Raw genomic sequence first — 72,089 nt, forward strand, 5'->3', positions numbered from 1 at the left:
CATGTCATTACATCATATGGAGACTCCCATGGAGCAAAATACCATTTCTTGGAAGGACCATTTGCCTTATTTTCCAGACGCAGCTCTGAATGTCTTTGTCTACTCTCCAAATCAAATCTACCCATAATTGCTGAAAATTTCTCACCACTGAGGAAATTTAAAAGTATATGTCACAAACTAAAGGCAATTTTAAAAGAGGTGTTCCAAAATATTTTGAGGAATGGCAGCATTATCGGATAAAAGGCATAGATTCTCAAGGTGCCTACTTGGAGAAAGCCTAACTCTTTATTTTGGCAGGTATTGAACCACCTGCCTCATGAATAGTTCATATACATATTCAGGCATCTTTCCTCACCACATCTAAGCAAAGATTTTGGATGTCAAAATTTGGAATAGTGGTGACCTATATCCCATTATTTTAAATGGGAAAGATTGTAAAGCATTTCCAACCCACTCAAAACAGTTTGCTCCCAAATCACTAAATCACTCTTACATCCTTCTACAACAAAGTGAAGTTTTCTGGAACCAACTACAACTTCAAATATCTTTCAAAGTTTTCACACATAGAAAAAAAAATCATAGTCTTGGCAGAGGGGAACAATGCATGACCAAACTTCTGTCTTCTCACTTTTCCCTTCTAAATTTTGGGTTTTTCCATCCTTCTTAGATGTACCTACTTCCTTCACAAGTTTTTCTATCTTTCTACTCTTTGGGTAGATTTTTCCCTTAGTAAGGTGAGGGAAGTGACGGTGGTAATACACAACACTTTTGATCGAAGAGTATACAGGTCTGTCTGGAGAACAGCCAGAGGGGACTTTTCTATTGCTATTTTATTTTATTTGAAAGACACACACACACACACACACACACACACACAGAGGTATCAAGTGGGAGAGAGACAAAGAAAGAAAAAGAATCCTAAGCAGTAAGCAGGCTCATACTCAGTCCAGAGCCTGACATGGGTTTGGGGGGGAGGGGGGATGTGAAGGACTCATTCCCACAAGTCTGGGATCTTGACCCGAGCCAAAATCACAAGTGTGACCCTCAATGGACTGAGTCATCCAGGATCCCCATTAAAGTAGATATTCTGATGCTAAGTGTTCAGCAGATGAGGAAACCTGTGTAAAGTAGCTTGTGTTTCTACTTGTCTCATACATGGTAACTAACTTACTAGTACACCAAACATGTATTTAAAAACAATTTTTTTTAACATTTACTTATTTTTGAGACAAAGAGAGACAGAGCATGAGCAGGGGAGGGACAGAGAGAGAGGCAGACACAGAATCTGAAGCAGGTGCCAGGCTCTGAGCTGTCAGCACAGAGCCCAACTCAGGGCTCAAACTTGTCAACCACGAGATCATGACCTGAGCCAAAGTCCGAAGCTCCACCAACTGAGCCACCTAGGTGCCTCTCAGACATGTTTTATACTACAGGAAAATCTCAGTATTTCTTTGAAATTCATGATTGAAGTTTTTGTTTTGGCATCTTGAAAGAATTATCTAAGTGGCATTTGCCACCTAATTCATATAACTTTTGTTTTGTTTTTGGATCCATACTCTGTTTTTTGTGTGTTTTTATTTGTTTTGCTAAGCCTGCTCTTTGTTGGATGAAGGAGATAGTTTCTCTGGAGGTCAACTGACCCCCCCAAACATGACTTGTGACTTATCTTTAATTTAGAGTAATTCATTCCATGAGTATTTCTCAGGTTGGTATTTCTTGAAACAACATTCTGGGAATGTGTTCTGAAAAAATGTTTCATTGTATAGTAAGTATGGAGACATGGGTCCCTTCACTTCTTTAGAGATTCACAATTTATAAGAATACACTAATGACAGAAGTCTTGTAGGGAAAACAAAAACTTTTAATTAAATTTTTTCTAATAACACGTCTCATTTTTTTTTAAATGAAACATCTTTTAATATCTGGCAGAACACCAGTTTGGGAGACGTTCCATTAAATCTATTATTTATTTCTATCACAGATGGAAGAGGCTTCTCTGAACTTTGATGGAGTTAAGAAATGTCATACAGTTCTACAGCTGCATTTCCCAGCTCTTAAAAATATCCTAAAGAAACAAATTCTAATGCTAGACATCAGAATTTCGCAAGGGCAAAATGATGTATAAGTTGGCAAGATGTTACGCTCTAATAATTAAAAGGTTTTTCCATGTTAAGCACTGATCATTTTCAGAAAAGGCTAAGAAGGATTTGTTTTGAATTCTAATGAAAATTAAAGAATGTAATTACAGTATGCCCCAAATGTGTTTCAATTATGAATAATTTCTCCAGGGATATTATATACACGTAGTATTCAATGCATTCCTTCAAAATCATATTTACCACTGTTGTGAGAAGGGAGAGATCTTTACAGTAATAATATGAGTGTTACTTTACATTAAATGCAGCCAATTTTGAATTGGTAATTAGAGTCAGATTAGTGTACTAGGAGCAGATAGAATGGAAACTTCTGGAAATGAAGACTAAAGACCGCCATGGAAGCTGGTCTTCCCTTCTGGGCTTTCTGTGCAGCATCACAATCCTTCCTCCCAATCCCCACTCTTCCCCCACCCTTCCATGCTATGTGCCCTTTGTATGTGCATTGACAAACTGTTCAAAGCTTAACTTTTGTCAGAGATACCGCCCCCTCCATGAAGTCTTCTCTGATGTCCTCCAAGTGCCTGTTATTTCTCTCTGTCTCTAGACCCATTATACTGGAAAAGTTACGTCTGTATTTTATTGTTTACATTCAACCTTGATTATGATATTTGTGTTCTTGTCAACACCCTGTCATGCAACCCACAGCCCATCTAGAAACTGTGTTTGCATTTCTTTGATTTGGACAATGTGCAGCTGGTGTCCAATATTTGTAAGTTGAATAGTGGGGGAAAAAAAAACTCCTCCAAAGCCAAGTACTTTTTTTTTTTTTTTACTGTTTGTTTGTTTGTTTATTTATTTTGAGAGAGAGAGAAACAGAGTGTGAACAGGGGAGGGGCAGAGAAAGAGGGAGACCCAGAGTCTGAAGCAGGCAGGCTCTGAGCTGTCAGTGCAGAGCCCAATACAGGGCTCAAACTCATGAACTGTGAGATCATGACTTGGGCTGAAGTCAGACACTTAACCAACTGAGCCACCCAGGCACCCCCAAGTACTTCTTATAAGTATCCTTATACCGAGAGTTATCAGTAAAAACAAAATGGGTGTCTGAGGACTGTCACCTCAGTGTTTCATGTTGGCCTTTTGTGTTAATGGTCTCACCAGGATGCCAGTTTGTACCCAAGAAGCACTTGGATATAAGTGGATACAAGTGTGTTATTTCATTATTATGTCTTTTAGAGGCAACACAAACTTAACCAGCAGAATATTTTTTAGTATTTCTGTTGCATAAACTGCTTTTTAAAAAAAATATAATGTTGAATTGGCTAAAGTGTGTATATTGTGCTCTTGGTTTTGGGGATAGATTTCTGTGATTCTTCGCTTACATACAACACCCAGAGCTCATCCCAACAAGTGCCCTCCTCAGTGCCCATCACCCATTTTCCCATCCACCCTCATTGTTCTTTGTATTTGAGAGTCTCTTATTGTTTGCCTCCCTCCCTCTCTGTAGCTATTTTTACCCCCTTCCCTCCCCCCTCATAGACTGCTTTTTTAAATGTGTTATTATTTTAGAGTGTGTGAATTTTTTCCTTCCTTCCTTCCTTCCTTCCTTCCTTCCTTCCTTCCTCCCTCCCTCCCTCCCTCCCTCCCTCCCTCCCTCCCTCCCTTCCTTCCTTCCTTCCTTCCTTCCTTCCTTCCTTCCTTCCTTCCTTCCGAGAGCACATGTGAGTTGGGAAGAGGGAGGGAAAGAGAATCTTAAGTAGGTCCCATGCTCAGTGCTGAGCCTGATGTGGGGCTTGGTCCCACCACCCTGGAATCATGACATGAGCTGAAATTAAGAGTCAAACACCCAACTGACTGAGCCACCCAGGCTCTCCTAGAGTGTATGAGTTCTTGGCACCTGTCTGGATTAAACAAATAAACAAGAACTAAAGATGTTATGAAATAACATTTATAAGGTCCATTACATCTTGACTTTGAGCAATTGCCTCATTACCTTAAGTTCAAAGCAAATTCACAGCATTCCATGTAATAATGATTTACATTTGTCTGTGATTGGAGCTTTATAAGGTGCTTTCATCTGTAGCATTCAATCAGTCAACTAGTTGATTAACATGTCAGTCCTTCAACAGACATTTTATTAGAACCCATTGTGTAGCAAACATTGGCCCTCCTGATTTGGGGATTCCTAAAATAAATAAGGCAAGTTTTTAATCTGGTGGGGGAGAGAGAAATATAAACCAGGAAATGAGCTCGAAGGTTGTGTCTGAAGTTGGTACACATCAGAGAAGGGACACAAGGTGGGGAGTGGGTGGTTCTCACTAAGGGAAGGACAGTCTACAGGAGAGCATTTGTAGAGGAGGTGTCATTGAGTGAAGTCCTATTTGATTCTTACTAGTGTCATTATTGGCCACGTTTTACAGAGGACAATCAGACTCAGAGGGGTGAAGCGTCTTCTCCCAGGTGACCCTGCTCTTAAGATTTCAAAAGTCTGTTGTCTCAACCCAAAATGTCTCCCCTGTATCCCACACAGTTCCTGGAATGTGAATGTCATGCTCTAGCAGAAACAAGACAGAGAAGTTGAGGCCAGAGAACCTGAAATAGAGGATTCTATCCGCTTATTCTATTAGAATATCTGCTTATTATAATGGAGCCTGGTTCCCAGAGTAACTAGAAAAACAACTCGATTGAAAATGTTATTCATCCATAAAAAGAAGAGAGAAAGACAAACCCAAAGACAAAGTTGACAGCTGGGAACAGTGGTTTTGCTAACATTTACAGGCCTGTGGGATTTCTCAGTTGCATAGAGTATTAAGGAAAGTTACTTGAAAAATATTCAAATTACTTTGACATCATTCCCCCTGGGCAATGGGAAACTCATTTTGGGAGGTTGGGTTTCTGTTAATGTTAACACGAAACTTTGGGGGAAATAGATTTTAAAAGGATGACCCACTTCTGCTGTCACCATGCACAGATTCCAATGTATTTTCTTACTCTCTTCACTAAAATCCAATAGTTGTGTTCATGGGAAGGATGCTTCTGTTTAGTCACACTTTGGGTGAGTGTGGCTACATTTCTCTAGGTTGGGGACATATTGATTGATGAAGTGCCTTAAGGAAACATCCATGTGCATTTAAGATACCAGGGACAAAAGCAACTTGGTATTGGCACAATAAACTTTTTAGTTTATTGGGAGGAAGCTTAATATTGGATGTTAGAACGAAGTGTCACTCCTAGATTTAATACGAGCTAAAACTGCCCAGAAAGGGCAAGGATTTGATATTCATTCTCTTTGCCGTGAACTTCAGGAAATCACATGGGAATTATGAGCCAGAGTGTTATGTTTTATAAATTGTTAAACTGTAATATCACAGTTTGGGAAGCAGGTATTTTATTTTATTATTTATTTATTTAATATAATTTATTGTCAAATTGGCTAACATACAGTGTGTAAAGTGTGCTCTTGGTTTTTTGGGGTAGATTCCCATGGTTCATCGCTTACATGCAACACCCAGTGCTCATCCCAACAAGTGCCCTCCTCAGTGCCCATCACCCACTTTCCCCTCTCCCCCACCCCCCCATCAACCCTCAGTTTGTTCTCTGTATTTAAGAGTCTCTTATAATTTGTCTCCCTCCCTCTCTGTTTGTAACTATATATATATATATTTTTTTTCCCTTCCCTTCCCCACAATCTTCTGTTAAGCTTCTCAAGATCCACATATGAGTGAAAACATATGGTATCTGTTTTTCTCTGACTGACTTATTTCACTCAGCATAATATGGGAAGCAGGTATTTTAACTTACCTCTTATGCCAATGGACAAGACAGCCCCTTATTATTTATGATCCTTTATGGGTTAAAAAACAATGTTTCATATGATCTCTTTTGGCCCTCATAAGTCTGTGAGTTGTTGTTGTTTTAATTCATGAAGAAACTGAGGCCCGGACATTTTAAACCTAAAGCTCTAGCTAATAATAATGAATATTTTTGTTATCCTCTGGACCAGAGTTGCTTAGTTCTGTTAAAAAAAAAGATAAAAGAGAGAGAGGGAGAGAGATAATTCCAAGCAAGCTGCACACTGTCAGTGCACAGCCTGATGCAGGACTTGAACCCATGAACAATGAGTTCACGACCTGGGCTGAAACCAAGAGTCAGACACTTAACCCACTGGGTCACTCAGGTGCCCCCATATTAGAGATTTTGATTTCTTAACCTTGAGGCATTTATAGGTTTAGGTTCTGGTTTGCTTGCTTATAGGGGCTGCTAAGGTATCAGACGTTGATCTCATGGTTCTTTATATTGCTTCTTTGAAGAGAAATTCTCTCATGGACACAGACTGTGCCCCTACCCCTCACCTGCTGTTTCTCAAACGTGTGTAGTTAATTACAAGGGAATTTGAGTGAGAAAATGGATGATTCAGTACCTGCCCATCCCACTTACAAGGAAAGTAACACAAATCATATACCCAGTGGTTCAGTAGTTTGAATTACTCCAATATTTGAAGAGCAGCACATAATTAAATTCTAAGATTCAAGAATCATACTTCTTTTAGTGGGAACGCCTGCATCAGTTAAGAGTTGGGATGAACACAGCCCACTAGGGAGCTTCATTATAACCCTGTGTACAGTTTAAATTGTAGAAAAAGAAGAGAAGGAGGTGATATTACCAATGTCAGCCCATTTTCTCAGGCCACACTAGCCTGGAGTTTTAAAAGGGGTCACACGAGTGGTTATAACCCTTATTTGTAGCTTTTGATCCCTTTGATGGTATGAACCTCTGTGCCTCCCCACCCACCCCTCAGCAGAGTCCCCAAGGGTTGTCTTCTACATGCTCTCTAGTTCTTTCTACCACCCATGGGGGTCATGATGTGTTTCCTTCCTCTCCTGCTTCAGTGTCATTTGGAGAAAACTGGCTGTCCTCTGAGGGAACACAGATTTTGCTCTGTTGGCAGCCTCCCCTGGTACCATTCTTGCCCCCGCCTCTGATTCTGTTCTTGGGGTTCTTAACGTAAGCCAGGCAGAAGGATATAGTGTGGTCTTCCCCTTTGGGGATAAGTGTGGATTTCAAGGCAGGGCAAGGTTGTTAGCATGTTTCCATTTTATTTTCAGAAGTTCAAGCCCTTTCTTTTTAGCCCTGAGAGGTGAGTCTGTGAGGGGAGGTAGGTCACAGGCAAAACTGGGAAACATTAAAAGCTGTCTAAAGACCATCACTTTATCTTCCCCTTGGTTCTTAATGAAAATATTTATTAGCATTTCCTGGCAGACTATTACCTATTCACTGCCAGAGGGGTCCAGAATCTCAGCACAAAGTAGAACCTAGGTTAAGCTTGGGGCACACAAAATATCAATACTTCGTGCTCAACCCGGGTTGATTTTTTTCACCCCTTCTATTTTCTGTTCTCTCTTTCTTGTAGTCTCCTGTTTCCTTTGGCTAATTGATTTTTTTTTTTAATCCTAAATTCATGAAGTGAGAGCTGCTTTGAAAGGCCAAACTCCTTAGGTCAGATCTATCTTCCTGACTGAAGGAGAGGAAATGAGAGAAACCCACTGAAGCAAAGGTATGTGTGGCCATTGAGAAGAGGAACATCCTACTTCCCCCTGGAAGTGAGTGACACCAGAGCAGTAGGAACGCATTGTCATTCCTAGGGCTAAGGAGTAAGGAATGTGGAACTCGGGGGTATTGTGTGTACAAAACAAAATGAATCTGAACTGTGCTGTAAAAGCGGTGTTTAAAATTAACCAAGGTTAGGGGTGCCTGGGTGGCTCAGTTGGTTGAGTGTCTGACTTCGGCTCAGGTCATGATCTCACAGCTTGTGAGTTCAAGCCCCACGTTGGGCTCTGTGCTGCCAGCACAGAGCCTGCTTCTGATCCTCTGTCCCCCTTTCTCTCTGTCCCTCCCCTGCTTGCACTCTCTCAAAAATATGTAAACTTTTGTAGCAACGTGGATGGAACTGGAGAGTGTGATGCTAAGTGAAGTGAGCCATACAGAGAAAGACAGATACCATATGGTTTCACTCTTATGTGGATCCTGAGAAACTTAACAGGAACCCATGGGGGAGGGGAAGGAAAAAAAAAAAAGAAAAAGGTTAGAGTGGGAGAGAGCCAAAGCATAAGAGACTGTTAAAAACTGAGAACAAACTGAGGGTTGATGGGGGGTGGGAGGGAGGAGAGGATGGGTGATGGGTATTGAGGAGGGCACCTTTTGGGATGAGCACTGGGTGTTGTATGGAAACCAATTTGTCAATAAATTTCATATAAAAAAAACCATAAACTTTTTAAAAAAAGAGGGAGGGGGATAAAACTAACCAAAGGATACACAGCTCTTTGAATCAATTCACAGGTGGCACAAGTTCCTGAGTTTATTGCCCCTGTTTTACTGTCCAGAGTGAGGTGAATATTCCTTACTCTGAATTGGGACTCCTGGGAATGTTGTTGGGAAGACCTTTTCTCCCTTGACATTGCAAGCATCTCCCCAAACTGTCCTGAGCCCATGTCTTTTCTTTACTCTCTCTTAAAGAAAAACAACTTTTTAAAAATTCAAGTAAAATGAACATGCAGTGTTATATTAGTTTCAGGCATACAGTATAATGGTTCAATAGTTCTATACATTTCTCTGTGTTCATCACGATAAGTGTGCTCTTTTTCTTTTAAGTTCATTTATTTTTGAAAGAGAGAGAACAAGCGAGGGGCAGAGAGACAGGAGGCCAGAGGATCTGAAGCCATCTCTGTATTGACAGCAGAGAACCCCAGGTGGGGCTCAAACTCACAAACCATGAAATCATGACATGAGTGGAAGTCGAACGCTTAACTGACTGAGCCACCCAGGTGCCCCATGATAAGGGTACTCTTAAAATTTTTTTTTAAAAATATTTATTTATTTTTGAGACAGAGAGAGAGAGGCAGAGCACGCGCAGGGGAGGGGCAGAGAGAGAGGAAGACACAGAACCCAAAGCAGGCTCCAGTCTCTGGGCTGTCGGCACAAAGCCCAACGTGGGGCTGGAACTCACGAACCACCAGATCATGACCTGAGCTGAAGTCGGACGATCAACTGTGAGCCACCCAGGTGCGCTCATAAGTTTACTTTTAATCCCTTTCATCTATTTTACCCACCTCCTGGTCTACCATCCGTCTCCCATCTGGTAACCACCAGTATGTTCTCTGTATTTCAGAGTCTTTGTTTCTTTTTCCCTTTGTTCATTTGTTGTGTTTCTTAAATTCCACATATGAGTGAAATCATATGGTGTTTGTCTCTGACTTATTTCACTTTGCATAACACCCTCTAGCTTCATCCATGTTGTTGCAAGTGGCATTGTCTAGCTCTTTTTTTATGGTTGCGTAATATAAGCATATGCCACATCTCCTTTATTCATTCATCAGTTGATGGACACTTGGGTTGTTCCTCTATCTTGGCTTCTATAAATAATGCTGCAGTAAACATAAGTGTGTATGTGTCTTTTCGAATGAGTACTTTTGTATTCCTTGAGGAAATACCCAGTAGTAGAGTTAATGGATTATATGGTAATTCTATTTTTAATTTTTTGAGGAACCTCCGTATTGTTTTCCCCAGTAGCCGCGTCCGTTTGCATTCCTGTCAGCTCTGTGCAAAGATTCCTTTTTGTTCAAGTCACAAAGAGGATCAGATGCCACCTGACAGTTTGAACTCTGTAGAAAGGTATTTCTTAAGGTAAGATACATGCATGCATGCATACATTTTATTTATTTATTTATTTATTTATTTATTTATTTATTTATTTATTTATTTATTTATTTATTTAATATTGTTTCATTTTAGCACGAATAGGGGAGGGTTAGAGAGAGCAGGAGATACAGATTCGGAAGCAGGATCCAGGCTCTGAGATGTCAGCACAGAGCCTGACGTGGGGCTCGAACTCACAAACTGTGAGATCATGACCTGAGCCCACGTCGGATGCTTAACCGACTGAGCTGTCCAGGCGCCCCTGATCTCTCCTTCTTTAAAGCTCTGAGTATATAATTGTGGAAAAGGTCCTCCTACCCAAGGAGTTTCTTCAGACCCCAGTGCAAACTCTTTCATTTTGGGCAGAGGTGTTTTTGCTTACATTTATTGAGCACTACCTATGTGCCAGATGTCAAGTCGCTGTGCAAGGCACTCTTTACATGGGTCATTAATCCTTAATCATGATGATGGTAACAGATATATAGCACCCCCCTGTGCCGGACACTGTTCTAATCTGTTTACATATATTCACTCATTTGAATCCTCATCATAAACCCTGTGCAGTGCTACTTTTACAATCTTCATTGTGCAGAGGACCACCCAAGCCTTCCAGAAGTAACAAACACAAACAGACCTGCCCAAGGTCTGACCATTGATCTCAGCTCTTCATAAAACAGGGCAGGACAATGATCCTCTCTTTACAGATGAGGACGTTGGGGTTCTCGCAGCCTGAGGGAAACTGCTCAAGGTTAAGAGCAAGTACACAGCACACCTGCAAACCAAACTCACATCTTCCTCGTTCCCGAGCCCAGATCATTTTCATTTCGCCGTTGTGTGTTCCCAGAGGCAATTCTGCCTTGTCATAAGCTGCAGACCGTGGCACTTTTGATGAAGGAAAAGTTTGCCAAATGAAAAGCAGATTAATGAGATATTTGGGATGCCTTGCAGTAAATAAATCTCTTTTGAAATTCTCATCTTCTCCCACTCAAATTGCTAAAGCCATAACAGTAACAATTACCTCAACCTGGTCGAGGCTGTGTGGGAGTGAACTCTTTGAATTTTATTGCTCAGGGTAGACACGGGAGACCAACAAAACTTCGCTGTAGCTTCCTGAGCCATAGGTCAGAAATTGAATATATCAGATGTTGGCTTTCCCCAGTAGCCTCCTATTGCCCCTCATGTGTTAGCTGTGTCTAGGAACATCATTACTTTAGGAGAGAAATAGAGCTTAAAACTAGGTCAGCATTAAAAATATTAGAAATGTCAATGCCAATCTGTTTTCCCGAAAAGCTGAAACCTAAAGCATCATTTGACCATGGCTGCCTGAGACTTGAGGGGAGTCTTTTTTTTTTTATAATGGGTAACCTTAGATACTCCCTGGGAATTGTCAATATCCCTGGTATAACTGAGATTTCAGAATAGAAATGCAATTATTTCTGTGTGATATAGAACTGAATTTGAAGCCAGATGCTCACATATATATTCAAGAAGGAAGTTTGTGATGTGGTGCCTGGGTGTCTCAGCTGGTTGAGTGTCTGACTCTTGATTTCTGCTCAGGTCATGATCTCATGGTCTTGAGTTTGAGCCCTGCCTTGGGCTCTGCAGGATAGTGTGGACCCTGCTTGGGATTCTCTCTCTCCCTCTCTCTCTCTCTGTCCTTCTCCCCCACTCACGTGCATGTGTTCTCTCTCTCTCTCTTTCTCTCTCTCTCTCAAAATAAATGAACATTTAAAAGAATGAAGGAAGTTTGTGTCTACTCATGCTAGGCGTCAAGGTGCTGAGGGATATGAGGATAAACAAGAGTTTGTCTCTTTCTCTCAGGGCTACTAATCGATTAAGAGAAATAAGATGTAATTAGTAATGATCTGTGCTCTGAGGGGAAACAAGCCATTTAGTTTTTATCTACCATAGACCAGGTATTACATCAAGCACTTTAAGGACATGGCAGGATAGGAGGATTATCTCCATTTCTAGGGGAGGAAACTGAGGCTCAGAGTAAGTTGCCTGGGCCATTTGATAAATGCGGCTCTGACTCAAACTCAGGTAGTTCTAAAGACTGACCTGAGTTCCTTCCCTGACATTCAGCTCTTAACTAGACAGGATACCATTTGACCTTGAATGGCTTACCTTTTCAGGTATCCCTTCATGAGATTTAAAGGCTTAGGCAGTCAGCTCATCAAGTTGCATAAAATTTAGAGATGACCATTTTTTGACTTGGGGACGTTTTGAAGAATCCTGGCCAAATCAAACAATTGTCAGGTTTTTAAAAGGAATATGCAAAACAGAAAACTTCATTCATGCTTTTATGTTTGTGGAGTGGGACTTATGGATGGGCTCTGGGTAGGGGACGGAAAGGGTCTGGATACCATTTGGCTATATTACTTGGTAACAAATAATGGTTTTGAATTGCAATGTGGTTATTTCAGAGTGGCCAAGTCAGCTCAGTAGAGTGGCCAAGTCAGCTCAGTAGGACTGAACAGTTTGACATGCCTACCTAAAACTGGGTGTGGGAGAGATATCTGTGATAAGGGAAGTAAGAGCCCCATCCCACGTTGCCTTGGTTAGACCTTAGTTGGAAAACACTACATTCAGTTCTGGGGAATGCACATTAGGGCAAAAAGTAACTAGGACACTTTCAGGAGAAAGATGAATGGCAAAGAGGAAATGAACCCTGGATGTTTGGAAGAATAGGGTTTTGTTGTTGAAGAAAAGATTTGAAGAGCTGAGATAACAGTCTTCAAAAATTAGAAGGACTGTCTTAATGGAGGGATGCAGATTTGTTATTTGTGGCCCCAAGGGATGCAACGAGAAACAGCAACCTCTGGGAAAGTAGATGTGTCCTTACAAGGAAGTGCTTCCATATATATATATATATATGTGTGTGTGTGTGTATATATATACATACATACACATATATATGTGTGTGTATATATATACATATACATATATATGTGTGTGTGTGTGCGTGTGTGTATATATATATATATATATATATTTAAAATTTATATCCAAGTTAGCATATAGTGCAATAATGATTTCAGGTTTAGATTCTAGTGATTCGTGCCCTATGTATAACACCCAGTGCTCATCCCAATAAGTGTCTTCCTTAATGTCCCTTACCAATTTAGCTCATCCCCCCATGCACAACCCCTCCAGCAACCTGCAGTTTGTTTTCTGTGTTTGAGAGTCTCTTAGGTTTTGTCCCCCTCCCTGTTTTTACATTATTTTTGCTTCCCTTCCCTGCTATTCATCTGTTTTGTATCTTAAATTCCACATATGAATGAAGTCATATGATATTGTTTTTCTCTGACTTATTTTGCTTAGCATAATGCCCTCTAGTTCCATTTACGTAGTTGGAAATGGCAAGATTTCATTCTTTTTGGTTGCCAAGTAATACTCCAGTGTGTGTGTGTGTGTGTGTGTGTGTATCTATCACTTCTTCTTTATCCATTCATCTGTCAATGGATGTTTGGGCTCTTTCCATACTTTGGCTATTGTCAGTAGTGCTGCTATAAACATTGGGGTGCATGTGCCCCTTTGAAACAGCACACCTGTATCACAAGGAAGAGTCTTCTGTTATCCCCACCCAAATACAGAGAGTTGTTCTTTTCTTGTTTCTTTTGTTTTTTGGGGGACAGAAATGTTGGATACCTGGGCCTTAAGTTGTTGGAATACGAGCCAAGTAACTACTTGGTAGAGGAAATTCATTGCACAGGAAATTCAAGACAACCATTGAATTGGAGTACCATTGGGGACTGGATTTCACAGGCATCAAAGTTTTTTCCAACCCGGAGCATCTCAGAAGCTACGGGACTGTCCTTTTAGACTTTGCCTCCACCTTGGTCACCATGGTTGGAATATGCTTTTAGCAGATGGATGGATGGACAGATGGGGAGATGGCAGGCAGAGAATGGAAAGAATCCATGATGGATGGCAGGGGAGGGAAAGAATCCATAATGGCAGAGCAATTACTTCAGCCCTTCTCATTTGGTCTGCCATTTCTATTTTCCCTTTCCTTTATATTCACAGACTTGCCTTAGACTGTGGGCATGTGGAGGGCTAATGCGTTAATCACGATCCTCAACTTAGCCCACCATCTCATGCCACTGGGTTCTTAGAAATGATACTTGAAATGATTTTATCAAGTATCAAATCGGAGATCAAGTATTGTCACGCTCCAGCACTAAGACAATCTGACTTGACTGCTTACATAAACTCTAGGTTTGTGAAACTTTTGGATGCCTCCTCTCTCTGGGGAAGACAGAACCTGAATTCTTTTCCAGATTTCAATGAGATGGAAATTTTGGGTCATCCAAGTGACAGAGAATCCATCAAAGGGTTTTATACACACTTGAAAGTACCTTTGAAAATTACTCATCTGCTAGTACACGGCTGCTGGCTCTGTGTCAGGTAGGAATGTTCAACTGTTTTGAGCCTCTACTGGCTTTTTATCCATATACACACTCAATGAGATTGACAGAAGGCTTTTGCTCACAGCCTGCAGCCGAACTCTTGTAGAGTCAACCAATAAATATCCCAGCAAAAAAAGTGGGAGCTGACCATTTTATCGCTTTCCCTGGGGCAAACACCATGGGCTAATGGCAACATGTAATCTTCAGTGACCTCACTTGTCACACCTAGAAGCAGGTTTCTCTTTAATCCATTACAGACCTGTAAATATCAGAGAAGCATAATTTATAGACCAAGAGGCATTTTAAGTGTGGGATTTGTGGGAATTTCACATTCCCCTCCTCATTGAAGATATACCACCCATCTTTTGGCATGGACCCTGAGACCATGAATCTCATTTAGTTCCATGAATTGATGTCAAAGGTGTTAGATTCACGGAGATTTTCAAAGCCCTACTAAATAGGTTTAGAGGGAGATATGGCTCCATTAAGATTATTCCTTTTGACCAGGGTTTTTTCTAGGCACCAATAATCATCTAACTCTGCTTCATAAAGCTTGCTTCACTTGCTTACAGTTTATACTCCTAGCAGCTGAGTCCCTGGTGAGGTGTCCTTTCTAGTTGTGCATTTTACTGCAAACTCTGGGCTCTTTTATAATTAAACTTTGATTACTCTGGTTTTTTGAACTCCTTGAGTCTCATCTCAGTTTGTTAACATTGCTAATTTGCAATGGGTATATGTGTTTTGTGTTCTTTCTTTAATTTTTTTTTTCAACGTTTATTTATTTTTGGGACAGAGAGAGACAGAGCATGAACGGGGGAGGGGCAGAGAGAGAGGGAGACACAGAACCGGAAACAGGCTCCAGGCTCCGAGCCAACAGCCCAGAGCCCGACGCGGGGCTCGAACTCAGGGACTGCGAGATCGTGACCTGGCTGAAGTCGGACGCTTAACCGACTGTGCCATCCAGGCGCCCCTTGTGTTCTTTCTTTAAAAAAAGTTTATTTATTTATTTTGCAAGAGAGAAAGAATGTGAGCCAGGGCTGGGGGAGAGAGAGAGAGAGAGAGAGAGAGAGAGAGAATCCACAAATAGGCTCTGCACTGCCAGCACAGAGCCCAAAGCAGGGCTTGATCTCACATACTGTGAGATCATGACATGAGCTGAAACCAAGAGTCAGTCCTTTGACTGACCAACCTCCCCAGGAGCCCCTGTTTTATGTTCTTAATACATTGCTTCACCCTGGGACACCATCTCTGGAAGAGCTTGTCTGTTGCAAATTTCTGAAGAAGTTGAATATTTATTTTCGATACTTGCTCACCACCATGGCCAACATCTCTCTCCTTGCCAGATACCATCCTTTCTTTTCCCAATTTCCACATCCACATGAAAAAATGGCCCGCTTCTCAGCCTCTTTTCCCCTAGTCCTTCCTAACACAGGGGCTAATAATGGCTGAAATGACGGTAGTGCTTCTCAGAAGGTTTAAGTATTCAAAGGATCGAATCTCTATGGCTAAATTTTAGGCAATGGAAAAAATCATTTGAGAGGGAGATGAAGGGAGTTGGGTTGATGACACAGGATGACCAGGGCTCTCACTTTGGTTCAGGCATGTGGGTGTGGTGCCAATTCTGGGATAGATGCAGAGATAGCACTTCTGGGATGAGGAAAAGATACGTAACGGGTCAGGATATTGTTTGGTCTAGAGAAAAAGAAGATCCTGTGTTTTGGCATTTGATTTATTTGAGCTTTGTTTTTGGGGGTTGGGGGAGCCTGTAAGGGAGGTAGCTCATACTAAGTGCAAGGAGCTGCAGAGATTCCAGAGATAAGGAATCATAGCCTCTTCTTCTCAAGGATTCATACCGTGTTGGGGGTGAATGAGACACACTCATTAATAGACTGATCCAAAGGCAGGATATGAAAAGAGCTATCAGAGGTACGACTACCAGTGGTCCATTCTCATTAGGACACCTGGAGAGGCTTCTTTTCCAAAGTAGGATTTTAGTTCAACTTAAAAACAAATTGTACTTTGACAGACCTGTAAATACCCAGAACACACTGATGGTCTCACCAGAGGGGAGGGGGTGGGGGGATGGGCACAGTGGGTGAAGGGGAGAGGGAGGTACAGGCTTCCCATTATAGAATGAATGTCATGTGGATAAAAGGCACAGCATAGGGACTACAGTCAATGGTATATAATAGCGTCATATATGAAAACAAAAACAAAATACAAATTGCTCTTTGAAAATCTGTACTTTTGAAAGAAATGACTTGAGCAAGGAAGGTGCTCTGTTTGAGGTGGGGAAGTCTGGCCCCGTAGCGTGGAGATGAGAAGATAGGTGTTGTGTTGTTGCCTGGAAAACTCAACAGGGACCTTAATCGTGCAGAGCTTTGAATACTGGGTTGAATGTTCTAGATTTTAAATCAGAAGCCATTTACAATTTGAGCAGGAGAACAATGCTCTTTCAGAAAATAACTATGACCAAGATGGGTTAAAGGCTGGGGATGATGTACTCATTGGTCTACAATTGGGGGAAGAGTGGAAGATTGCCTCTAATTAATTAGCGGTGCATTGTACCTTCAGGTGCAAAGTAAGCAGCCTATCTCAATGCAAAAATCTTCTTCCCGTGTATACATTCTTTTTCATCATGGAGCGAATGTTTTGCAGTGAAATTACCTTTAAGATACTAAGAACAAAAGCTATTTGAAGCAAATGTTTCAGAACCCTTTGTTGCTTTGCACAGACCTGTGAGCAAATAGGATTCAGCTCAAGCATTTTCTGTAGTATTTGGTTCTGCAGGAGCTGTCAGGCTATTATCTAGATTTTTGTCTTGGCTAGACTCTGGCTCTTGCCACCATTATTATTCAAAGACCTGGAGTGTCAACAAGGAAATCAAAATAGCAACATGAGAGCCAAGAGTTTTTCCTCCTGTTGCTTGAAAAGTCTTGGAAAGATTGTTTCCTTTGTTTTCCTTGAATTCAGAATATAAAATCCTCCCAGACCTCTCCTCTTTACTGGGTCACACATTTCAAGAGGCAATGAAATTATTTTCCAGTTGTTTTTCAGTTTAAGGCAAGTGGCTTAGGAACTCCCAAGCCCTCCCTCTGTTGAGTCTATTTAGAAAAAAGAAACAAAACAAAAAATGAAGTAAATGCCATGTAATCCCAACTATATCATCCTGGTATAAAAATCCCAACATAGCATGGTAGGAAAAGGTGATGAATTTTTATCTAAGAGATCTGAATGCTAACTCTAGTTTTGTATGTGGCATGATAGTTTTGTTAGGTCTCATATCTCATGGGGAGTGATTAGGATTTTTCTACATGATCTCTGTGCTATTCATTGGTACTGTTCAAGATTATTTTTGCCTAAGAAATTCAGAAGATGGGGAGACACTTAAGATTGTGATCAACAATTTTGGCTAGAGGCAATGTGTTACTTTTGGGACAGAACATTCAATGGCAGTGTGAAACTCCGGAATTCTTTGTCAGTGAAGGCTGATAGTGGTGGCTTTTATCCACCTGAATCCAGGAATGAGGACAATGAGAAGTAGAACTTTGGCCAGCCCACAGTGGTGCATACAAGGAGTAGGAAATGAACTTTTATTATTTTAAGCTACTGTTTTTGGGGGAAGTTATTTGTTACAATAAAACAAGCTTATTCTTTAAAAATTTTTTTTCTTTTTTAAAAAAAAATTTTTTTTTCAACGTTTATTTATTTTTGGGACAGAGAGAGACAGAGCATGAACGGGGGAGGGGCAGAGAGAGAGGGAGACACAGAATCGGAAACAGGCTCCAGGCTCTGAGCCATCAGCCCAGAGCCCGACGCGGGGCTCGAACTCACGGACCGCGAGATTGTGACCTGGCTGAAGTCGGACGCTTAACCGACTGCGCCACCCAGGCGCCCCTATTCTTTAAAAATTTTTTAAAAATATTTATTTTTGAGAGAGACAGAGAGAGATGGAACATGAGCAGGGGAGGGGCAGAGAGAGAGAGAGAGGGAGACGGAATCTGAAGCAGTCTCTAGGCTCTGGGCTGTCATATGAGCAACCCAGGTGCCCCTAAGTTTATTCTAGACTGATATGGTCCCCAGAGAGTTTGACTGTGATGAATGCGGTAAAGAAGATGTTTCCTTTTCTTAAATTAAGATTTTACTAAGTTTTCTATAGATAAATGTTGTAGGTGCTTGGAGGGGAAGTAAGTTTTCTATCATTGGAAATAGTGAGATACAGACTAGGCAACTTCTTGAAGGCAGTGCTGTAGAAATTGAAGGTGGTTGTGTGATATAGTAAGAAATAGGTATTTGCTCTTGGCACAGAGCTCCTAAAACTCTTGGAATTTCCTAAGTCATAAGAGCCATGAAGGTGGCTTTTGTTAATGACACGACTTTGGAAGCGCCCTTGGATAGAGACTGGTTCAGGGAACCAACCACATAAATAGAGGTTGGCACTTTCAGTCCCACCCTCAACTTCTGGGGAGGGGAGAGGGGCTGGAGGTTAGATCAGGCCTCACTGGCCAATGATTGCATCAATTGCGCCTATATAATGAAGCCTCCATAAAAACTGAAAAGGGCGGGATTCACAGAGATTTGGGGGAGATTTGGGGAGATTGGCATGGAAGCTTCATGCCCTTTCCCCATACCTTGTCTTATGCATCTCTTCCAACTGGCTGGTGGAAGTTCCTGAGTTATATCCTCTTAGAATAAGCTGGTAATCTAGTATGCAAAATGTTTCTCTGAGTTCTGTGGGTCACTCTAGCAAAATAGCTGAACTCAAGGTGGGGTAGGCTGTTGGAACCTCCCAACTACAGCCAGTTGGTAAGAAGCACAGGTGACAGCTTGTGTCTGAGGTGTGTGTGTATGTGGAGCAGGGGTAGGTTGGGTGGGTTGGGGAAGTCATATAGGATTTACCCCTTACCCTGTGGAATCTGATGCTGTCTTGGGGTAGACAGTGTCCACATTGAATTGAATTGTAGAATGCACAGCTGGTGTTGGAGTATTGCTTGGGGAAGCCACTCCCTTGCACGTTAGAATTGGTGCCAGAATCTTAGATTCGATTAGAGATCTTCAAGGTCCTTCTAGCTGCTAGTCTAGCAGCTCCTGAGGATAACTTTTGAGTTTATGGAGTGTTTTTTTTTTCCAGTAACTTTCTTGCTCTCCCATGGATAGCCAAGAGGGTTTACTCAATGTGCCTTCCATGGATACTTGCACAGGTGCTAAGAAAAATTTGTTTGGAGAAGCAAGCTAATTCTTTACCTGAATCCCATAGCCAGCCACCTCTATTTTTAAACAAGTACTCCTAGTCCAGTTTTTTTTAATTAAACTGATTTTTAGTTAACTCAATTAAATAACTAGTTTAAATTAAGCTCACTTAACTAATTTTTAGATCATTATGCATTCACGTGCTGTGTAAAAAATAATACAGAGAGATCCTATGTAAACTTTACCCACTTTGGCCAATTGAAACATATTACAAAACTATAGTATAATGTCACAGCCAAGACATTGACCTTGATAGAATCAAGACACAAAACATTTTCATGACCACAAAGATACTTCATGATGCCATTTTTATGGCCACATGTACTTCCCTCTCACACTTAACATACTACCCCTTAACCACTTAACTGTTCACCCACTTTCCATTTCTATAATTTTGCCATCTCCAAACTGTTACATAAATGGAATCATTTAGTATGTAAGCTTTTGGGATTGGCTTTATTTCTCAGCATAGTTCTCTGGAGATTCATCCAGGTTCATTCCTCTTTTATTGCTGGGTAGAATTCCATGGCATCGATGTATCACGGTTTATTTAAACATTCACTCACTGAAAGACCTGAGTTGTTTCTAGTTTTTGGTTGTTATGCATTAGCTGTTCTCAATATCCAAGGATATGTTTTATGAACAGCCTTCTCATTTCTCTGGGATAAATGCCCAAGAGTGTAATTGTTGGATTAGATGGTACTTGGATGCTTAGTTTAAGAAAGTGCCACAGTCTTCTCCAGAGTGGCTGTCATTTTACGTCCTCACCAGCTGTGTTTGAATGGTCAAGTTTCTTTACTTTCTTGCCAGAATTTTGTATTGTCACAATTTTTTTATTTAAACTTCTGTGATAGGTATGTAGGGGTGTTTGATTGTGGCTTTCATTTGCATGTCCCTAATGGCGAAAGACATTAGACATCATTTCATATGCTTATTTTCCATCTGCACATCCTTTTTACTCAAACATCTCTTCCTGTCTTTTGTCCATTTTCTAATCAGATTGTTTACTTTTTTACTCCAAGTGTGGGAGTTCTTTACATGTTACCGATATTACGTCTGTTGGATATGAGGTTTGCAAATATTTTCTCTCAGTCTCTAGCTTGTCTTTTCCTACTCTTAAAAGAACCTTTCACATAGCAAATGGTTTTAGTTTTCATGAAGTCTAGTTTATTTATTTTTCATCTTGTGGATCATCTCTCTCCTGGATAATTGCAGTAGGACCACTGTTATTTATTTTTTTAAGTAGGCTCCACACCCAATGTGGGGCTTGAGCTTACAACCCTGAGATCAAGAGTTGCTTGCTTTACAGACTGAGCCATGCTAGTGCCCCAATAGATCCCCTGTTTTCTTGATTCTGCCCTTAACTACCAGTTGGCTATTGTTAACAGAGCAGAATGATCTTTTTAAATGTAATTGCTTGCTCAAGATTCTCCACACTTCCCATGTCACTCAGAATAAAAGCTAGTCTTGACAGTAGCTTACTATCTGGTCCCTCATTATCTATCTGACCTCTTTTCTTACCGTTCTCTTCGGCTCTCAGTTCTGGTTACACTGGCTTCCTTGGTGATAGTCTATCGGGCCAAGCAACCCTTGATCCAGGGCTCTAACCTCTTCTTTTTGTGTGGAAAATAGAACCTTAGCTGTAAACTTTCTTATTTCTCTCAGGTCTTACTGAAAAGGGATCTTTTTAGTAAAGGCTTCCATGATTTCCCATTTAACATAGAAATGACCCATTTCTTACAGACCCAAATTCAGTTTGTTTTATTTTTCTTCATGATACTTATCAATATCTAACCTACTACATATTTGATGTATTTGAAAAGATGACCTGTCTTGTCTTCCAGAATTGAACTCCTTGGGAGAAAATGCTTTTGTCTGTTTTGTTCATAACCGTTCAACTGCAGGATCTAGAGAGCTTGTCACATAGTAGAGACTCAATAAGCATTTACAGAACGAAGAATGAAGAAATGAAGGAACGAGTAAAGTATGTCCCAGTGTGGAGAATCTTCACTGGTACCACTGGAATAATCTTTTCTTTTGTGAAGAGAGGTTTGCTTCCTTGAGAAATTCTGGATCTAGGAAACATGCCTTAAGAATCTTCCTTCTTCTAAATAAACAAACAAAAACAGAAACAGACCTATAAATATAGAGAACAAACTGATGGCTATTAGAGGGGAGGGGCAAAATGGGTGTAGTGGGAAAAGAAGGGAATTGTCTTCCTTGGAATGAAGGGATTAGAACTCTTAATGAAATTTCAACTCCTGATGAAGTCATAATCATCAGGGCTTACTAATGCTAAATATTGAAAGGCTGATGGGATCGTTATGGTGGAGGGGCTAAGCCGACAGCACTGGAACCCACTGATTAATCTCAACATGGTTAAACATGAGACAACCTTATGTGCTTACTGCTGTGATTTAATCGGAAGGCACACAACACCACTTATAAAATAATCTTGTAATAATGAGAAACTGAATTGAAAACTAATTTTCTAGATCTAACTGCCTGTTTGGAAGGAATTATGGGTAATATAAGAACATCTTAAATGACATCACAAGATACAACCAACCAACTCCATGCTGCAGAAAACACTACAGGATAAATGATTTAGTTTCTTCAACAAATAAATGCCCCCTAAAAGGTAGGAAGAGCTCTCACAGACTAAAAGACACATTGACCAGATGCTGTGTGTGGATCTTGATTTATTTCTGTTTTTTAAAAAATGTTTATTTATTTATTTTTGAGGAGGGGTGGGGGGAGGGAGACCGACCCAAAGAGACTCTGACATGGAGCTTGAACCCCCGAACTCTATCATAACCTGAGCAGAAATCGAGAGTCAGATGCTTAACCAACTGAGCAACACAGATACCCCTGGATCTTGGTTTTAATGAATGAAGTATAAAAAAGACATTTGATATGATTAAGGGAATTGGAGTATGGCTTGGTTATAAAGTGATATAAAGAAATTGTGGTTAAATTTGTTCCATAAGATAATGATAGTGCTGGTTAAAAAAAACACAATTATCTATTGGATATAAATACTGCTGCATTTAGTGAGAGATGATATAATGTCTGAGATTTTCTTCAAAATACAGTACTCCCCCACCCCCTCACACTCCTCCAAACATTGAAACTAAAAGAATTGAACAAAAAGCTATGTGTGTGGTGTGAGGGAAGGGGTGTGGTGGAAGGGACAAGAATGAGAGAATATTGATAATTGTTCATACTGGGTGATAGGTCCGTGGCACCACATCCCTGTTGTGCAATTTCTTTTGCTTTTTCTATGCTGGAAAATTTCTACCACAAGAAGTTTTTTTTAAATTCCTTTTTGCACCTTCTTACCTAGGGATTCTCCAAGAAACAGGAAGATTGAATCTCATCAGCAAATTCTCACAAGGGGGTATTTGTCCTGTTTTCACTCTCCCTGCTTGGAGACTGATGTTCCACACGTCCTTTCAGATTTGGACTTGCCTTTGTCCAGTGGGGACTTCTGGGAGCCTGCCTCATTCCAGCACACCCGTACTCCCCCCGGATCACGGCCACTGCCCCAAAAGGGGGTGTCTCTCATTTTAGACTGGGATCAGAAGGATCCAGATGGGTTGCCGCTTATAACTGGTATACATTTCAGCCCACGAGCAGAGGTGTGCAAGAAATAGTATGAAATTGTTTTTGTAACTCCACTTAATTTGTATTTTAAGCCTGGATCCCGCTGAAGTCCTGTTTGGATTTCTACCCATCCCTCTGCGGAAATCATACAGAGCCACAGTCATGAGGGTTGAGGTGAGAGCATGATTACTGTTTAGAGGGGTATACACTTGTAGCTTAGAGGTCCAGTGGCTCGGTTGCCATGTTTCCTTTTGGTTTGGTGACTCTTGTGTCATGGGTGGGACAGGTTGGTTCTGCTCATATGCACAACACAGCCATCTCCTCCGAGAGTTTTTGCCATATCTAACCCTCTGACCGCACTTTAGAGATTCCTTTTCTTTCATGGTCCACGGACCTCTCTGTGATGATATAGATCTTAAGCTAGCAGGAAAAGAAGACAGTAAGTGTATAATTTCAAAGTTCCTGCTTCTGATAGGTTTCTGCTCAAGTATCCTCACTTTCCTGTGGAGTTTGGGATTTTAGAAATAAAAGCCCAGATGATAAGCACAGTATTGCTGCTTTCAGCCCTGCATGTCTTTCCTCTGGCCAGTGAACCCAGAGCCTGCTTCCCACTTGAATGCAGAAGGGAAAGGGTAAAAAATAAAGGGAGAAAGGGAAAAAAAGTCAACAAGAACAGATTCGCATCTCAAAATATCCTTTTACTCTTAAGAAGATGAGAGCTGAATTCACGGGAAAGGTTCCATTGGGAAAAAGGAATGACTCTTGAAAATGGGTCTCCGCATTTGCAAAGGCTGTGTGGGATCCAGGTCCCCAGAATGCTCTGACATCATCAGTGAGGTCAGAGAACTCTGCTGTGGGCCTGGTGACCTTTGAACCTTAACAGCCCTGTGCTGTAGCGAACCCTGGGCAGTGCTGCTCGTTCTCTGAGTCGTCTGACGTCCTCAGCCATTTAGGGGACTCAACTATTTTTGCTTATATTGGGCCATTTCATCATATTTTCTGAGAGTCAAGAAGGGCCAACCAGCGAGGGAAAAGAAGAGCTGGGGGTTAGGTGTCTTCTAAGAAGCTTCTGTAGCTGGTACCATGAAACAGAGACAAAAGAGGAAACATCTGGAAGATGAAGAGTCCCAGGAAACGGCTGAGCAGGGAGGAGGTATGTGCTGGGCATCTTGTCTGGGGGGGGCACAGAGGCTGCGGCCAGTCTGCGCCTCCCCCAGGGAGGCGGGCAGCAGATGTTGCTGCGTCTGTCCTGAGGGTCCCCGGTGGTGTGAGATGGCACAGGAAGGCCAGATGCCCCCCAAAAGCCAGGGATTCATCCCTGCCAGTCTGAGAACTTCTCTCTTGGCCTGTTCAGGCCTGGAGCTATGCTGGACTCAGAGCAGGCTGGGGTCCCGCTTGCCCAGGCTCAGTCCTGTGTTCTCTTTTATCCTCTTTATGTGATTTTCCTCTGGGGTCCCTGGGTGTGGGGTGTGATGGGTGTGGATAGAGATCGACCCATCAAAGAGGAAAGAGAAGCCTTGCTCAAAAACATTTTGAGAAGTGACATGCCTGTGCAGAAGGAGATGGTCTAGGGATGGCATCATACCGAAAGTGTGGAGATCGTATTCCTTTAGCAGGAAGAATTTGCCAGTTGATCCATGAGAGTTTGTGAATCTACAGGTGTGGGCTTTCCAGAGGGGATCAAAGGAAGGGAGGGGTCTTTTACAGACCATGCCCAGATGGAGGGGGGTGAGAAATGTAGTCAGGGACTTTCAGGGAGCTCCGAAAGCTGTGGATTTACTTCCTAGGGTGCATGGTGACTGCGTGCGTTTTACACAAACAAGTAGCTTGTCCTGAGAAAGTGGTTGGTCACATGCAAGTGGTGGGGCAGAGTGGAGACCACCCCAGAGATCCAGCTGGAGGCTTCTGTCCCAAATTAGAGCTCTCTCATCAGCTTCCACGAGGTCCAGGGCCCTGAAGAGTGTAAGATGGGCCCTGGGAATGGAGTCCTGGACAGGAGGAGGATTTTGATGCAGCAGCTGGGATAGGACAGAGAAAGCAATGATTGGCAAGATACGTTTGTCTCTTTGTGTGTGATGGGGCGGGGGGAGCAATGGGGAGAAGGGGGAGAGTGTCCTTAGCTGTGAAGTCTGTCTTGTAAGGTTCCTGTCACTTACCCATATACATTTTGATAGAGAAAAAAATTGCACATCTGCACACACACTATTTTATTAAATTGTACAGAGCATATAGGCATATATGCATATCACTCATCCACTGTGTTCACATACGATCCATGTGTATCGAAGTCTTCTCCCGTTACACCAAACTCTGGAGTATAAGTGTGTCACAGATACTCTATGGTACATACTTACACTAAAAATAAGCATGACCCAAATATTGCATGGGAACACTCGCAAATAAAAATTATTTGTGGTTTACCTGAAATGCAAATTTAACTGGGCGTCCTCCATTGTTGTCTGCTAACTCTGGGAACCCTTGTATACTTCACACCAGCTGACATATCATACCCTGATTAGTGTCTGTCTTCTACCAGAACGTTCAACATTCCCAGAGCCTAGAAGAGTGCCTGATACATAGTAGCTGAACACTGTTGAAGGAATGGATAAATGAATGATTGAATACACGCCATAAATACAGACCATATTATATAAATCAGGAAATGTGACATGTCGCATGGTTCCTGAGTTGTGAATACACGCTATGCTCCAAATGCTCTATGCGTTTCTACCCTGCTCGCCACACCGTCCCCACAGGCGTGAAAGGTTTGACTGATACATGTTATTCTCACGTGTCAGACATCCTGTTCACAGCCACCATTCAGGCCTTCGCTTCTGACAAGACACTAACAAAATAGTTATCGATAGTAACTAAATGCAGGAGTATCCATGGAGGACCAGACAGTCGACCACGTGTATTCGCTGCACCTGACCCAGGTCAGACCCTCTGTTAATATTTGTTGGATGGATGAGTGATGCATTAGCATGCCCCACCCATGGTGTCTCAGGCTTTCCTATCTTTCTCAGGAGTCTCGAAGTTGCAGGAGGATGCCCTTCAGCTTGGATCCCCTGGGGTGGCCAAAGGCTGGGGCGCAGGGGTAGGGGAGGTGTCCTCTGCCTCTGAATACTTCTCCTGTGTTTCTTCTCCACGCAAGTTCATCCATGGTGGTAAGCGTTCAGGGCTCCTTGGATGTGGGGCCCCTTGTGTTCGGGGCTGGAGACACACAGATCCAGGAGAGGCTGGGAAGGCATCCAGGACAGTCAGAAGTGATCAGGGCTCAACGGAGGAGCCCGGGAAGATGACGTAGCTGTTGGGAGAGTGTGGATACGAGCTCCATGTGGGAGAGCGTGAGCCCTGGTGCAATCATAGTGGGGAAGTTAAGATACAAGGGCCAGAAAGGTCCGAGCTCGAGCTGTCGGGCTGAGGGACAGAATTAAGCACCTTCAGAGGAGCTGTGCAGGCTTTGCCTTTATCCTTACTTCCAGAGAAGGGCGGAGCATCTCAGCACAGGCCTCTCTGGCTCTGGAGCAAGACCATCCAGTTCAGATCCCCACGCCTGACGCCCACCATTCACTCCACGCACGTCCATTCTTAGCACGCACACCCCAAGCCTGTGATCTACAGTGCCATGTTCTCCACCACTGTCCCCATGCCACATGCACACGTACCCCGATGGTAGCCCCAACTCAGCTTCTGCTCATGGCACGCGCAACCCACCACCGTCCCTCACGTTCTGCAATGCCCTGCTACCTGACTCCACACCCCCACATACAGACGCCCCCCAGTCTCCCTACAAACACTCAAAGCCTGCAGATGCCACCAGATACACCCCCCCACCACCCCGGAGTATGAACACCAACACCAAGCTGCTTACACCAACAGCCCCTCTGCCCTCTACCACACTTGAAGCTCCTTCAGCTTCTGGCCGGCCCCACGCACGTTCTTATGTCTCTAATTTCCTTTCCCAGGACTCCGGAGAGTACATCGAGACAGTACCCAGCCTAGATCACCCCTAGTCCAGGGTCAGGAGCGAGGGGAGACTGCTCCCCCCTCACACCAGGTCTCCTTCTCGTCCCCTTCATCCTATAAGACCTGTGTGTCCTCTGTGTACAGAAACAAAGAGGAAAGGGGCATGAAAATATACTACATGCAGGTACAAATGCAAAAGGGTGTGGCTGTCTCCTGGGAGACAGAGGAGACCTCGGAGTCACTAGAGAAGCAGCCGAGGATGGAAGAAGTGACCCTTCCTGAGAACGTGCGGGTAGGTACTCCCCCCTCTGATGTGTCCACCAGAAACCTGCTGTCTGACAGCGAGCCCAGCGGGGAGGACAAGGACCACGAGGAGCGGGCAGAGTCAGACAGCCCGCCAGGCTCACCCACTGTTGAGGAGAGACCCAGGGCCAAGACCCCCGACTGGCTGGTGACCGTGGAGACTGGCTTCCGATGCATGGCCTGCTGCCGGGTCTTCTCCACCTTGGAGGTCCTCCAGGAGCACGTCCAGTACGGGATCAGGGAGGGCTTCAGCTGCCATGTGTTCCACCTCACCATGGCTCAGTTGACGGGCATCGTGGAACCTGAGTGCACCCAGGAGGAGGAGGATGAGAACGAGGAGGAGGGGGAAGAGAAGCAGGAAGAAAAGAACAAGAAGGAGCAGCCCGCGCAGGAGGACCCTCGTGTGAAGCGACCCTGAAGCCAGTGCCCAGGCTGTGTGTTTCATTCTCCAAAGGACAACAAGTGAGCTGGGGCTGAGCGTGTGAGGGCTCTGTGCCTTCTCCACAACACTCCTGTCTCTCCCATCCAGGCTCACGCCTCCAGAATGGAGAGTGGGGGGTTTTGACAGCTCAGGGGACACCTTAAGGAGGGGGGGTGGGTGAGCGGGCCCCTTGCTTCTTGTCCAGGCATTTGATACAGTTATGACTGTCAGTGGGGATTTATCCCGAGCTTTTCAGCTCCCGCAGGAAGTCCTGCAAATTTCTGAGGGCTAACCGAGCACCTTTCCTCTTGAACCAAGAAGCGTCTTTCTCTGTTCTGGTTTCCACACAGCAGTTGAGATCCATGAGCCATAAATTCCTGGAAGACGGTGTGGCCTTCTTTTGGGAGAAGTAAGTAAGGCCTGAGGTTGGTGTGGTCTGAGCTGATGTCAGGGGGTCCCAGGGGAATCTAGGGGAAGGAATTACATGGCCACACTGGGTTACCTTGTGGCTCCGCAGTGGCATCAGCTTGTGTCATACTCAGTGCGTCCAGGAAATTGATCTCCATTTCCTTAAGTGAGAAAGAATTGAAAAAAAATATCATTTTAGTTTGTAAAATTTATTTTGAAAGAGAGAGGAGGTGGGAAGAGGCAGAGAGAGAAGGAGAGAGAGAGAGAGAGAGAGAAAATCACAAGCAGGCTCCTCACCATCAGCACAGAGCCTGACACGGGGCTTGAACTCACAAACCGTGAGAGCGTGACTTGAGCCAGAACCAAGAGTCGGATGCTCAACTGATGTAGCTGCCCAGGTGCCCTGAGAAAGTGAGAGTTTTGATTGGCATTTATTTCATTGACTGCATGACTGACCTGAGCTCTAAGAGCAAATACTGCCAGCAGCCCTTCTGGGATGAGAGCTCATTGCAACTTCAAGGGCTAGGAGTGGTCTGGAGAGAGGACATGGGGCCTAGCAGGACCAGAGGTTTGAGGTGTGAGAAACTTCGGCCAAAACCAGCAGAGGGCCCATGGATGTAGCCCTCTGGAAGAAAGCAGAGTGTGGAGGGAGAGAAACAAGGAAGTGAGCCCCCAAGAGATCTGGGAATATTCCAGAACCTTCCGTTTGCTATAGTAGGTCTGGAAATAAACTCAGTGTGGTGTGTGTGGCTCTGAGCTTTAAGGCAAAGGTGAAGGGTCACCCTGGCTCACGGAGCTCACGTTCACTTCTTGTCTCTTCCTGTTCTGCCTTATGTGTTTAATCAATTCCAGGGAGAAGAAAGGATCCTGGGGATAGGAGCAGATAAAATGCCAATGATGTGAAGAAAGATGAAGGAACCGGCATTCAATCTGGCATCACATGAAAATATAAATACCATATGCAATAAAGGCTGTTTTCCAAACCTTACCTGGATATGTTCTTTAAGTGAAGTTATCTATCTATCTATCTATCTATCTGTCTGTCTGTCTGTCTGTCTATCTACCATCTACATCTTTCCCTCTAGTGGCTCATGAACCAGGTCTCCTATAAGCACCAAAGACGCCCACAATCCTTTTCCCGCAGCAACAGTACTGAAGCACTCGGGATTGATTAGGCTTTTGTGTGACTGTTTTCACAAGGCTGGATTCCACAAATGACAAACTACACTGGCTTCAGAAGAGGTCGTCGGTAAGTAGCGGGTGCTGTAAAAACTGTGTCCCGTGGGTCGTGTTTGAAAGCAGTGTGAAGGCAGTCTTCAGAAGGCTGCTGGCTGGTGTGCATATCTCCCCAGGTCTGGCCTGGATGAGGGCTTATGAGTTGTGGCTTCACAAGGAAACACCAGGACAGAGGAGAAATTTCTGAGTTTTGAAGCTGTCCATGGAACAGGTGCCTCTTGCATGGGTGAGACTTTGTCACAGTGCTCAGAAGAGGCCGTCTAACCACAACCACCCGTTGTGTTTGCAGAGATAGTTGTAGCAAGAGTTTAAGCCAATAAGCTCTGATATTTTCAGTTCTGACATGAAATTTCCATTTCTAAATAAATTCTTCCTCTAGCCTCTCGAGTTTTTGACCTTTGCATCCCTGAACTTAATCTTCAACACGGCTACCACCCCCTGGAACTAAAGACGTCTAGGAGGCCCTGAAGACTCATTTCGATGCATGAGGTTGTCCCTGGACTGCAGGTGAGGGGGTAGTTAGGTGTCTTTCTAATCTGAGTAGGGGGGCAATGCCAGGCTTTAGAGAACTGATGGAATTAGAAGGAAATAATTCAAAGTTCAGAGATTCTGTCCATTTAAGCAGGATAAGGTCTAATTCCAAAGTCCTGTGGATTTTTTTCGGAATGTGAAATGTGATTTCTATGGGGCTTTATTGAATCAACCATGGTTTCTGTGATCTGGTGTTGTCATCTTTATTTGAATAATAATGATAATGACAATGATAATAATAATAATAATAAACCAGCTTACCGGTTTCATGTTTCTCAGCTTGTCCAATGGGGATGTCGTCTGCATATTCACATGTTTTGCCTCAAGATGCCCTGTTTCCCCTTTGACTGCCATTCCAGGAATTCAGAATTGGAGGCTCATCCTACCCTTCCGTACTCACACCACCGTCTGGGGGATTCCACTCCCTCTCTGACAGCGTCTTTGTGCTCTGTAACCTTCCCCTTTGTCTTGTTCCTTTGTCCCTTGAGCCCATCAGGAACATTCCCTTTCCACACCCCACACCTCCAGTCTTCCTGGGTCTTCATCATTTTCTTCTCCTTTTCTTGGAATGTTTTTTTGACTTCTCTCTTCCACTGACTGTTTCAAACACTGAGAGCTTATTTCACATAACTCGGTGGGATGCTGTTGACACAATGAGAGTTCTGGCTGCCATTCCTGTTCAGAGAGAGGCTTCCCTGAAAGCACAGAGCAGAGCAACACAAGGGCCTGTGGGTCCAAGTTAGGTGTTGCAGGAAGAGGTTATTGCGAAGTGTGGAGACACTTGCTGGATTTTTAAATTTGTTAATCTTGTATCCACCTGCCTTATTAAACCTGTCTTATTCTTACTAGTTTATCTGTGTGTTCTCCTGGGCTTCCTGGATAAATGTTGATGTTAAATGTAAATCGAATGCTTTGTGGATAACTTGAGTTCATTATAATTCATTTGATAGATACTTTTTTAATGTTTACTTATTTGCTTTGAGAGAAATAGCACAAGTCAGGGAGGAGCAGAGAGAGAGAGAGAGAGAGAGAGAGAGAGAGAGAGAGAGAGAGAGAGAATCCCAAGCAGGCTTCATACTGTCAGCTCAGAGCCTGATGTGGGGCTTGATCTCATGAACCATGAGATCATGACCTGAGCTGAAATCAAGAGTCGGTCACTTAACTGACTGAGCCACCCATGTGCCCACCATTACAGTGAATTTGTAACTTGATAATCCTGTTTCTCATTCTTTTCTTATCACCTTCTAATAATTGTATCTGCTTTATGCCACAGTCTTCACACATCAATAATCCTCCTTAATTCTGTTGAAGCAGATGAATCCATTAAGAATCTTGTCTTTTTCTCTTTATTCTTTGCATTTCCTTTCTAACTTTTAAGATCCTTTTCTTGCCTCTTTACTATCCTGACTCTTTTTTCCCCCTATTTCAGTAAACTTTCAGTCTCCTTCCCTAATTTCCTCCCAAACATTTGGAGTTTATTCCTCACAAATTAGAGGATGTTTGATTGTTGAAAAGTGATAACTTCACTGGTCTTGCAATGGTGGAAGCTTCCCTGTCTGGCAGCCCACAAAGGCTGGCCCCTGGAGACCTGCAGTTGCATTCCAAACCCTTCTAAAAACAAAATGCATAGCAAGAATACCTCCCAGCAAATTAGAGTCCCTAGACAACTGCTCAAATCTCAGCTTTGAATTACCATCCAGTTAAGATGATTTGGGTGGGAGTCATGGGGTAAATGTGTCCCCAGATCTATGTAAATAGAAAACCAAAGAAACTGTGAAACAAAAATTGGAAGGAAATCACACGTGAAACAAATTAGGGAGTGGTTTTAATCTGTGCCAAGATGTGCGTGAGCGTGTGTGTGTGTGTGTGTGTGTGTGTGTGTGTGTGTGTGTGTGTGGTTTGGTATGTTGGAGGTGGAGATGGAGGTAAAGGGTAAAGGGTACTATGAGCTCTAATTACTTACCCAGACAAGTTCAGTGGAGAGGCCCATTTGCCCTGTAACAGGTGCATCAAACCTGAAAGGTCCTTCCTGTTTCTGTGTTGCACCTGTAAGTGCAGAGGCCCAAGGTTCCCTGTGTAAGTTTCTCAGACAATACTCCAATCTGAGATTTTCTAGCCTCATCCAAGAATCTGACCTGAGTTCCCTTCTGCTCTGGGCCCCTGGAATCCTCTCTTCTTCTGATTCCTGGGGAATATTTTTTCTAGTCTCTTAGCCAAGTTCTTTCCTCTCGGAGACATTCCATTTGTTTTCCCTCAAGACTTGAACAGTACACATTTTGACAGCTTAGTGAACCTAGAGTCAGGTTAAGCTGAGAATGTGGTGAGAGGCAGGATTGTCAATAGAAAAACTAGTTCCCCTTTTCTGAGGGGACTTGAGAGTTTGATCTTTAAACCACTCTGGTAAGGAGGGGAAACAGAATAATAAAATTAGCAAGTAATGAGAAAGTACCACAAACCAGGTATTCTTGTATTTGTGTGGGTTAATTAGTCTAGAGAATGACTCTGTGAGGCCCATGCCATTATCATATTGTGGGATGAGCCTTACCTGGTCTAAGGGATTGTGGGCACAGCTCCTGGAACCATCTGGGAACTTTGTTCTTTTTCTAGATTGCACTAGCCTGGGGCATATGAGGGGCTAGATGAAGAATTTATTCATGCCTAAGGTTACTGTATACTGTAGTCCTATCAGGTGCTAAGAAATTCCAAGATTAATGAGGTCCACCTGGCCCAGATAGCCAGAGTGGTTTGTGTGTGTGTCTGTGTCTGTGTGTGTGTGTGTCTTTGTGTGTGTGTGTGTGTGTGTGTGTGCACGCATGTGCAGAAAACTTCTGGCCTAAGAGAGTTCTGAGCCGGTTCTGTTTGATCTCATCAAGTGCAGGCAGAGGTCACCTCTCCACATCACCACTGCCACCACCTTCCTAGGTTCTGGGCCATGCCATAACTGCTACCACGTTCCTGGATGTCTGGACCATGCCATAACTCAAGGGTTTATGAATGGCCTGGCAGAGTGAATGCAGAGTAAGTTGGATGGGTTCCACCCGAATACCTCTCTTGCTGGGGAGTCAGGCTGATGTCTGGAGACAAGTAGAGTGTTCTCAGACTGTGTGTGTGTGTTGCCTTCTGGTTGGTTCTCTCGGTCAGGCACTCCAAGACTTCATCCACTCTCAGCCCAAGAGATCCTTTTCATCGCAAGGGTAGGACGTTTGCCTCATTTGCCATCATATCCTTTCCCGAAAGTACAGTTATTACGAGATGTTCCCACTTCCCAGACTCCTTTCCTCTCACTTGATTTCTGTTCTGTTACCTCTTCCCTCCAGGACGGTGTGTTGACCCAATGGGCATAGATCCAAAGACTGCAGGAAATGCCAACAATTCCAAAATAACAATACAGGCACATCAGGAAAACTTCAAACCATTTATCCTGATACATTTGTTAAAATTTCACAAACAGAGGTGCCTGGGTGGTTCATTCATTTGAGTGTTTGACTCTTGAGTTTGGCTCAGGTCTTGACCCCAGGGTTGTGGAATCAAGCCCTGCCTCGGGCTCTGTGCTAACTGTGGTGCCTGCTTGGAATTCTCTCTCTCCCTCTCTCTATCTCTGCCCCTCTCCCCAACTTGTGTGTGCTCTCTCTTTTTGAAAATAAAATAAAATGAAAAAAAAAACCTAAATTCACAAACAATATATTAAGAGTATAAAAACTCAGAGGATAAATTGAGTAAAATGTAATTTTTCTTTATTCTTTTCCCACTATATTCATTCCAATCCTCAAAGTTAACATGATTAACCATTTGATATGCAAATTTTCAGACATTTTTCTACACATACACACTTTTTCACGTAGAGTATGAACTAAGTCCCCTCTAACTTGCTATGATTCTGTGATTTGCTCTCTCCCGTTGAGTCATCTGCTGATAAAGAAGTCCTTTCCATGGACAAATTTTCCAGTAGCTAATAGTTAACATCTGCTGAGTGCTTACTCTGTGTCAGGTACACTTCTCACTGCTTATATATAATTCTTACACACAGTTTCATTACATTCCCATCGAACAGGTACAGTTATAAACCCTCTGTAACAGATAAGGGCAGATGAGGCATGAATAACTTCTTCATCTACTTCTTTTTCTTTCATTTGCTCCAGAACTTACACAGGGGCCAGACAACTTGGCTGAGACTTTGGAGCAAGTCAAAATCCATTCCTTTAATCATTTTGCTTTATTGTCTCTATTTGGAAGAGTGGATGGTTTTGCCACTAAAACCTTTAAATATGTTACCTTGTTACATCTCTAGCATGCATGGGTTTGTTACATGGGGTAAGTAAACTGACTTTTTAAAAAATGTTTATTTGTTTTTGAGAGAGAGACAGCCAGAGCATGAGTGGGGGAGGGGAAGAGAGAAAGGGAGACATAGAATCTGAAGCAGGCTCCAGGCTTCACGCTGTCAGCACAGAGACTGATGAGGGGCTCGAACCCACGAACCATGAGATCATGACCTGAGCCAAAGTTGGATGCTTAACCCACTGAACCACCCATGTGCTCCTAAACCGACTCTTTATAAAAACCCTTATTCAGCTGAATGAAGGTAAGCCAGGGACTAGAATGTATATATTTAAGACTGACTACCAAATTTTAAAAATGGTTTCTTGAATATAATTTATGTAATGTCAAGTCTAGTATGCTGTCTAAATAGTAACAGACAAGTGAAGTTGGGTAAAACGGTACTTCAAGTTGACAAGTACCAGGAGTGTGGTAACACTGGGGCCAGTGCAGAGACCCACAGAAAAACTTGCTGTTTCCCTCCAGGCCTTTGGAAGGGCTCCATCAACTGCCAGTGTCCCCGTAGCAGCTACTCAGCTCACTTCTTAGTATACAAGCATCTTCAATTTGATAGACTTAAGGAAGGCTTAAATGTGGTTAGCAGCCCTGCATTCTTGATGCAATCACATCTTCAGAGTGTGGGAGAATATCAAGCTATGAAAATGTCCTTGGAAGGACTCACTTATTTAATTTGGCTTTTTCAATCTTCCTAATACTTTTTCACCAAACACCAGGCAGTTCCCTTAATTTTTTAGATTCATGTTGTTTTTCCTTTGTCTAATGAACGTTCAAATATTTCCTGAGGAGCTATTAAGGTTAAGGGGAAAAAAATAAACATCTCCAAAACAAAAAAGATAATGACAAGTAGAAAAAGCCCTGAAACTAAGGATATACTTCATTATAGCTTATTAATTGGAGTGGGAAGTTTACGCTCACTGCTTAGGGTGGATAAATAAAAGTCAAGGATTCTCTGAGGCTTCTCTGGGATCCTTATGAGTCTCCACCATTTCCGATGAGTACGATATGACAGATAAAGTATAGGATGTGTAATTAAATTTGAATGTCAGAAAAACAATGAAAACATTTTTAGTATTAATATGCCCTACATAGCACATAGGATATACTTATACAAAACATAAGTATTTATGATTTATGTAAAGTTCCAGTTTAACTGGGTGTCCTGTATTTTTTATCGATTAAGTCTGATGACAGTACTGACGAGCTATGGTGGAGGCAGCTAAGGGGTGTGGCACAAAATGGCTCTTGGGTAGTTACAAGTTGCTTGAGGTCGTCTAGGTATGGTGTAAAATCCTTCATGAACATAGCTGAAAAGCCACAGCCAGTATTTGACTGGAATTACTTCCTTGGGCTTCTCTTAGGTGGGATGAACCTTTCTCTTAATGACTTTTGGTAAATCTGGAAGCCCATATCTAAGGGGGAGCCCCAAAGCGAAATTGCATCCTTACAAACACATTTCCAATTCAAAATGGAATCTTTCTAGAACTGGTTGCATATGAATAATAAGAGATGAGAAGTTTGTGAAACTTGGGATTAATATACCTTTTACCCTTTATGAGTACAGTTTTGCTGTCCTGAGAGATTTAACATGAGTCATGTGAAAAACCCCATGTTCCTAGACAGACAGAAATAGTCCTGTTATACTTCTGGATGCATGGCCAGGCTCTCGTGTTTCAGACAGTGACTATCTGGTCTTAGAAAGACAGACCCAGGCCTGCATCTTTCTGAGGACCAGGCAAAGACCAGAGTTTCAGGTTTAAGTCTTATGGCTTACAGAGACAACAGTGAACTTCATGTTATTTCCACAAGGCAAGTCATGGAGCCAGACTTGAGCTAAATCCACTGTGCAGGTTCCATCCAAACTGTATGTCAGCGTAGAGCTTGTTTAAAACTATAGAGGTCCAGAAAATTCTCTGATATGCTCTTTGGGCCCTCACTGTCAGAGAGGAAGTAGGGCTGATACTATTGTGGTGCCATGAATTTTCTGGGCTTACGTTGGCATTTCCCAGGCCCCAAAGACTTGGTGTTGCTTCTTGAAGTGTGCAGAGATTTTTCTCTCTTTTGTGGCCTCTAATAGCATTGTGAAAGGAAGGTTTTGCACCTGGCTCAGAAGAAGGCTGGGCAGGTTTAGGCTGGGCAGGTTAGGGGTGTCTGGGGTGGGAAGGATATTGCTGGAATTTCACAAATGCTGCAGGACCAGGGAAGGCCACCAGAAGAACTGGGCTGTGATTTAGGTTGCAGGTAAGGGAGTGAGGAATGGAACAGGGACTGACCTTATACAAGTGGCCAGCTTGTCATGCATTCATTTGTAAAAATTCATTCATTCATTCATTCATTCACTCATTCATCAATTGGATTGCTATCAGGTATCAGGTATTGTGTCAGGTTTTGAGATACAGTAGTGAAGGAAACAAGTTCTCAGTCTTTCAGGAGCTTATAGTTCAGAGGGACTGATAAATAAATAGGCATAGGAATGAATTAATTAATTGGCATAGGAAATAAGTTGCCCAATAGAGGAAGTAGAGTCTCTGTGGGTTCAAACAGGAGTGTCAATGAACTGAGCCCAGTGGTAGGTGTAGGGAACGGGGGACCAGAGAGGGTTCTCAAAGGAAGTGATAGTGGAGATCTGCAGGATGAGCAGATATTTTCCAGGACCCTCCCAGATGGAGGGAATGAGGGAAAGATGGAGGGAAGGAGTAAAATTTCAGGAAGAGAGACCAGTCTGTTATGAATCCTTAGGATGAGAAAAAAAAAATGTATGTTCTTTAGTACGTTGGGGGCATGAAATCTGAGGGAGAAAAGTGACAGGGATGTGCCTGGAAAGGGAGGCAGGGTTTCATAGGCCATGTTCACAAGTTTAAACTTTGTTCTTTGGGCAAAGGGGATTCACTAGAGGTACTAGGCAGAGAAGTAACTATGTCATATGTGTGTTTCAGAAAAGTCAGTTAGATGACTGTGTGTAGGGCGGATTTATCTGGGCATCGACAAGGACAGAAAGCTCAAATTCTTCTGTGTGTGGGCCAGGGTCATACACGGGACTACCCAGGGCACTGGAGTTAAGTGAGGCAGTGAGTGGGGTGGGTGGAGGACGTCATACCTTCATTCTGTTAAGAGCAACATGGAATCAGTGACACCTCCTAAGATTATACAAGGCAGAGCTTTCTTTGTATTTTAAAAAGTTACCTCACGACCTGAAAGGGTCATCACTGTAGAAAGGGAGTCTGGCACCTGCAATAGCTGAAAGGAAATAGCAGCTGATGGGGAAAAGCAGAATATGAGGGGTTCTGGAGCGGAATGCTGGAAGCAAGTAGCAGCTAAGGGCCTTTCCAACCCCTGGGCCTCTCTACCTTCTCCTCTTCCTGTCCCCCAACCTCGTGAGGATGAAAAGGGTCTCCTAGAGGGTCACCTGGTGGCTCATTTAAGGGTCCGACTCTTGATCTTGGCTCAGATCATGATCTCACGGTTCATGAGGTCCAGCCCTGCACTGGGATCTGTGCTAGTAGCATGGAGCCTGCTTGGGATTCTCTCTCTCTCCTTCTCTCTCTCTGCCCCTCCCCTGCTCATGCTCTTCCCGGCCCCCCTCAAAATAAATAAACTTAAAAAAAAGAAAGAAAAGGGTATTCTAGAGACCTTTGGCCAAATTCCCTTGTATGGAGGCTTCCCATACAATTCCTAGCTTCTTTCTTTATCTTGAGAAAAAGATGAAGTTAACAGCCATGATAAAGTGAGGAGTGCCACCTGAAATGTATGTATGCCACAGGTTGTCAGAGATGGAACATGCGCTAACTTGGAAATTTCTTCAGCGACCTCTCTCTGGGCCACACCTGTGCCAGCCCCGTATGCAGTGCTGTTCCCCTGGAACAGACAGGGCCCTGCTTTTTGGGCTTGCCTCAAATGAGGTGATGGACCTTGCCACAGGGAACCTTTTTTACTTCAGAAGAGGTTGTAAGAAAAGTCAGAACATCTCTCCTTAAAAGTGGTTGCCGAATTCCTTATTTATCCAGGACCCTCTGTCCTACCAAAGTGTGCGCGCGTGTGTGTGATCTAGATCTGCTGAGACATTTAAGAAATAGTCTTAAAATCACAACGATGGATTCAGTATCTGTGAATTAAGTTCAGCTCATTTTTATGTTTGTTTTTTATTTTTTTATTTAAAAAAATTTATTTTTTCAATATATGAAGTTTATTGTCAAATTGGTTTCCATACAACACCCAGTGCTCATCCCAAAAGGTGCCCTCCTCAGTACCCATCACCCACCCTCCCCTCCCTCCCACCCCCCATCAACCCTCAGTTTGTTCTCAGTTTTTAAGAGTCTCTTATGCTTTGTGTTTGTTTGTTTGTTTGTTTGTGTCTAGTCTGGTCTGTCTCTTCGTGTTGTAAAATATTCACCCTACTGATTATTTTGAAAGAAGAAAACTGATGCCTGCCTCAGGGAAGAGAGCCACTCCTAAAAGTCTCCTTAGCTTCCCTTTTGAGGAAGGGAAGATACTTCTGTGGAAATAGTTTTAGGATGTGAAGGAAGCCTCTAGTCACATTGATGAAAAACCTGTGATTTTTCAGAGCACAGACCCAATGACACCCAATGTGTGTGTCTATGTTAACATTCAGGTTGGCAATTATGTGTTACAAGCACCTATCTGATAAAGGGTTAGTATTCAAAATATGTACAGTACTTAGGAACTTCAACACCCCAAAAATGAATAAGCCAATTAAAAATGGGCAGGAGACTTGAGTAGACATTTTTCCAAAGAAGACATACAGATGGCCAACAGACATGCGAAAAGATGCTCAATGACATCGGTCATTATCAGGAAAATGCACGTCAAAACTACAGTGATTTAGCACTTCACACCTGTAAGAATGGCTAAAGTCAACAACTCAAGAAACAACAGGTGTTGCCAAGGATGCAGCAAAAGGGGAGCTCTCTTGCCCTGCTGGTGGGAATGCAAACTGGTGCAGCTACTCTGGAAAACAGTATGGAGGTTCCTGAAAAAGTTAAAAATGGGACTACCCTACGATCCAGCACTCACACTACTAGGTAGTGTATTCTTACCCAAAGAATACAAAGATACTAATTTGAAGGGATAAATGCACCCTGATGTTTATAGCAGCATTGTCTACAGTAGCCTCATCATGGAAACAGTGCAAGCATCCGTTGACTGATGAATGGATAAAGAATATGTGGTGTATTTATGCAATAGAATATTATCCAGCCATAAAAAAAGAATGAAATCTTACTATTTGCAAAGACATGGATGGAGCTAGAGAGTATTATGCTAAGCCAAGTACTTCAGTCAAAGACAAATACCATATGACTCACTCGTGGAATTTGAAGAAACAAAACAAATGAGCAAAGGGGAAAAAAAAGAGAGGCAAACCAAGAAATAGGCTCTTAACTGTAGAGAACAAATTATGGTTACCCGAGGGGAGGTGAGTTGGAGAGATGGGTTAAATAGGTGATAGGGATTAAGGAGTGCACTTGTGATGAGCACCAGGTGTTGTATGGAATCAGTGAATCCCTAACTTGTACACTGAAACCAATATTATACTGTATATTACTAAGTGGAATTTAAATAAAAACTTTTAAAATATGTGTAACAACCAGAGTGCAAAAAGTACTCCTAATCATGGCACCACCCCCAATATCCTGTGGTTTGAAAGTAACGGAATTCCCCGAGTAGGGATATGCTGTTTATCTTCATTATTCATCACCGGATGGATATCATTTGTAATTTCCAAATAGCTACTGTTTTTAGAGCCTTCTTACTTTCCGTTTCTGAAGGTCCCTCATTACCAATTCCTTTGATCTTGGGAATCTTCTACAAACCACCTATTACCACAAAATGTTACTATAACAAAACATAATAGTATTCTCCATGGGATTTGTTGTCCCAGGATGTGACCTTCATTGCCTTTCCTTGCTTGTGGCTTAGGAAGCGCAAGTGGACGCACTGTCTTCCTAGCTTGTGGCTTAACTGAACTCAAATTTCCTCCTGCTGATCACCTCAAAGCTTTTGTCTAGAAATTAAGCTGGTGAAGTAACGGAAGCCTTTCCCCCATGATAGGCCTTTCCTTCGATACAAACTGAAAATGAGCTAAGATAACGTTAGAAGACTTGAAGTTTGCAGGTTTTAAGAATGATTTGGAGAATCAGGAGTAAAAAGGGATTCCTACATGAGAATATGAAATGTGATTTCTCCCCAGATACCATGTAACAGGGATTAGAATTTAGGTTTACTCTATGGGAGAGCACAGTTGTACTTGACCACTTTGAAGTTCTAACACTCAGATGCTCTTTGGAAATCTATTTTAAAGTTCTAGCTGAATATCTGAGAATAAAATTGCCACTTGGTGGAATGTAGAATGTGAAGGGGTAAAACAAAAGTCAGGCTGGGATGATCCTGCCGAACAGAAACTGCCCCCTCCGTGATCGGGCAGCGTGAATGGAAGTCAGACTGGGAAAGGACATAGAAGCAGAGGTGGTTTCATAGTGTCAACCACAAAGGGTCAGGTGCTAAAATAAGAGCTTCTCGTGAAAGCCCACACTGTAGGAATGGCGGGGCCACCAGTGTGGGAAGTCTCTTCGTTTCTCGTACACGGGCTGGAATTATGAAGATATTAAAAAAAATTTTTTTTAATCTTTATTTCTGAGAGAGAAAGAGACAGCATATGAGCAGGAGAAGAGCAGAGAGAGGAGACACAGAATCTGAAGCAGGCTCCAGGCTCTGAGCCATCAGCACAGAGCCCGACACGGGGCTCGAACTCGCAAACTGTGAGATCATGACCTGAGCTGAAGTCGGATGCTCAACTGACTGAGCCACCCAGGTGCCCCTGGAATTATGACGATATTACGACATAGGTTTTTCTCGGAAGGAGGTGGACTATGAAATTCTTTAAATAGCATTTCCAGAGCTGATTACATATTCATGCTAACAAAGCCATATCCGTTCATCTAGGGAACTTTGAAAACAATAGAAGAATGTATGTGCTGGTATCTGTCAGACCTGGGTTGGTATCTATTACTTCAGTAAATTACTTAACCCATATTATTTAATCTTAAGTAATAAGTAATTATTTAATGTCCTCATCTGGGAATTAGAGATGATAATAATAGGACTGGTGTGAATAATAAATGTGATCATGGATGTTGGCCCCTCTGGGCAGTACCTGGCAAACAGGAGGTGTCAAATAAATAGTAATCAGCAACCATTATTCAAATTATGAAGAACAGTGAGTCTCGGGCTTTTGGGGAGAGACATTTCTTATTATCTTTACTCACCTGCTAAGATCACTTGTGAAACCTTCAGGATTTGCTTTTTGCTACTTGTCTCCCTGGTAATTTGTGCAGTGCCCTTCCCATACCTTTTACACGTTACCATTTTGTGCACTTGGCAGACTTCCAACTTGCCAGTGTCTGCCATTTTCTAGTCCAAGAGTTTCTCCTGACACTGTAGAAGTCTGCTCTGCTTGTCCAGATGGCAGGAGGAAATGAGGGGAATTAATAATTCCTCAGGAGCAGCCCTCTACCAGTGATTGGTACATAAATGTCCCAGCTCCCTTGCCCTTTTGGTAGGACCATTGCATTTCTCAGAGTTTTTTCCATGGATTAGCCCTACTTTCCTACACTGTCACCTGGCTAATAACACACTTTTCAGTGCTGGCCTTCTCTTCCCTATCTCTCTTTCTTACTTCCTTACTGGGATTTCTTCCATTTCTTAAATTAACTGTTGGAACCAGAATATTTTTTTTTAAGTTTATTTATTTATTTTGAGGCAGATGGAGACAGCAAAAGGGGGAAAAGGACAGAGAGAGAGGGAGACAGAGAATCCCAAGCAGTCTCTGCACTGTTAGCACAGAGCCTGATGTGGGGCTCGAACTCATGAAACTGTGAGTTCAGGACCTGAGCTGAAACCAAGAGTCAGACACTTAACCAACAGAGCCACCCAGGCACCCCACCCCCCCAAGGAACCAGATTGTTTATTACTGGGTTTGGTTCTGGAGGAACCCATCCAAAGTCATTTTCTTGAGATGAAAAGTTATCAAGTTGTCTTCTAGCAGAAGATATTAACTAAGAGAGAAACTGAAGTTTTCTTTATGGTTAACTCATAATTCGCTACACACGTTATTTGCTTACAGTATTGTTTAAATAATTATATAATATAGGAGTGATACAAAAAGCACAAGGACACAACTGATCTTATAATTGAATGCATTTACTTGAAGCATCTACGAATAGGCTTCAGTTATACAAAATGCTAAGGGAAAAGTAATCTAAAATAAAACAGTTTATGACTTAGGAATAATTAAAATATCGTTTGCAGTCACTGAGTCCTGCTGAATCTTTTGAGTGCACACAATAGTGGTTGGTGTCATGGGGAAACTAAATTAAGTTGAGAGTTATTGACTAAATTTAAAAGAATGGATATGGTTGGGGAATGGGTGGTCCTTCATATTTTTTTAGTTCTTATTTACAAAAAAATATATAATAAAAAGTGCTAATATCCGCTCTTTCCACATTGTTCTCTTTTTTTGAGGAATGAAAGAGAAAAATGGAAACAAAGTGGAAGCTCTTTCTTAAAGTCATTTTATTGATATTCCTTTTTTTAATGCTTATTTATTTATCTTGAGAGAGAGCCAGAGAGTGTGAGTGGAGGAGGGACAGAGACAGACATGGAATCTGAAGCAGACTCTAGGCTCTGAGCTGTCAGCACAGAGCCCGATGCGGGGCTTGAGCTCACGAATCCCGAGATATGAGCTGAGCCGAAGTCGGACACTTAACCAACTGAGCCACCCAGGTGCACCACTTTATTGATATTCTTAAAGACAAGTTTAACTGAGGAGTAATTATTGTATAACTTACAGGAGTAGCTTTATTTTGAATTTGGAACATAGCTTTATAAGGTAAATAAATAGAGGCAAAAGGAAGAGATTGAATAGGGCAGGAAGGCTAAGGGCAGAGCTGAAAGTCATGTAGTCATGTATGATCACAACTCAACATTGAACAGCTACTTTAATTCTTTTTTTTAAATGTTTATTTATTTTGAGAGAGAGGAGGGGAGGAGCAGAGAGAGGGAGAGAGAGAATCTTGAGCAGGCTCCGTGCTGTCACTGCAGAGTCAGATGCAGGGCTTGATCTCATGAGTCGTGAGATCATGACCTGAGCGGAAATCAAGAGTTGGATGCTTTAACCTATTGAGTCACCCAGGCTCCCCGCAACTACTTTAATTCTTTATCAGAAATACAAAATCCAGGCCAGAAGCACACAGTATTTATGATAAATGCTGATAACATGATATTATTATTATCAGACCTGTTTGCATTCTTTCTGATACAGATGATGTCTCAATTTCATTTTGCCTGAAACTTACTTTTCTAGTTTTATACATTGACTACATATTTGATTTTGAAAAGCTGTTCCAGCTGTGTTTCAGGCTGGCATGATGTGAAAAGTGTCCTTCTCTTACTAGTGACGCTTACTCACTTACTCACGCTTACTCACACTTACTCAATGAAAAATGATAACTTTTCATTTTGTATTGGGCAAAATACAGCTTGGATGACACAGTTGATTTTTGACTCTACTGACCAGGATGATTCGAAAATATCAGTGGTTATAGAGTAGCAGTTTTTTTTTTTTTTTTTTTTTTTTTTTTTTTTTTAGCTTGTGAGTCCTATTTTCTGATAGAATATTGTGTAGAACTCTGTACTCTATTATGGGAATCCTGAGTCAATGTACAGGTAGTTGAAAATGTAACAGAGTATGCTCTCAGGACACTCTATAATTATTATCTATCCAGAAGGTATAGTGGGAAAATTTCTTTTCAAATTTGTACCACCAACAATATCTTTTTTTTTTTTTTTTTTTTTTTTTAAATTTTTTTTTTTTCAACATTTATTTATTTTTGGGACAGAGAGAGACAGAGCATGAACAGGGGAGGGGCAGAGAGAGAGGGAGACACAGAATCAGAAACAGGCTCCAGGCTCTGAGCCATCAGCCCAGAGCCTGACGCGGGGCTCGAACTCATGGACTGCGAGATCGTGACCTAGCTGAAGTCGGACGCTTAACCGACTGCGCCACCCAGGCGCCCCTGTACCACCAACAATATCTAACTACTGCTTGTCTTTCTTATAAACATCAAAGACAAGAAGGACACAAAATCTTTAATAAATACAAAATTTATTAAAATATTTATTTTAATAAAATAAATGTGATTTGTCAATCACATTTCCAGTGTTATCTGTTGGAAATTAATGTATCATGGAACAGTTGACTAATATGTGATAAGCTTGTGTTCCAGGCAGATGAATCTGAATCTTACATGGTTTATAAATGGGAGGAGCACAGTATTATAGAAACTGGGTTATTGGTTTGAGAGAACTGAGTTCTCTCACCATATCAACCTTATGGAAGGTATAGTTTACTGTGATAAGGTCAAAGGCCATGCACATGGCAGATTAAGCCAGGAGATGTCAGGCCAGGGGATGTTTGAGGAACGACTACTCTCCATTGTCCTCTGTTCTGTCTGAGATCCTGTATGATTTTGTGATCTCCCAACATGATTGCAAAATCTGCCATTAACCAACCAGGCTTGTAAACTGGCTTTAATAATTTCTTCTTATACTGTCTCACTGCACTGCCCACAAGCTACTGAATGAGACCATGTGTCATACATGTCCAATAGGGATGGCTTAGCACACAGGCCTTTCATGGACATGAGGCCCTTGTTATACATCTCTAGATATAAATGTAAGCCAGATACTAGCTTAAAAAAAAAAAAAAAGACCAGGGCCATTTGATACCCTTACTAATATATAACATAGTTAAATTTTTTTAAATTATTATTTATTTTTGAGAGAGAGACAGAGAGAGAGAGAGAGAGAGAACCCAAGCCGGGGAGGGGTAGGGAGAGAGGCAGACACAGAATCTGAAGCAGGCTCCAGGCTCTAAGCTGTCAGCACAGAGCCCGATCAGGGCTCGAAGTCATGAAAGGTGTGATCATGACCTAAGCTGAAGTCAGATGCTTAACCAACTGAGACATCCAGGTGCCCCAATAAATATTTAAAGAAAATTCATTTGTATGCACAGATTTGGTAGGAATAGCTTTAAACTGAGGTTTGCACACAAGAATGAGTCAACCAGGCAGTATCTTGGAAGGGAATTCACCAAAATGTGTTCAAATTTGATACATAGCGCCTATGAGTTAGTGATTCCTAGTATAGTCTTACAGTGTTAAAAATATACATTAAAAATTAAAAAAAATTGGACCAAATATCTGTACCTAACACCTGTAACATCTAGGCAGAATTTTAGGGCTTCTAGAAACCCTTTTTAGATGCTTTAACGTAAATCCTAAAATGAGGTTTGGAGAACCTTGGAGAATTTGGATTATTGCCATTTTACATATGGAGAATAACAAACCAAACAAAATGAGCTAGGCCTCATTACATTGTAACTTAATGGCCGGACTGAAAAGCGGAGCTTAGGGTTTATGTGGTGAAGTTAAGAAATCTAATGAGTTAAACTTCAGGTAAGTACCGTTTAGCTCTGAATTTCCAGACTGGAGCTGTATTATTGAATTTGGTGTAAAAATTCATTTCATTCAAGTGGGAACTATTAGTTGCTCAAAAATCACAGTGGAATATAATTTCCTATTTGACTTTGCTCCAAATCCATGTCTGATGGCTTGGCAATGATAAAAAATTAAAGTGTAAAGATATGTGCAGGAATAATAATTAGTCTGTGAGGACAGAACTAGTAACAGGTAGGAATTGTAGGCTACTGTCTTAGGCTATGAAGTCATCCGTAATCATCTTGCTAACAGTTTTGGAGCCATGATGTTGTGCTGAATGTCAAGTATTAACCGACTCAGTTTGTAGGTTGTGAAGTCTCTGTAGGAAGCAAAGTGTTGTTTGCTTTTCCCCTGAATTGTTGCTGAAGTACATTCCCAAAAGATTATCATTTTAAATGATCATCATTAAAAAAAGTCTTTTTCCTCTGAGAATAAAATTTGGAACATTCTACTCTAGACTGAAGGTTTGGGTGGCTTCCTGTATGTAAGCTCATGGTCATGGGCAATTTTGAACTTTCCCCTCTCCTCATCACGGGAAGTCGGGAGGAGCCCAGACAAGGTGCTCGTGGTGGAAATGCATGAGAAAGATTGGATAGTAGAAGAAAACATAGGAGTAGGTATTCACTAAAACCATTTAATGTGCTCATTCAGAAGATAAATCTGAAGGATGTGAAAAGATCTAGAAATGGAAGACAACGCCAAAAGTAGAACTGGGGCAATATACATTCAGGTGCGCACGGAGCATGGAAGGGTCTGTTTTTGTATTTATTGGTTTTTGAGTGTGTGGCTTACTTGTTGTGGAGAGCAGGTGTGAACATAAGCTTTGTGTATGTGCAATACTCTTGTTTCCTCTTGCTGCAAATCCCTGGCCTCGGGTAGGATTAAATTCAGTAATGGTTAGTGGGTGTGACTCAACAAAGGAGCAGATCTCAAGAAGCAGTTCAGTTAAAGAACTTTATTCAGTAACTAATAATTGCATGAGAAGATAAGGCATGTTTTCAGCTGACACATACAAACAATGGAAACATTTTACACGAAAAACAGGCCATCTCTGCTACACATGTTTGCGCTCACTGGGATAACAATCCCAGGAGAAATAAAGTATTTTTCAGTTAGTTGGGTTGTTATCAAGTTCCTACCACTGTACTCCTGAAAGTGCTTTTTTTTCCCCCCGTATGAATACTTGCAGACTTTGTAGAGTAGATACAATGAGCTGGACCACGTATTCCCTGTAGGTAAAATAAATAAAATAAATAAAATAAAATAAAATAAAATAAAATAAAATAAAATAAAATAAAATAAAATAAAATAAAATAAAATAAATAAAAGTTTTACCCTGTAGGTAAAACTAGGACCCAAGTGCATTGTGAATGACCAAGCATTCGTTTTATTCCAAGGAGGGTGTTGGGTAAGTGCTTCTGGTTGTGGGCCAGATGTTGTTTGACAACCCAAGGTAGTGGCCACAGAGACCGGCCGTGTCACCTCAGAAAGGGTGTGTTTGCCAACACCGTCACTCCTTCTGGGGGCCATCTTTCTCATCATTTGCCACACGTCTCCCACAAAGTTGTTTTAGATGACAGATGCTTCTCGCACGGAAGCTTTGAGTTAACTACCTTTCTAGAGATTCTTTTCCAGCTCAAGCTGGGATTACTGGAGCCGTTCGGCAAATGAGCATGGACTGGACCAGCTGTTCCATTTCTCACACGCTGAGACCCTTCAACTTGTTGGATGCCTGGTACTATTTGTCAGCACAGGTGCTGCAGGTGGAAAGCTATTAAACTGTCATTTATGCTGCATTTATCTAGAGGCATGCAAGTCTCCCGGAGCTGGAAAGGGTTATGCTCTTAAGTGAGAGGATTCAAAGGAAGTTTACATCTTGGGGTGAGAAGCAGACGTGTAGGCAAAGACCCTGTTTGCTGATAACGCCTCCTTGGTTTCTGGGCTCCTTCAGTGCTTTGTCCCCCCGCTGCCCCTCCAGATGCCGCTGTGCTGGATTCATTAGCGGATTAACCCTCCTTTTCATTTTCATGCGAGTAATAAACACTGGTCTCATTGGTGTGCTGCTGACTTTGCACTTGTTTTGAATTTGCTAGCTGGCTGCAGTTTATCCTTTAAGGCACATCTGAAATTATCTTTTTTTTTTTTTGATGCAGTGTGAAGAAAAGTGATTAGAGATGGTCTGAAAGACTAGACCACTACACGAATGGATGACTCCCCCCCCCCAAAAAAAAAAAAACAAAACAAAACAAACCAAAAACAACATCTGGAAGAGAAGCAGGTGGGATAAATACTTCCTGGCAGGGTAGGGCAGGTCTATTGTGGGTGTGCTTGGGAGACAAATATGGAAATCCTTTAGCCTTCCTATTAGAGACTGGGAGGTAAAAGGACATCTTTCAAGTTCTGTTAATTTGTTTAAGAAATGACCTCATCCTTGCATCTGAATGTGTCTGGATGCAAGTCCCAGTTGAATGGAACCCGTTGGACTCCTGATGTTATGGTGGAGCACTGCTATACCTCCTTAGTGAGATGCCTGAATAAGGTGGGTCTTTTTCTTTTTTTTTTTTTTTTTAATTTATGTATTTATTTTGAGAGAGAGAGAGAATGAGAGAGAGTGAGAGACAGAGAGAATGTGCTCATGAGCAGGGGAAGGGCAGAGGGAGAGAAAGAGAATCCCAGGTGGCCCAAGGCAGGTCTTTTAAATTACTCTGTTTCCTTTGGAAAGGAGGTTAAAAGAGTAGCTTTGTATCTTAGGGAATCTATGGCATGTCAGTGCATCTTGCAGTGATATTCCTTCTACTCTATTTTTTTCCCTACCACCTCCTTCTCAGAATATACAGAAGACAGAGGTTTCCTAGTCTCCTTTTACCGTTGGCTTTTTTTTTTTTTAGTTTATTTTTTGAGAGAGAGAGACAGAGCAGGGCAGAGAGAGAGAGAGAGAGAGAGAGAGAGAATCCCAAGTAGATTCTGTACTGTCAGCGTGGAGCCCGAGATAAGGCAGAGTCCAGCATGAGGCTGGAACCCACCAACTGTGGGATCATGACCTGAGCCAAAATCAAGAGTCTGACGCTTAACCAACTGAACCACCCAGGCACCCCACCACTGGGTTTTAAAACACCGTGTCCCTTGCCCTATGCCAAGCATGCAGCCTTCATTACCTCTTGTAATACCCCAATAAGCAGCAGAGGTAAACATTGTCAACATTGTGTTACAGACAGAAAACTGAGGTGTAGAGGGGTAAAAAAAAAAAACTCAGGCCATGTAAATAGAAAGTGATACAGACCCATGCCTCATTACAAAAGCCAGAAGCCACCCGTCCACCACTTGACTGATCTGCATTAATGCTGAATCCAGGCTTTCTTTAAAGAGGTTTGGAGAGGGCTGCCTGGGTGGCTCACTTGGTTAAATGTCAGACTCTTGACCTGGGCTCAGGTCATGATCTCATGGTTTGTGGGTTTGAGTCCTGTATTGGGCTCTGTGTTGACAATGAGAAGCTTGCTTGGGATCCTCTCTCTCCCTCTCTCTGCCATGCTCACGTTCTCTCTCTCTCTCTCTCTCTCTCTCTCTCTCTCTCTCTCAAAATAAGTATATAAACTTCATTTAAAAAAAAGTTTGGAGAAAGAGAGACCAAGTCCTTGACTTGTGTTGAAAAGGAATTACACAGACCTGAATCTCAAAATACTTTTAGATTAATAAAACAAGAAACAATGAGAAGTCCACGTATTTTCAGGGCTCAGAATAGTTGCTATTCCCCTTGTCTTGTATCCATTTTATCAAGTATGAATTGATTACATTTCAATTAAAAAAAAAAAAAGAACCACTGAAACATAAAGTGGGACAATTTAAAGTCATCTTTTTGAGATTTGACAGTCAGCATTTTACTTCCCTTTGTTGCTATGTCATAAGGCCAAATATAGATCTGATTACAAAATGTGGTTTTATTCCTCTCCATATTCTAGACAGACAGTGTGTTAAGCTGTAGTGACCTCTACTCAAAAGAGACGTGGTTGGCGAGTCACAGAATGTGGGCAATTACTCACCCAACAAGCACTGCTTCTGTGGATTGATAGACATCTTTAGCTAAAACATAGTAGTCATCTAGGAGAACTTAGCAAGGTTGAATGTTGAGAAACAATAGTTGCGTGGGTCTTGTGGGTTGTTGTCGTGAAGTCAGTCATCATTATGCAGGTCGGAGTTTGTCAAAACCTCAAACACAGAAATGGCGCCATAACTTTCTGAACTGGAATGTGGCTTTGAGAGAGTGAATGTTCAGCAACTGGAGGCCAAGAAGAGTTCCATTTTAAAGAGGAAAAACCCATAGGTCAATTACATATTGCCCACCTGGCCAGGTCTTTGCCTCTGATGCTTGGCATGTTTTTGGACTCAGTACCCCCTTTTGGCGTGTGCTTCAAGCATGTGGGCAGGTGTTTGGGTACCACTCATCAAGGGGGGTCTGCTGTTGGCTGCTGGCACTGACCAGCACCTCCTCGTGTATCTTCCTGCCCTTCTTACCCTGCATGAGAGATCACAGCTCTATTTTCTTCCTTCACTGCTAACTTCAGTCATGGTTGGGGGTTGTATCCTCTGTTGCCACCATTAATTTGGGAGCTTTGCATCTTCTTTTGAAGCTGGTTGTTTCAAGATTTGAGAATGTATATACTTAAACCTTGCCAAAAGCTTACTTGGCACAATGGTTCTTGCAAATTCTTCTTCACGTTTGAAACCAAAAAAAAAAAAAAAAAAAAAAAAAATTCTGAGTCAGTTCTGTCTTATTTTGTTGTGATTTTCTCTTACATTTTGTGAATTTCCTATTAATTCTCAATTCATTCAAGTATCAAATTTGGTATGTCCTGTATCCACTGTTCGTTTTACATTCCTCATTATCCACTGATATTTAAATTCCTGTAAGCATGTTTTTTTTTTAATTAATTTTTTTGAAGTTTATTTATTTATTTTGAGGGAGAGAGAGAGAGAGCACATGCATGAACATGGCAGAGAGAGGGAGAGAGAGGATCCCAAGCAGGCTCCACACTGTCAGTGAGCCCAACGCAGGGCTTGAACTCATGAGCCCAAATTGGACCCCTAACAAACTGAGCCACCCAGGCGCCGCTCCTGTAAGCATGTTTAATGGTGGTGCTGGCCCATGCCCTGCAAGTGTGAAGTTCTCTGAGACCTGTGAAGCAGGGGATGTGAAAAATTCAATCAGTATTTTTGCTTTTTCAGAAGAGGTGGGGCCAGAACTTCCAAGAGTCTGAAACTTGTAAAATCATTGCTATCCACAGCTGCAAGGTTGTTAAGCATCCATGAGGCATTTCAGGAGGAGATCCTTTAATTTTTCTGGTATCACATTCTGTGTCTGATAAACAATCCCTAGTGCTTACACAGTTGTCCTGTCAAGAGTCTGAAGATGTCATTTTGACATACTACACCAGTTGACTTTATCTTTCCTGTTACAATAAGTAGTCTGGAGTCCATGATAAGTAGCCTGGCACATCATGTTCAAGAATCATCAGGTTCACTAAGACCCTTTTGGCCTGAAATGTTTTCACTAGTTCCACTCACCTCATTGTGCTCAACCAGCCCTTTTAAGTTTTATTTCTTGTTTCCACTGATTGCCCTCTTAAGTCAGAGGCCCTATGACTGGCCGTTTCAGAGCAGATGCTCTCAGAGTTCACCTTGATGGATCACGGATTTGTATGTCTACCAAATGAAGTGGGAAGATACTGTGAAAAGGAAATATGTTAAGTCTATCTGTCTGACATATCATGAGACTCACTTGGCATATGGGCCAATATGCGTTCATGATTCTCATTGCCTTGTCTTTAAAGAAATATTTTTAAATTGTGGTAAAATTTACATAAGATTGTTGACAGTTTTAACCATTTTCTAAATAAGTATATAGTTCAGTGGTATTCATATTGTTGTGCAATGTGGAATTGTTGCAATATGGAAACCCTGTTCCCATCAGTCCTTGGCAATGACCATTCTACTTTCTGTCTCTATGAATTTGAGAACTTTAGGTATCTCATATAAGTGGACTCATACAACATTAGTTGTTTGATTATGTCTTATTTGCTTAATGTCTTCAAGATTCATCCATAGCATGGGTCAAAATTTCCTTCTTTCTTAAGACTGCATAATATTCCATGGTATGTATATACCACATTGTGTTTGTCCATTCATCCATTGATGGACACCTGGTTGCTTCTACCTTTTGAGCAAAGCTGCCTATGAATGGGGGAGGGCAGATACTTTTTCAAGTCCTTGCACTCAATTCTTTTAGGTGTGTATCCCAAAATTAAATTGTTGGATCTTATGATAATTCTATTTCTAATTTTTTGATGGACTGCCATACTGTTTTCCTCAGTGGCTGCAACATTTTACATCCCACCAGCAGTGTTTAAGAGTTCCAGTTTATCCACATCTTTACCAACACTTATTTTTTGTGTTTTTTAAAATGTTTCTGTATTCATTTTGAGAGAGGTTGGGGGAGGGACAGCGAAAAGGGGAGAGAGAGAATCCCAGGCAGGCTCTGCGCTGACATCGTGGGGCTCGAACTCACCACTGTGGGATCATGACCTGAATCACTATCAAGAGTCAGACGCTTAACCAACTGAGTCACCCAGGTGCCCCCCCTTTTTTAAATTTTTTATAACAACCACTCTAATACATATAAAATAGTATCTTGTGGTTTTGATCTGCATATTTCTAACACTTAGTGATATTGAATCTCTTTTCATGTACTTATTGACTATTAGTGTACTTTCTTTGGAGAAATGTCTGTTCAAGACTTTCACTCACTTTTTCATTGGGCTTTTTGTTGTTGTTGTTGTTGAGTTAAGGAGTTATTTATATATTCTGGATATTAACCACTTCTCATATGTACAAATTACATATATTTTCTTCCATTCCATGGGTTACCTTTTCACTCTCTTGATAGTGTCCTTTGATGCTCTAGTCTTTAATTTTGCTATTGTCCAAGTTATCTATGTTTGGCTGCCTCTCCAGTCTTTGTATTTTTAGATTAAATTTCTTCACAGTGTTCTTATCTTGATGGAGTAATGTTGGTTACTTTATTCTTTCCACAAGCTTCCTGTTATTAGACCTTTAATTAACCTCCCTGCTAAATGTGCTTCGCACTCCCACAGACATGAAAGTCCAGCCTGGAATATTCCTCCATAGGGAGGGTCAGCAAACAGGCTATGAGGCTAAGGAGTCTTATAGCTCCATGCTGACTTTTACTATGCTTTCCCACAAATTGGAATTCTGTTCTAAACAACATTTTATTTGGTTTGCTTGATACCCTCAGAATTCCATCTCCCTTTCCACCGCTTTCTTCACTTTTCGTTGGTGCTTATATTTTCTATTTGTGCAGTTTTATCTCTGTTGCTGTCATCTAAAAAATTAATGAGCATACTAGATACCCTTATCTAGGTCAGGGTTGTTTTCAACTTCCTTCCTGAAAGCAATTGACCCCCTTTGCAAACAAAACCTTATGTGGATTCTCAGCACAGCCGATAGGAGCAGAGCTGCTCTGTTTGGAGCAGGGGATAAAGAGGTTTGGTTTGATGCTTTTCCCCCTCCAGCTCCTGAAGCTTTTCTCTGAACCTAGATGGAAGCTCTGTGGAGTCTACTCAAGAAAGGAAAGCTTGCTAGGGTGCCTGGGTGGCTCAGTTGGTTGAGCTGCCGACTTCAGCTCAGGTCACGATCTCGCGGTCCCTGAGTTCGAGCCCCGCGTCAGGCTCTGTGCTGACAGCTCGGAGCCTGGAGCCTGTTTCGGATTCTGTGTCTCCCTCTCTCTGACCCTCCCCCGTTCATGCTCTGTCTCTCTCTGTCTCAAAAATAAATAAACGTTAAAAAAAATTAAAAAAAAAAGAAAAAGAAAGGAAAGCTTGCTGATGGAACAGGAAATACAACATGATCATTTTCGCCCCTCTTCCCTAATCCTTCTTACATCAAAGCAATTCAGCTCTTGTATGTTAAGTGTATTTAGGAGTTCATGACATGTTCAACTTAAGCATCAGGGTTCTTTGCCTGAAATGGCTATTGAGAGATCCCCAGTCCAGCTTACTGGCCAGGTGATAAGCCGCGTGGAGCTGAGGACTTGTAACCATGATACGTCTCTTGTGGATACTGACCCAGTTTATTGCTGACTACTTCCCATAGGAAAGATTTGAAAGAGAGTCACCTGGTAAGGAGGGTAGCTACTGAGATACAGGAAACTTAATTTTGATCCACAGAAACTTTAAACTGGAAAGGAGCTCAGAGATCACTAGCCCACAGGCTAGTGTTTGGTTTGCATAGCATTTAAAAAATTAATTGCCAATGTTAAAACATGAGAAACATTTGTATAAAAATTTCGATTCTAGCTTCTCTTGGAAAAAATGTAAGATCTGGCAGCACTGGGCCCATGGTCCTATACGCAGTAATGAACAACTAGGAGGGCTTTTAAAAAATTCCCAGTATCCGCTCTGCATCCTAGGCAGATTAAATGATATTCTCTGAGGTTAATATCCAGATATAAGCATATGTTTAAAAAATTGTGATAAAACCACATGATTTTAAAGTTACCACCTTATTCATTTTTTTGAAGTAGGCTTCACACCCAGCACAGAGCCCAACACGGGGCTTGAACTCACAACTCTGTGATTAAGATCTGAGCTAAGATCAAGAGTTGGATGCTTAACTGGCTGAGCCACCAGATGTCCCCCCCCCCCACCACCCCGACATCTTATTCATTTTCAAGTGTACAGTTCACTGTTGTTGAATGTATCACTTTGTCGTGTAACAGATCTCTGGAACTTCTTTGTGTTTCAAAACTGAAACTCTATACACATGTAATAGGATTTTCTTATCTTTTTTTAAGGCTGTTTAAGATTTCTTTGTATGTATGTACTGCATTTCTTTACACATTCATCTGTCAGTGGATATTCATTCAATGGGTTGCTTGTATTCTGGGTTATTGTGAACAATGCCACTATGAACATGGGTGTACAAATACCTCTTTGAGATCCTAGTTTGAACTCTTTTAGATATCATATGGTGATTTTAATTTTTTTTTTTAAAGGACCCTACACGGTGTTTTCCATAATGGCTGCACCATTTTATATTCCCACCAAGAACGCATGAGCATTGCAGATTCTCAGTGTCTTGGCCAATATTTACTGTTTAGTGTTCTTTTGGTAGTAGCCAACCCAATGGGCGTGAAATGATATCTCACTGTGGTCTTGATTTGCATTTCTTCTGCGGTTAGGGATGTTGAGCATCTTTTCAGACTTGTTAGCCATTTGTATATCTTTTTTGGAGAATTGTCTCTTCAATTCCTTTGCCCATTTTTTAACTGGTTATTTTTCTCTTTGTTGTTGCATTATAGAAGTTGCCTTTTCTTTGGCTGTACAGAAATTTTTAAGTTTGATGTAGTTTAATTTCTCTATTTTTGGGTGTTGTCTGCATTTTTGGTGCCATATCCAAGAAATGTCAATTTTGCAAAGCTTTTCAAAAAAATCAAGGCCAGGGGTGCCTGGATGGCTCAGTTCATTAAGTATCTGACTTTGACTCAGGTCATGAATCGTGGTTGGTGAGTTCAAGCCCCATGTGGGGCTCTGTGCTGACAACTCAGAGCCTGGAGCCTGCTTCGGATCCTGTGTCTCCCTTTCTTTCTATGCCCCTCCTCCGCTCATGCTCTATCTCTCTCTGTCTCTCAAAAAGGAATAAACATTAAAAAAATTTTTTTTAAGGAAAGCAAGATTTACTTTTGTTGTTGTTGTTGTTGTTTATTCCTATTGTTTTCCTGGTTTCTACTTTGTTCATCTCTAATATTTCTTATTTCTTTCCTTCTGCTCGCTTGTGGCTTAATTTATTTTACTTTTTCCAGTTCCTTGGGGGTATAAAGTTAGGTTGCTTGACATACATTTTTTTCTTATTTTTAAAAAATGTTTATTTATTTTTGAAGGAGAGAGAGCATGTGAATGGAGAAGGGAAGAGAGAGAGGGAGACACTGAATGTGAAGCAAGCTTCAGGCTCTGAGCTGTCAGCACAGAGCCTGACATGGGGCTTGAACTCACCAGCATTGAGATCATGACCTGAGCCAAGGTCAGACGTTTAACCCACTGAACCACCCAGGCACCCCTTTCTTTTTTTAATGTAAATGTTCCCTGCTCTATACTTCCTTCTTAGTATTGCTTTCATTGTGTTATATAAGTTCATTGTGTTTGCATTTGTCTCCAGATACTCTCTGAATTCCCTTGTGATTTCTTCTTTGACCTATTGGTTATTTAAGAGTGGGTGGTCCAATTTCCATATATATTTGATATATTTTCATTTTCCTGTTTTCCCTCTACCTTAGATTTCTACTTTTGTTCCATTCCGGTCAGAAAAGATGCTTCGTATGGTTTCAGTTTTCCTAAATGTGTTAAAACTTGTTTTGTGACCTAACATGTCATTTATCCTGGAGAATGTTACATGAACACTTGATAAGAATGTGCCTTTGACTGTTGCTGAATTTAGTGTTCTGTATGTGCTTGTACAGTGTTGTCCTCCAGTATTGTTCAACCCTTCTATTTCCTTATCGATCTACTATCTTGTTGAAAATGATGTATTGAAGTCTTCAATTAATGTGTGGCTATCCATTTTTCCCTTCTGTTCTGTCAATGTCTGCTTCATGTATTTCTTTCCTCCTACCATCCCCTCCCTCCTTTCTTCCTTCCTTCCTTCGAGAGAGAGGGGTGAAACACAGCAAGAACACTGATTTTTAGCTCTGCGGTGTGGCTGAAGCGATAAATGTCTTCCTAACTTAGATGATGTTTTGAAAGTGGACTCAGCCTCTTTCAACTATCCCCTTTGAAAAGCGCATGGAAGTTGGGATTCCTGCCGTAGGGCTGTAGAGCATCACTAATTTTCTGACTTCAAAGACTGTCTGCTAGTATTGGGCAGATTGTAGGCAGATCATCTGCACTGACATCCGTCCATGTCAATTCATTAGGAGGGATCTAGGTTAGCCAATATTTATTTTTCCTGGCTAGCTCAAGAGCCTTCTGTAACAGAAGACCAGAGACCCCTCAGACAAGCAAACCGAAGTTGGGTTTATTATAAGACTACATATTATAAGAATGAGAAAGATATTTGAGTTCTAGAACATCTTTAGGGACCGGCTGCTCTTCATGGCCAAGTGGGCAGGACTGATTTTCTCAGATAAGGACAGAAGGGAGAGGTATAGTGGATGAGCTGCAGGATGCTTCAAGACTTATCCAGTCCAGATTTACATGGAAGCAAATCAGATGTTTTTAGCATTTCAACAAAACTGTGTCAGTTTCTTTTTTGTTTCAATGTTGTTTAAAAACTTGTTTTAGCCTCTATTTTGCATTGTTGACATTATATAATCATCTCACTTTGCAACAAACTATGTCTTTTAAAACCCTTTAATGAGTTTTTTTTTATAATGAGATAAAATATAAAATTAACTGGGATATGAGAAATAGTTGATGATTAAGAAGAAAAAGTTCCAGGGGTGCCTGGGTGGCTCAGTTGGTTGAGGGTCTGGCTCTGGCTCAGGTCAAGATCTTACGGTTTGTGAGTTCGAGCCCTATGTCGGGCTCTGAGCCTGTTTCGGATTCTGTGTCTCCCTCTCTCTCTGCTCCTCCCCTGCTCGTGCTCTGTGTCTCTCTCTCAAAAATAAATAAACATTAAAAAAATTTAAAAAAAGAAGAAGAAAAAGTTCCATTGCTAAAATTTATGACGTTATTTAGTGTGATTATTTATTATAAAAAAATGAATATGACTTTAGGATTTAGTGTTAACTATGCCTGTTAACTTAAAAATTATTACAAATTCAGTAAATTATTTAATGTAGTAAATTGCATCAGCCATTAGAATGATTTCTCGGGTGTCTGGGTGGCTCAGTTTGTTAAGCATCTGACTTCGGCTCAGGTCATGATCTCACAGTTTGTGAGTTTGAGCCCCGTGCCGGGTTCTGTACTGACAGCTCAGAGCCTGGAGCCTGCTTCTGATTCTGTCTCCCTCTCTCTCTACCCCTGCCCTGTTGATGCTCTGTCTCTCTTTCTCTCTCAAAAATAAATAAACATTTTAAAAAAAGAATTATTTCTTAGACATTCTTGTAAAAATTAAAGTTGGGTATTGTAAGTGAAAATAGAAATTATTTTTATGATATCTATACACATGTATCCTGGAGTGAGGCTTGGAAATCCTTCCAAAAAGGGCCATATTTTGTACTTTCAATGAACTTTTGTGGTATCATGTCTACTTGTGTAATTTAAAATCAGGTTCAGGTTTGGGTATTTTTATATATATATCTGTGAAATCTATTGTTTTTCATGTGAGACTTCATAACTATATTCGATGAGTATATTTCTTTTAATGCTCAATTTTGCATGTGTATTTGCCTTTATATACCTATTTCACAATTGTAAAAATCAAGTCACCTCCTTAGGTTGGAATATTCTGTGTAGTCATATGGATTGCTTTAAATTAGTTTTAGGGGTGCCTGGGTGGCTCAGTTGGTTAAGTGGGCTCTGTGCTGACAGCTCAGAGCCTGGAGCCTGTTTCTGATTCTGTGTCTCCCTCTCTCTTCCCCTCCCCCATTTGTACTCTGTCTGTTTCTCTCTCTCAAAAATAAATAAACATTAAAAAAATGAAGAAGAGGTTTTGGGGCACCTGGGTGGCTCAGTTGGTTAGGTGTCTGATTTCGGCTCAGGTAATGATCTCACGGTTCGTGGCTTGGAGCCCCACATCAGGCTTTGTGCCGACAGCTCAGAGCCTGGAACCTGTTTCAGATTCTGTGTCTCCTTCCCTCTCTGCCTCTCTCCTCCCCTCCTCTCAAAAATAAATGAACATTTAAATTAGTTTTAGCAATCAAAGGGATATTTTGAGTTTTCATTCAATGCCTTCACTTCTTCCCTGTGATACATACTTTTAAAAATTTCTCCTCTATCTATTGTGAAACTCCTGAAATAGTAGGCAAGAAGATGGACAAAGCAAGTTTTAAGGTATTGTTTTCCTTCACCTCAGTTTTGGCCCACACTGTTCTCTCAACTCTGATTATTCATGAATTTGTTAATGGGTGTGTTTTGAATTTTCTCTAGCTTTCTCTTGGTATTCTGTTTGCCATCTTCCTTTGGCCTTTGTAATCCTTTAGTTCTTCAGGAACCATGGAATTGTCTCTTCTGCCTGTCTTGCTCACAGCTGACTCTGCTGTAACAATCAGTCAGAGCATGCGTGGTTTAGTGTTCTTTTTCTTCTGCGCCCAGCTTTGTGATCTGATGTGACAGAACTGGCCTTCTAGGGCTCCATTAGGTAGGGTACACTGACCACACAAGTGATGCTTTTTAAATACTGAGTGTGTCACCCACATGAGGTTATTAGTGGCCTGAGGGAGTTTTCTTACTATGTCATTTTATGCACTTGGGGCACCTGCACTCCGGGGAGAACTTTATCCCAATGGATCAGCACTTGTTTACAAGATTATGGTGATGATGACCATAAGTAATACAAATTAGGAAAAAGTTAGTCTGCTGTCCTTTCTTCCCATGCCTGTTCCCCCAATCCAGTGGGGTTTGGCTCATGACGGTGCTTCGTCAAGGTCTATCTTTTCCTCATACCCATCTTCTGGACACCAGGGCAGTTCTGGGACTCCTAGTCACTCTCTTTTTTTTTTTTAATGTTTGTTTATTCTTGAGAGAGAGAGCAGGGGAGGGGCAGAGAGAGATGGGGACAGAGGATCCAAATCAAGCCCTAGGCTCTAAACTTCAACACAGAGCATGATGTGGGGCTTGAACTCATGAACCGTGACATCATGACCTAACCAGACGTCAGATGCTTACCTGTCTGAGCCATCCATGCACCCACCCCCACCTCCAGTCACTTCTGATCCATAGTTCTTAAACTTTTTAAGGTTATTAACCCCATTGAGAATCTAAAGAAAGATGTGGATTCTGTCTCAGGGAAGTAAAAAGTACATAGAACACTTTAGAAATAATTAGTGTCTTCATAGATGTCCTTGAAGTTCATCTTAGGGTTCTCTAAGGAGATCTGACCTTTGGTGTTTGATTACCATACTGAGCATTATGGGAAGCACGATACCTGAGTCATCTTAATTAATGCCTGCAATGACCTGTTGAGACTTAAGATGAGGAAATGGAATCCTAGAAAGACTGCATAGCTAGGTTACACAGGAGGTAGGGAGAGGAGCCTAGAACCTGGGACTAGAACCTAGCAGTTTGATGCAGAGCTGGAGATCCAGGGACTCCGTTTGGAGAACCCTTGCTTTGAAGAATGTGGTTTAGTTCTAGGCTGGATTTTAATCTGAGGAAGCTTCAGGAATTTTGGACAGTTATGAGTGTTCTGAGTTAGTAAGGTATTCAAGGGTGTGCTCCATAGGTTAGCACTTTTGATAGCACCCAGGAGTTTGTTAGAAATACAAAATGTCAGATCTCACCCAAGAACTACAGAGTTTTAATAAGATCCTCTAGGAGATTTGTATGCACATTAAGATTTGAGAAGCATTGGCTTAGATCGCTCAGCATTAGCAACTTAGACACCCTGTGAAACCATTTTGATCTTAAAATTGAACATTTGGTAGTTTAGTAACAGAGCTGATGGTCCCTAATGGTATGAATGGGAGTGATGGTGGTGTTGGGGAGAAGGTGATATAGAGAGAAACATGAAGTCAGCGTGAAATGTATACCTGTGAGAACAATGTGTTGGTGCCTAGTAGGAACCCCTGCTCTGATGTAACTGTATGGTCTATTAAGAATGTTCCTTTAAAATGATAGCATTCTAGAATTGAGACACAGATTTCCGAAAATGCCTTTCTCACTTGTTAGTCGCATGCCTTCCAGCAGCACAGGATGATTTTGGGTAGTACTTGGCTGTGGATAGCCATATAAGTTTCAGAAAGGAAAGCTTTAATCTCCCCTGAAATTTCCTGCTATGGTAGGTCTTGACAAGACAGTGGGAATGTGTCACACTTGGTGAGTGGTGTCCTCTGAGTGGATTGCCTGCTGCGTCCGTTCCTTGCTTTACGACCTGATCTCTGACCTCCAGATGTCAGCTATTCTTTTAGATTCCCATTTAGCTTGGATGCCAAGTGCCTTTCCCTGTACTCCATTTCCCTCTTGAATTGTTAGCATCTTTACCTGGGTTTTGCAAATAACCCCTTTCTTGTTTTTGAACTGTAGTAAATTGGGCTGCCCATGGCTACGTGATGGTATACCCTAAGCTGGGGCTTTTACTAAGCAGTAGTTCTTTTCCCTCAGCTGTCTTTTCATTTAGGCAGGACCGTCTTTTGTCATCGAGAACAGTCATGATGAAATCACAGGATCACACACAAAAAAAAGGACCTTTAAAATCCTTTTAGGTACATTCTGGAATGTAAAACATTCTGTAGCAGAGAGGGATAAAATGAGTTAAAAGGCCCTCACAGACATGCTATTTCCATGAGAATAGCAGAGGTTTTGTAGCTAATTTAATAGGTTCCAGGATAGGTATTGGACTTTGGTGATGATGAGTGGAGACGTTGTTATTTGAATGTTAAGAGAGCTACGTGTGCTTTTCCATCTCTGAGCGGGGAGCATGAAATCTATTTAAAGATGTAACCATCAGCCAAAATTGAAGAGTCTTTTAAAACAAGCAAAAAAGGCACTGCTAATAATTTTGGTTCCTGCACCAAGAGTGCTCTATAAACGTGGTGCTAAAAATTCCCCTCTTAAAAAAAAAATCTTATTTCATTATACTTTAAAGGACGGTTCAACTTCTTCAAATGATAAAGGACAAACTGTTTCAGAATGTTTAATATGGGAATCTATATTTGAGTTAACTAAAATAACCATGCGAGATTGAAATTATAGACATTTATAGGATTACCCCTGAGACATATTGGTATTTAGCAAGAGAAGAGTATCACCCAAGATGCAGAGAAACGCACATCTTTAACTTTAGACAAATGCATATACCATTTAATAATCTGGCTGCTACCAGCCCTGAGAATTTTGCTTTTCCCTTAATCACTCATTTGAAACAAGTGGATGAATGACTGAAGAGTAAACAATATGCAAACTCTTGAGCTGGAGGAATATTTCAGAGTGACGTGTAGATACCATTCACGTGTAGATTAATTTTTTATCAACCATTGTCCAAAAGTCAGAGTAAGAAGCTGCTTGCCTTAGGAATAGAGCAATTACTGCCAACCTTGGAAGGGTCGCTCTGACAACCACTTTGAAAAGATCGCTCAGTGCAAGAGTCTGAATTGTAAGTTTACCGACTATACCTGGGAATGTTTCTTCATAGGGACGTACCTTACCTACCTAATTCAACAGAATTAAATTCATTCATACTCTGTGGAGTTCCAAAGAAGACTCAAGAGCCAGTGGGGATCTAGCCACGATAGATACTACTTTCCTAAAATTGAAGATAATCCAAAGTTGCCTCAAGAGACGAAGGCATCAGTTAGTGGGCTCATCTGTTTGTCCTCTGCGGACATTTTACTAGTGATCACCCAAATCGTTCAGATTTCAATAAGCAGTGTTCTTCTTCCACAAGGCGAAAGGAGTCCAGACAGTGGTTCAACATTTCTTGGCACTTGTGAAAAATGTAGTAATCAGAGTAATTGTCAAGGGCCTTAATTACGGCTCCCGGCGTGACTTTTTTGCATATGCATTTTATTCTCAGTGGTATAATTTGTAAGGAAAGATTAGAGTAAGTGGATTAGCATTTGGACTATTAATTAAAAAGAAAGAGAAGATCTTGCCAGTGAATCAAATAAAGTGTTTATTTAGTTTATTTGCTCTTTTTTGCTTGTCGCTTAGGCTATGGGCAGCACACCCACCCCCAGGATATCCTTTTTATCCATCCCTTTAGATCCCTGAGAAGCCTCTACTGATGGAGGATCTGATAAATACTGATTGTGTCTCTGCATGCATTTCGGGGTACTTTGTTGCAAAGACCACAAAAACCATTTTTGCTGGTGACATTCTGAAGGGAATGTCATGAAAATAAAATATCTCTGATGTTGCTCATGTTGATCTGTCAGTGGCCTTGAAATTGGGAAAAATGAGGCTTGAAAGGAAGAAATAGGAGAAGTTGGGGGAAGGTGACTGGGGAAGGTGACAAGGGAAACATAAAACATCACCAAGGCAGAGGGAAGGAAGGGCAGTAACATTTTAATGGAAGACCGTCAGAGAAAAGAAGAAATTACAGAAACCAAGATAAATGGACAGAAAAGGAATGCTTGTTAATCTTTTTCATTAGGATTCAGTCTTCCTTTTTCTTTTCTTGTTAAGCTAAAACGTGGAAGCATTTCCTGTGCACCCAGTGCTGTACTAAATGCCATATATTTTTATTTTATTATTACATTTTAATATTATAACCCTCTGAGGAAACAGTAAAGCTAATAAATAGTGCTTACATGTATTAGCCCTGGGGCTTGATTGTCTGAGGTTGGAATCCCTAATGTACCGCTTACTTGCTCTGTGATATCGGGCATAGTAGCCTTTCTGTACCCATTTCTTCATCTGTAAACTGGTGATAATTCCAGTATTTATCTCGGTATTCATCGGTTATGGTGCCAATTTGTAGGTTAATACCCGTAAAACATTTAGAACAAAGTCTACGCATAGCAATACTTAACAAAGATTGGCCCTTCCTATTATTTTCATTACATTCCGATTTCATAGTTGAGGCTCAGAAAAATCAAGGCAGTATCTCAAGATATCTTAGCTAGTTTCTAATGCGGGTGAATCTACTTGAAAACACATGCTTTTAATCCATATCCCATAAAAAGATACAAGACCTAGATCTAGGTCTGACAGATATTCTAGACTCCAAACATAAGTGACTTTTTTAAAAAAATTAAGTTACTTAAACTCTTAGATTCTGCTTAGATTCTCTCCCCAAAGCAGCACCTATGACAAGGGCTTGATGAGTGGTTCCCCAGGAATACGACTTTTTTTGATGTATTTATTAACTCTTAATAAACTCCTGCAACCAAATACAATAAAGCAAAATAGGTATGACGCCTGGGAAAGAGCAGAGCAGAGAAGGAGGCCAATGCAAAGATGCTTTTTTTAAAAATGTAAAAAAAAAAAAAGTTTATTTTGAGAGAGAGAGCGTGCGCAAGCATCGGCGCGCAAGCGGGGGAGGGGCAGAGAGAGGGAGAGAAAGAATCCAAAGCAGGTTATATGCTGCCAGTGAGGAGCCTGACGTGGGGCTGGGACCCATGAACCATGAGATCATAACCTCAGCTGAAATCGACAGTCTGATGCTTAACCAACTGAGCCACCCAAGTGCCTCCAAAGATGCTTTTTAAAGATGGCTGGCAGTAGCTGGGGCTCAGTGATACCAGGGCTCCACCAGCATTATCTAGAATGTACCCCAGAATCATCCACCAAGGATGGGGAAAGAGGAGTCCTTATTTACCACTTCCTACCCCCTGTTGATTAAATATTGTTCCAGTGGTGTTGACCCCCTTGCACTCCCAGCTTTGCATGACCTGGGAAAACCCAGAATCCCAGTGGACAGAAAGCAAGTGTAAGGGATCACCACTAAGGGGAGGGTGGGGGGCGGTCATTTGTCAAAGGTAATGTCTGTGGCGCCCCCTGCTGGCATAGCCATCCAAGTAAAGTCTGCCAAGGGATTGGAAAAGGTATTTGCCACCCTCCCCTTCTTCAGTAGACATGTGGATTACCTGAGATCCTTGCTCCATGTTTGTGTAAGTAAATTTTATGTCGTTAGCACTGGGTTGATAAGAAGATTGAGATGTGTGTAAAAATGATCTGATATACAAATCATGTGGAACGTGACAATGTATGTGTTCTAACATTGAGAGCTCCAAAGTTGAAGGTCAAACAGTGGTTGAATAATTATTTTTAACCCACCATTGTGGCTCCCTTTGAAATCAATGCCTCTATCATTTTACTGTATAACTGTGTCTGGGCTTTAGCAGGGGAAAATAGCCTTGGGAACCCAACAGGGCATGCATAGCTGAATTCCAAATTGATTGTTGATGTAGCCCTTTGGATTGGGAAAGTCCAAACCATTCGTCTGCCTAATGTGTAGTCATTTGGTTACTTGCTGCCTTGGATGTTGTTCCCCTAATATTCTGAGGTAAAATGAAATAGCGCAGAATAAAAGTTTTGTTCTCACTAGTTTAAAATCTGAGCCAGTTTGGCACTTCCTATATTGGGTGGAAATCAATCTGTGCTCCACTTTCAGAACTAAAATATGGCTTTGCGATGTTTAATGTTCAATGTTGTCTTCCTGCTCTGTGTTTGAATCCTTTTTCCCTTCATTTACTCATGGTGTGATGTTGGTCACGTTATTTAATTTCTCTGGGATTCAATTTCCTCACTGAAAAATTGGGGTAATATTAACATTTAATCTAATGAACTATGATGATGATGACTGTAATGTGTTTGGAAGAGTTCCTGGAACATAAATTCATGCAATATGTGTTAGCTGCTATTATTATTGTTGTTAGCATTATCTGTCTTGACACAGATCTGTAGCATTATTTTCTGAGTGTTTAATGTAACAGTATTTCTGTTAATCCAGTTTAATGATGAGCTGCTCGAATATCACATTTTTTAAACATTATTTCAGTTTTTATTTATTTATTTTTATTTTTTAGTTGAGAGAGAGTGCAGAGAGAGAAAGAGCAAGCAGGGGAGAGGGGTGGGAGGGGGGAGAATGTTAAGCAGGTTCCATGCTCAGCATGGAGCCTGATGCAGGGCTCAATCCTACTACCATGGGATCATGACCTGAGCTGAAATAAAGAGTCGGATACTCATCTGACTGAGCCAGCCAGGTGAGCCTCTAATCTAACATTTTATATGAAATATAAAGGCCCTAAGAATAGTCTGCATGACCTGGCTGAGAGATAAGTTAAAATGTTTTGACCCTCTTAGGAGCTCTGACATCACTAAAGCCCAGAGCCTTTCTAAAGTTGATGTTCTTTGTTGTTTTTTTTTAATGAAAAAAATTTTTTTAATGTTTATTTATTTTTTGAGAGAGAGAGAGAGATAGAGTGCGTGCAGAGGAGGGGCAGAGAGAGAGGGAGACACAGAATCTGAAGCAGGCTCCAGGCTCTGAGCTATCAGCACAGAGCCTGATGCGGGGCTCGAACTCATGACCTGACAGATCATGACCTGAGCCAAAGTCGGAGGCTTGACCCACTGAGCCACCCAGGTGCCCCTAAAGTTGACTTTCTAAAAAGAAAATTGATATCCCTATCCATATCTGATTTGAAAACCATTTGGAAATATTAAGGACCTTAGTAAGGAATAACGATTTTGGTGATAATGCTGTGGACTTAGAGAGGTTGTTCTACCTCAAGAGCTAGAGGTACCTTATGTTCTTATTCCACATACTTCCCATGTACCCTGCACAGGAGTTTTGCACACAGATAGTATTGATGTAACAGATCTCTATCTCCTAGATTTATAGAAGAGCCTGTAAATATAATCCAGTATGATAAGGACTCTGGCTCTGTTTTTTGATGTTTGATTGCCAAAATCTTAAGCTTCCCCTCCCTCCCCCTCTGCCTCACTTCTGGACTAGCTGCTTAGAAACTCTGGATCCTCCTTCCTTGATACTGCTGGGAAATTCAAACCACACAATACCCTGCCTGTGCCCATGAGTCCTCATGTCAGCCTTCCCCTCTGACTACTGTAAAAACCCACGGCAGTCTCCTTTTCCTGTCTTGCAAAGCGTTTTCAGACCAGCTTGCAAAGCCTTCCCTGCTTTCCCAGAAAGCCTCATTATGTAAGTAATAACCCTTTTGATACCCTCTTGCTATGAGTCATCAGTCTGGACCTTCCAACCAAATTTTGGGTGGTGGGGCAGGGTCTATCCTGTTTCTTCAGAGTGGCGACAACACACAGATAGTAGCTTGAACTGAAAAGAACTAAGGTTTTTGTGTAGAAATGGCCGAGTCCAGGTCTAGGCAAGAAAAATACAAGATAAGTCTGGGCTATTTTTGTTATGCCCTAAAGCAAGGAAGTGTTCGAAGACTAATGGGCTCATGTCAAAAGAATTAACAGAAGCCAGGATGAAGGGGCTTCCACTTGCCAAAATGGGGGCAATTTGAGCACTGAAAAGAATAATGATGGTAATGGATTATATCACATCAAATATAAATCTATAATGATACAGAGAAAGAAGAGGGGAAAGAGAGCGAGGGAGAGAGAGAGAGGAAATAAAAGGCAGAAGCTCTTCTTTATAAAAAATTATTAAGATTTTTAGAAGTCACCATTTTGCAGCCAAACGTAATTCAAGCAAAGATCATAAAATAATACGAAAACTTTTGAATAAAGTGTTGTTGAGATATTTGCATGGACTCAATGTATTATCCCAAAGATTATGTGTTTTAATTGCCAAGGAAAATTAAGCCCTGTGATAGATACATGATAACAGTAGGAGGTATACAGCATCACATGTAGTGGGTAGTACTTAGGACAAAATAATTAACATGAACCTAATGGTGAAGAAGAATTAAATATAGAATGTGGGGTATGGTAGAAGGCAACTATCCTGAATTTTTCAATGTCATCAAAACGAAAACGAAAAGCTGAGTGCTCTTCTAAAAGAGATTAAAGGTATTAAAGAGACATAGCCACATGTCATGTGTGAACCTTGATTTGATTCTAGAATGAAGAAGTAAAGTAATCTTTTTTTTTTTTAATTTTTTTTTTTCAACGTTTATTTATTTTTGGGACAGAGACAGAGCATGAACGGGGGAGGGGCAGAGAGAGAGGGAGACACAGAATCGGAAACAGGCTCCAGGCTCTGAGCCATCAGCCCAGAGCCCGACGCGGGGCTCGAACTCATGGACCGCGAGATCGTGACCTGGCTGAAGTCGGCCGCTTAACCGACTGCGCCACCCAGGCGCCCCAAGAAGTAAAGTAATCTTAAAAGTTATTTTCCATCAGTTGGGGAAATTTTAATGTGGATAAATGAAAGGGATGGTGTGGTTATGTAGGACACTCATTCTTAGCAGATATGTGATATTTAGGGATGAACTGACACAGTGTCTGTAACTTATTCTCAAATGTTTCAGCAAAAAAGTATATATATATTTTTATGTCAAAGAATAGAAGATTATCCCACATAAAAAAAGGAAGAAAAGAAAGAAGGAAGGAAGGAAGGAAGAATGGGAGGGAGGGAGGAAGGAAGGGAGGAAGGAAGGAAGGAAGGAAGGAAGGAAGGAAGGAAGGAAGAATGGGAGGGAGGAAGGATTGGAGGAAACAGAAATTAAAGCAAGTGTGACAGAATGTTAACATTTTGATGCATTGAGATGGATGGTATTTATTGTTCTCTTCCTTCAAGTTTTTTTCTGGGTTTTAAATTTCTTACATAAAAAGAAATTAAGGCTCAAAGCCCAAAATGAAATAGAAACAATAAAAGAGCTCCACAGGAGTGCCGATGCCCTCCAAATGCCCGTGTTACCTCCTCTGAACACTTAACAGACTTGAACAGAATGTAATATTTGCACTTGAAAATTATTCTTAATGTAGAAAATAAACTGCAATTATTATGATGTCAAAAGACCTACCGCACAGCAGCACACGTTCATGAATCAATGTTATCTGCCTCTGTCTCTGGCATCTATTTGGATTGCTTTGCCCTGAAAGCTGTATAAATATGTGCTCTCTGCCAACAAGGACAAATAGACAACTGGCTTGGAAATCAAAAGATTTATGGTTGCTGTAAGTCTCCTTATTGTGGTACCTCGTTAATACCAGATTTGATTTGGGAGCGTCTTGCTCGAACTGCAAACGAGCCTTGACTTGCCTGGTTGGAGAGCCACTGGCAAGACTCACCTGTGATTAACATCTCTTTGCTCAAATAAGAACGACTCCTCCAGGATGACATTTCTGACTTGTTCAGCTTGTGTTATTACATCTGAAAACAGCAGTAATTCCTCGTCCTGCTCCTGTGCCCTGAGACAATAATTGGCGGGCTCATTATCTTTTAAGACCCCGGAGGAATTTATCCTATTAAGACCGTGGACAAATGAGTACTTACCGAGATCTCTTTGACTTTGCAGTGCCTTTCCGCAACTTGTTATCATGCCTAATCTTTTTTCTCCATTCTGTGGTACTTTTTTTTTTTTTTTAAGATGACAACTTATTTTTCTTTTCCTCTTCTGAAAGGCTCTCTGTATGAAGAAGGATTGCCAGTCAGTGCGGTTTTATGAATTCAGGGTAAAATGTAATTGTAAGGGAATTCTCTGGCCTTACATACTCCATCCTCTGCCTGTGAGAGATGCGACTATTACCATCATATTCCGTGTCTGTTCCCATCTACTACATAACAATTTTTTGGTTCTTTCTTGTTTGTTTTTTGTGAATGTTCTTTGGATCCCAGTCTTCATTTTACTACCAATAATTTCTCCATGGCAGGAGCACAGCCTGCTCTACATGAAAATGAAAACCTGTAAGCCAGATAATAGACTCGGTGAATTTAAGGAACACGAGTTTTGGTGAGACTTCCTTATGCAAGGATTATTTGTTCCTGAAAACTGGAAAATTCCTGTGGAAGGAACACATACTTTCAAAGTGAAACCAAACTGGTGTCTCAATATCATATGAGTGTTTCCAGATAGCTAAAAGAAAGAAGCATAAATCAGATTCACAGGACACAGGTTTGAATCCTGACTTTTTGCCAGTTGTGTGTCACCTTTGAACAAACTGCCAGGCCTCTCTGAACCACAATTCCATGAAATAAATATAATAATCCCCACCACACAGGGACATTGTAAAAGGGTTAGATTATGATGATGTCTATCAGTGAGTCCAGAAGTGTTAGGCTTTCAGTACATGTTGGTTGAAGGTGGATCTCTTGAGAATCTCTAATATCTGAATACTTAGCATGGAAAGGAAATTCACACCCTGACAAGCTAGCTAAACAAGTAGATTTATCTTTACTTAATACAAAGTCAAGGTAGATGCTGTGGTTCTTGGTCCAGGGGTTTATTGTCAACAGGGTTGGGTGGCTTCTCTGTCGATCATCTGGTCTTTCCTTAGAAGTCATCACAAAATGAGGGCTATGTCTCCTATCACAAGATCTGTGATCTTGGCAGAAAGAGGAGGAGAAGAGCAGTGACTCATATTTGTCCCCCCCCCCCCAACCTTTTAAAAATTATTTGAGAGAGAGAGCGAGCATGGGGGAAGGGCAGAGGGAGAGAGAGAGAATCTTAAGTAGACTCTATACTAAGCACGGATCCTGATTCAGGACTTGATCTCACAACCATGGGATCATGACCTGAGCCACAATCAAGAATTGGTCACTGAACTGACTCAGCCACCCAGGCACCCCTCAGATCTGTCCCTTTGATCCTAAAAACAGAGATTTTCCAGAAGCTCCAGTCCACTGCTCCTTATATTTCTCTTGCCATAACTGTGTCACATGGTCTGCTCTGGCTGCGATGGAAGCTGGAAATGGAGTGGTTGGCTTTCCCAGTCTCTGCTATGGAGGGTGGCAGAGGAGAAGAGGTTGGGAATGGGATTGGGTGTACCTGCCACACAGGGTTATCTGAGGAGGTAGGGAGGTGGTATAAGAGCATGGACTTTAGGGGCACCTAGGTGGCTCAGGTCGTGATTTCGGCTCTGGTCATATATATTAATTATATATATACTATACATATGTATATACACATGATATACATATATATACACACACATATATATACATAATTTATACTTATATACATATGATATACTTATATATACCTATGATATATACATAATTTCCATTATCTGGTACATGGAAACTTTAATAAATTATAATTACTGATGAAATATTTTTAAAAGTTGTATTTTTGTTGTGATAGTCACTTGGCAATGAAATAGTAATAATGAGTTAACCTATTAGAGATTTAAATGCATTCAATGTATAAAATTAAACAACAATATTACAAGGAGTGGAGAAAAACTTCCTAAGGGAGACAGAAAATTCTAACGTTTTGGAGAAAAGATAAACATTTGGCAACTGTCATGAGGTAATATTGGAAGGTTCCCATTTGGCTGATGTGCTCCCAACAGCAGTCTTCGTGAAGGTTCCTTCAAGGGAAGGTGTCTTCATTAACAGGTTTGATAATAGTGATGAATTGTTTTGAAGTAGTGATTTGAATCATGGCTTAGTGAGAGCTAGTTTCAATTGAATTGATTTAAGAGAGTTCATATTGTAAAGGGTTGAATTTTCGGCAGAATTAAATGTTTGAAGCTTTTTAAAATTATACTGATGGTAAAAGGTAATTGAAATAAAAGTTTTGATTCTTTTACATCTCCTAGAACAACACATATCAATCTTCTGAAAAAATATCTTTCAATAAAAGATAAAGTACGGGTTGTATACCTTTTGGAATAGGGACATTATAACACTAGAAATTTCTGCAAATGGGGCCACTAGATTCTTGGCAAATGAACTTTCATCTCAAGCTAGCTAGACTGCTGGAATTGCAGGTAAACAATGGGTTCCTTTTTATTACAAGCATGTCCTAAATATTGCATGGGGAATGCTTATACTAAAATAATATCTATTGTTTTAACAAAAATTCAAATTTAATTGGGCATCCTATATATTTAGTTGCCAAATCTGTCCAACCTACCACAAGCGAATCTTAAAATCTGCCCAAGTCGTTTGTTACAGGAGCCTGGTTATGTCTTCCAGACTCTGAAGAGGAAGCAAGACTTTTGATGAGTGGCCATCATTTTGTTTTTCCCACTTTTCCACAATAACTAATCGGTCTTCCTTTCTAGATCTGAGGAAGGAGGGCAAAAATAAAACCTTGTGTGAATGCATTTCCCCTCTTAGCTGTTGAACACTTCCTTGCTATGATCAAGTCTATTTTTGGTGAACTTGTAAAACGACCTGGAGAGTAGAGGTAGAGGGACACGGAAAACTATCTGCTGTAACAATTGCCCCTGATTCCAAGGCATGAGACCTGGATATTGATGAGGATCCACCACAGGTAGGGCTTTGACTTTTCACAATGCACTTACCTTTATGTATTTATTTACTTCAGTGTATAATGAACCTCATTTACCTCATAGGATCTAACTTTATATCAAATGAGGTCATTTATGTGAAAGCACACCATAAATAAGCATTTTTATTAAGAGTCCGAAGTTAAGGGGCGCCTGGGTGGCTCCATCAGTTAAGTGTCCAACTCCTAGTTTCGACTCAGGTCATGATCTCATGGTTTGTGAGTTCCCTCTCTCTCTGCCTCTCCTCTGATCTCTCTATTTCTCTCTCAAAATAA

General features: G+C 41.5%; 1 protein-coding gene and 1 long non-coding RNA gene across 8 annotated transcripts; both read left to right on the forward strand.

Moving 5' to 3' along the window:
* The first annotated feature begins 9,091 nt into the window (after positions 1 to 9,091).
* On the forward strand, positions 9,092 to 29,142 carry FAM170A (family with sequence similarity 170 member A). 7 transcript variants are annotated; one of them, XM_045057947.1, is made up of 9 exons: positions 9,092 to 9,152; positions 9,660 to 9,773; positions 21,292 to 21,431; positions 21,943 to 22,088; positions 22,794 to 24,206; positions 26,080 to 26,220; positions 27,022 to 27,787; positions 28,097 to 28,155; positions 29,007 to 29,142. In XM_045057947.1, exons 5-7 carry the CDS (start codon positions 24,137 to 24,139, stop codon positions 27,741 to 27,743), a joined length of 933 nt encoding a protein of 310 aa, XP_044913882.1. In that variant the 5' UTR covers positions 9,092 to 9,152; positions 9,660 to 9,773; positions 21,292 to 21,431; positions 21,943 to 22,088; positions 22,794 to 24,136; the 3' UTR covers positions 27,744 to 27,787; positions 28,097 to 28,155; positions 29,007 to 29,142. The 7 variants fall into 7 exon arrangements, with proteins under 7 accessions (XP_044913882.1, XP_044913891.1, XP_044913878.1 ...); XM_045057956.1 differs by lacking the exon at positions 21,292 to 21,431 and having other exon boundaries at positions 22,794 to 22,847; positions 23,146 to 24,206; XM_045057943.1 differs by having other exon boundaries at positions 21,292 to 22,088.
* Positions 29,143 to 45,248: 16,106 nt separating this feature from the next.
* On the forward strand, positions 45,249 to 50,826 carry LOC123384600. Its single transcript, XR_006595962.1, has 3 exons — positions 45,249 to 48,101; positions 48,241 to 48,362; positions 50,009 to 50,826. It is a non-coding gene; the product is annotated as an uncharacterized LOC123384600 (long non-coding RNA).
* The last annotated feature ends 21,263 nt before the right edge of the window (positions 50,827 to 72,089 follow it).

The sequence above is a fragment of the Felis catus genome, chromosome A1 (assembly GCF_018350175.1).
Source record: "Felis catus isolate Fca126 chromosome A1, F.catus_Fca126_mat1.0, whole genome shotgun sequence".
NCBI classification, from domain to species: domain Eukaryota; kingdom Metazoa; phylum Chordata; class Mammalia; order Carnivora; family Felidae; genus Felis; species Felis catus.

Coding starts and splice junctions, on each gene's coding strand:
- FAM170A (XM_045057943.1), top strand. CDS start 24,137: ATGAAACAGAGACAAAAGAGGAAACATCTGGAAGATGAAGAGTCCCAG. Junction 24,207..26,079: donor AACGGCTGAGCAGGGAGGAG/GTATGTGCTGGG, acceptor TATCTTTCTCAG/GAGTCTCGAAGTTGCAGGAG. Junction 26,221..27,021: donor ACGCAAGTTCATCCATGGTG/GTAAGCGTTCAG, acceptor TTCCTTTCCCAG/GACTCCGGAGAGTACATCGA.